At 48.7% G+C, this 71,456-nt stretch overlaps 1 protein-coding gene across 1 annotated transcript; it reads right to left on the bottom strand.

Moving 5' to 3' along the window:
* Positions 1 to 48,488: 48,488 nt before the first annotated feature.
* On the bottom strand, positions 48,489 to 49,226 carry NEUROG1 (neurogenin 1). The gene has a single exon (XM_055431555.2). It carries the CDS (start codon positions 49,224 to 49,226, stop codon positions 48,489 to 48,491), a length of 738 nt encoding a protein of 245 aa, XP_055287530.1.
* Positions 49,227 to 71,456: the final 22,230 nt, after the last annotated feature.

Below are 71,456 nucleotides of genomic sequence, written 5' to 3'. Positions count from 1 at the left end.
CCTGTGGGGTGAGCTGGTGAGCAGCCTCAGAGCAGCAGCACTCCCTGTGCGTCTACCTGTATCCCGCAACCTCTCAGGCCTGGAGGAATGCCCTGGTTAGGGTGCCTGCGTGTGAAGTTCCTAAGTGAGTGATGAGGTGCAATCATGCTGTGAGTGACAGGAGGGACCAGAAACAGCCATCGGAACAAAGCAAGCCAGAAAGTAAGGCAAATGGGGAGAGCTACGCTGGTGCATAAGCTGAAGCTAGAAGCAGTTCCTCTGTACTGCTGCACTGAGCAGTTACCTTCCCTAGACAAGGCTTCCATTCCAAATCTCCCTGTCTAATCATCGAGCATCCATTTGCTTATCCACTCATTATTGCATGCCACCATCCTCTGGAGTGTTGAGATAGGGTGTTGCTGTAGACATATCTCTTGGACTCAGGCAGCTCAGTGCCTAGTGGTAGGGGGAGACCCATGAAAATAACTGTATCACATTGTGAGGTCTACAGTGACAGAAATAGGCCTGTGATATGAAGTGAGTGCCATAGAAAGACACTATGTGGAAAGACACAAAACCCCAAACCAGAGTTGCTTAAACAAGGTAAAAAATTGTTTTTCTCTCTAGGTTTTCCATCCATGACTAGTGTGGCAGCTCTGTTCCATAAAACCCTCAGGGACCAGGTCCCTTCCATTCCTAGCCTGTGACTTTCACCCCTTTATTTAAGAGGGTACCACTCTTCCAGGTGGCAGGATGGAAGAAGAGATGAAGAGACAAAGGGCACACTCCAGTGTTCTCTTAAAAAAGGTTCCTGGAGGCTGCCATATGCCCCTTTTGCCTACATTCCATTGGCTAGAATTTAGTCACATGACACAGGGAGCTGCAATGGAGGCTGGGAAATGTAGTTTTTCTCTCGACGGCTGAGCTAAAAATTCTATTACTGTGGTTGAAGAAAAGACAACCAGCAAAGACACATGACACAAGGAGATGGTGGTGGGTATTGGAGAGGTCTCTTGAGGAAGGTGGCACCTGATGTGTCTTGAAAGATGGATTAGGGTTGGTGATTCACAGAGTCAGGGGAAGGACCTTCCAAACAGAGGAGACCGTGTAGGCAGAGGACAGGGTTGAAATACAGCAGCTTGCCTATGTGTGTGCACAGGTATGTGCGTGTGTACCTGCAGGGGTCAAAGTCAACAGCTGGCACTGGAAAGGTAGAAAGCCTCATGTGGTGTGCTTGTGCACCTCAAAAAAAGGCATTTTGGCTTTGTGTCCAAGTGCATTGTGGAGTCTGAACTAGTTCAGTTTCTAGACTGAAAGGCTGAGCAAGTCAAATCTGCCAGGGGAGAGGAGAGGGAGAGGAGAGCAGGAGGCCTCTGGGTTCCTGGGCTGGTGACTGGTGGGTGGAAGAGGACCAGGCTGGCGTGGGTTCACTTGGTTGAGTCTGAGGAAGTTGGCCAGGAGTGTGGAAGGCAGTGGGGATGGAAGAGCGTCCAGGGGAGGGAGGGTATAGGAGCTGGCCAGAGAGAAGGCTGGAGACGATGTCTGGGTTGTGTGTGTACTTGTGGTAGGGTGTGTGTCAGTATGCATATGTGTAAATGTACACATGAGGTTCAGAGGTAGAGCAGTCACAGACGATGGCCGCATCCAGAGTGTGGCTATGAGGTGGGCAGCTTACCTGGTGAGAGGGGAAGGCCATTGGAATCACTTAGGCGGGCATGGAGCTGTGATCAGTAGTTTGGGGTGAGGGCTGACTAGGCATTGAGATCTTCCGAGGTAAGGCCAAGTGGAGAGGAAGACAGTGCTTGGAGTGTCACGCTGATCAAGAAGTAGCTGCTCTGTTATTACCATGGCTGTTATTATCCTTGTCACCATCTTTAGGCAGCTGGGGTGAGGGATGTGTGTGTGTGGTGGGGCATCTGGTGGCTTAGAGAGCTGTGGTTCCATGTTATCTGCTCCTGGATGCGGAAACAAGTCCCCGGGCAGATCAAGGATGGGATCGGTCCTGCTCCAGGCCACAGTCAAGAGCTGTGGGTCAAGATGCCACTGCCTGCAATCCAGTGGGGTGCGGGTCGCTAGGAGACCAAGCAGGCCTCTTCCCTGGCGGAAAGCTCCCGGCATGGTGGACTGGGCGCTGGGGCCCGCTCTGCCGGTGCCCCAGGGATAATAAGGACTTCAGAAAGGAGAGCCCTGACTCAGGGCTGAAAGAGGCTTTAGTTTCTTGTTTGGCGGCTTAAAAAAGGCAAATAGAAGCTTTTCTCCTTTAGGGATCAATGTGAATCCCAGAAAATCCCATTATTTTCCTTTTGAGATCAGTGGCCTGCTCTTGAGGGCTTTCTCTTCCCCAAGGCAACAGCCCTCTCCGTGCGCTGTATGAGCATCCTGCCCCTGTGTGGCCCCAGAATGGGCCGAGGTAAGGTAGGGGGAGGGGAGGGGGCACAGGTGAGCCCCAGCTTACAGCTGTTTCCTCCTGCTGGCTACCCACCCCTTGTTCCAATCTGATCCCTCTCCCCCCTGTAAGAGTAAGGGAGGTGGTGGGCCAACAAAGCCACTAGAAAAAAAATGTTTTTCCATGTTCTTCTCTTCCAGGAAGCCATGTATGAGTTCAGAGGCCTGAGAGGTCCTGCTGCTCTAGACTGCTGCTTCATGTGGGGCTTGAACCCAGGTTGTCACCTCCCACTGAAATGATAGTGCACCTGGGGCAGATCATCGGGGACAGACGATCGTGATGGTGCTAGAGAACAGCTATGAACCTTTACTGTGGTGCCTGGCACCAGGCCCAGCTCCTTTCATGTGTCTAGCAGCTCCATGAAGAAGGTGTCATTACTACCCCTCTTCACAGACGAAGAGACCGAGGCCAGGGGAAGCCAAGCATATTAGCCAACGCAGGCTGCGGTAACCAAATATTACTGACTGGGTGAGTGACACAGCAGAAGTTCATTTTCTCACAGTTCTGGAGGCTGGAGGTGTGAGATTAGGGTGTTGGCATGGTTGGGTCCTGGTGAAAGCTGCCTTCTGGCTGGGTCACCACATGGCAGAGAGAGATTATTCTCTCTTCTTAGAAGGCCGCCGATCCTATCTGATTAGATCCCCACCCTTGAAAGTGAAAGTGAAGTCACTCAGTCATACCCCACTCTTTGTGACCCCATGGACTATAGCCCACCAGTCTCCTCCGTCCACGGGATTTTCCAGGCAAGAGTACTAGATAGTATATTAAAAAGCAGAGACATTAGTTTTCCAAAAAAGGTCTGTCTAGTCAAGGCTATGGTTTTTCCCGTGGTCATGTATGGACTGTGAAGAAAGCTGAACGCCGAAGAATTGATGCTTTTGAACTGTGGTGCTGGAGAAGACTCTTGAGAGTCCCTTGGACTGCAAGGAGATCCAACCAGTCCATTCTCAAGGAGATCGATCCTGGGTGTTCATTGGAAGGACTGATGCTAAAGCTGAAACTCCAATACTTTGGCCACCTCATGCGAAGAATTGACTCACTGGAAAAGACTCTGATGCTGGGAGGGATTGGGGGCGGGAGGAGAAGGGGACGACAGAGAATGAGATGGCTGGATGGCTTCACCGACTCTATGGACATGAGTTTGAGTGAACTCCGGGAGATGTTGATGGACAGGGAGGCCTGGTGTGCTGTGATTCATAGGGTCGCAAAGAGTCGGTCACAACTGAGTGACTAAACTGAACTGAACTGAACTGTATGGAGTGAGTTGCCATTTCCTTCTCCAGGGGATCTTCTCAACCCAGGGATCCAGTGTGGTCTCCCTCATTGCAGACGCTTTACTGTCTTAGCCACCCGGGAAGCCCATAACCTCAATTACCTCCTAAAAGCCCTATCTCCAATGGAGGTTAGAGCTTTAACATATGAATCTGGAGGGTGTGGCTGACACAATTTAGTTCTTAGGACCAAATCCCTCATCCGTGAGCATGCATGCTAAGTGATAGAGCCCTGCCTGGTTCAGAATGAAGAGAAGAATCTACTCTGCACTCTTTTTTCAAACTTTTCATTTTATATCAGAGCATAGTCAATTAACAATGTTGTAATAGTTTCTGGTGGACAGAAAAGAGACTCAACCATACATATACTACCCTGTACTCTTAAGCTTTCTGAGAAGTTGCCCCTATTGGGCCTTCTGGTCAGATGAAAAATCTTCATTATAACTTTTCTAAGAAGGAAATCTATGGAGCATTCCTGAGCGCTTGTCCAAACTGATCACCAAGAGCCAGTCACACATCCAGTTTAACCCAGGGGCCTCCTTTCCAAACCTGCCCATCCACTGGCTATGTGTTGAGTGAGACCCACCACAGTGGAGACCAGTCCTGAGGACACACTTGCTGTGTGCAGACCCTGTGCCAAATGCTTTAGAAAGTATCTCGCCTCTACAAGAATCCTCACCAGTTGACAGTTGAGGAAACAGAGGCTCAGGACAGGGTTAGGTATCCTGCCTTGTGAGTGCGGCCAAGACTGAAACCAGGGGTCTATTTGACAGCCCCCTCCCCCGGGGCTCACTCTGTGATCCACCAGGTCCCAGGCATAGCCTGGTAACATACCCTATGCAGCCTGGACACTTTTTTTCCTGCTGGCTGCTTCTCAGGGGTGCTCCCATAAAGAACACATTTCTTTGAAGTGACTTTTAAATAGGTGAGTTGTTGGTGACGGTCCTTTTCCTGTCCTAATTCGGGTGGGTGTGGGAAGCACAAGCTCTCTTTCTGGAGTCCCCATTTGATTCTTAAGATACACACAAAAGCACGTGGACACACAGTAGCTACAAGGAGGTCTTTTGGAGATGTGCTGTAATGAATAGAGAAGAATGATCTTTCATTAGCATAAGAAGAGTTTGCAATAAAATACGTGCTCCAGAGAGCACTTGAGAGCTGTTTGTTCAAGTAGGCTGAAAGTCTCTAGCTCTTCCATGGCCTCTTTGGCTTTGGGCTCTCTTGGAGGCGCCTGCTCTAGCCTGTGGGGTTTTTTAAGCACAGCTTCTTTCCCCCATGTCCTGGGAGCAGTCTGCACATCCCAGCAGTGGCCTTTGGTCCGGGAATGTGCACAGAGAGGCCCTTACGGGAGACTGGGTCTGACCCAGCTCTTCCCTCATGTGCCAATTATCCTACTAGGGGAGGCTGCCTTGCTCCCTCGGGGTTCCCTTCACTGGGGCAAGGCTGATCAGCTTAAAGGGGCTCTGTCCCTGCTGGGCCTCTTGGCCTCTCTGTCCCCCCAGGTGGCCTCTGAGCAGACCGAGGCCAGATTTGTACTCACTTAGCCTGGGAGAAGGAGTTGAGGCCAAAAGGGGACTGATAGCCAGAGATCAAAGGTTAAGAGGGGTTAAGCCTTCACCCTGGAAGGTCACCCATCACCCTTGAGACAAGTACCTCACTGGTATTTTCCTGAAACCTAGAGCAGAGGTAGGCCTGGAGGGAATATCAATTCATTTATTAAGGAAGCACTATTTTCCTAGTGTGGATGGTCCATACTCCAGTTTCTGATTATTAACTGTCTGGCTCAGATTTTGGACAAGTCACTGCCTCTCTGGGCCTCCCTTTCCCCATCTTTCCAATAAAGAGCATAATTGACAGTCAAAGGCAGAACAGTGGTTCATTGTCATGAAACACTGGAGTCCTTAAATTGTATTTCTGCTCTTGTGCAATGAGAGAAAGTTAGGCTAGACAAGGTGGATAACAGGGAAGATGGTAGGCCCTAACCAACATTCTTTCAGGGGCAGTAACATGTTTTCTGGGGTATCTTGATGATCAAGGCAGACCCTGCTGGACTGTGACAGAAAAATGAGGGCAATGAACCCCAGGCTGAGTCACAGCCTCTCCCACCTGTCTGCTAGGAGGGCTCTGAGTCAGAGGGGCTGGAGTCCATCAGGTCCCACTAATGAGGCAAGATCACAGCTTGATGGGGATGGATGGTCCTGAGAACACGGAAGGCCCTCCAGTGGAGATGAGGGGGAATTCTTCTTCCTGCCTCTTATCAGTTAGGTGCAGTGCCAAGCCATACCTATCAGGAAGGTGGTATCTTTGCCAGGCCCAGAGGTGGTCTGGGGGGCTGTAGGAAGCACCACCTGGGCCACACTTGTGATGAGCATCCTAGGAGTACCTGGTAGAGAAGGAAATAAAGGGAAGACAAAGGACTCCTCCAGTCCTTCCCCTCAGGGGGCTTGCTGTTCCCATTCGGAGGAACACTCATACCTCTCCAGGGTGCTTGAGGCCCGCCCTTTCCCATCTTGGTGGGTAGGAGGGAGGCAGTTGGCCTTAGGAAGGACACCAGATGTGAATGTGGGGATGACCAGGGACCTGATGGGCTTCACAGCACAGCTCTGGAAGCAGCAGGAATAGGGGGACCAATCCCAGGCTCCATCCCTGGGTGTGAAACGTGGGCAGGTCACTTGGCCTTTCTGTGCTGCTCTGTGGGCTCTCCGGGCCTACACTGGGGTAATAATGAAGCATGTGAAAGCACTTGAGCTTTGCCTGAAAAGTGATAGGTCCTTGATGAAAGTGAAAGTATTAGTCACTCAGTTGTGTCCAATTCTTTGTGACTGGATGACTTTAGCTCACCAGGCTCCTCTGTCCATGGAATTCGCCAGGCAAGAATACTGGAGTGAGTAGTCATTCCCTTCTCCAGGGGATTGTCCCAACCCAGGGATCAAACCTGGGTCTCCAGTATCGCAGGCAGATTCTTTACCATCTGAGCCTCCAGGGAAGCCCTGAAGCTCTAGGGCGGCCACCAAAAATGGTGAGAAGATGGGGGTGCGAGCATAACACAGAAGGTTCCACTGCCCAGGGATGTCTTGAAGGCATTGGAAAATACAAATCCTCCTCCTCCACTGTCATCCCAACCTGTGTGACCTTCAGAGTCTGCAAGAAAGGAAGGTGGAGGGCACAAGGACATGGGTATTGAACCGGGGTCTCCTGCATTGCAGGCTGACCCTTTACCGTCTGAGCCACCATGGAAGCCGTAAGTCCCCCATGAAAGTGAAAGTGAAGTCGCTCAATCATGTCCAACTCTTTGCAACCCCATGGACTGTAGCCTCCTAGGCTCCTCTACCCATGGGATTCTCCAGGCAAGAATACTGGAGTGGGTTGCCATTTCCTTCTCCAGGGGATCTTCCCTACCCAGGGATTGAACCCGGGTCTCCTGGATTGCAGGCAGACGCTTTATCCTCTGAGCCACCAGGGAAGCCCAAATGGCACACTGAGGGTGATGTTCAAAGTTCTTGGCAAAGTCACTTTCCAATTCAATGCTAAATATTTATTAGACATTTGTGAAGTGGCTACACCAATGCAGGTGACCACAGGTGATACTTTTTATGGCATTTACTCCTATGCACAACCCTACATGAAAGGGCTGCTACTATCTCCATTTTACAATGGGGTCCACTAAGGTCAGAGATGAGGCTAAGTTTGAGCCAGATATTGAATTCAGAGTCTGAGCTTTTAAACAATAGCTCCTGTAACTGTGGGAGGCTTCCCTGGTGGCTCAGAGGGTAAAGCGTCTGCCTGCAATGTGGTAGACCTGGGTTCGATCTCTGGGTCAGGAAGATCCCCTGGAGAAGGAAATGGTACTCCACTCCAGTATTCTTGCCTGGAGAATCCCATGGACAGAGGAGCCTGGTAGTTAGGCTATAGTCCATGAGGTCACAAAGAGGCGGACACAACTGAGCGACTTCACTTTCTTTCCTGTAACTGTAAGATAGCTATCCTCTTCAATCTCAAGCCATTTCAGAAAGTGATTTGCGGGACTTCTCTGGGGGTCTAGTGGTGAGACTCTGTGCTCCCAATGTAGGGAGTCTGAGTTCGATCCTGGTCAGGGAACTAGACCCCACATGCCGCAGCTGAGAGTTTGCATGCCGCAACTAAAGATCTCACATGACTTAATGAAGATCGAAGATCCTGCATGTTGCAACTAAGACCTACCTGGCACAGACAAATAAATAAATATTTAATTTAAAAACAGAAAGAAAGAAAGTGGTTTGAGACCAGGCAGAGAAGAGGGATTCTAGCATTTCCTTGGTCCTATGGGGAGGGGTATAGAGAGGAGAGCCTAGTTGGCTTTCCCCAAGAGGAGGGGGTCTCAGGCTTCCCAGACCCAGGTGCTGGGGTGGGAGGCTGTGAAGGAGTGTGGCTGCTTCATGCTCTAGGCTCCCCTGGCCTTGGGCCCTGAGCCTGATGCTCCACAAGAGTCCCAAGACTGTACCTCCATCCCCCTTATATTCTGCTGTGAAGAAGAGTTGGGGGGGGGGGTGAGGAAACCCTGCATCCCCAGGAGAATAAATAGAAGGTGTAAAAACAGATTTTTAAAGACAGAAGGAGAGGTTACTCTGATGGCTTGGTTCCTGGCTATATTTTATCCCGGACACAAAGAGAGTCCCAGGATTTGGCAAGGCCCAGCACACAAACCAGAGAAAGAGAATCCAGTGGCTGGATTGAACAGCATCCCTGATAGAGGTTTTTGAGACTGAATGGGTGGGAATGGGCCCCATGCCGTGCATGCCCTCTCCCAGGTGGGGCTCATCACCCCCCAACCTCCCTAGCAGTGATGGATGTGGCAATCAGGGACAGATGGCAGTCCCCAGAGAGGGAAATGGGAAGAGAGGAGAAACCTCTGCTCATTGAAGGGATTGGGGTCAGACTAAGAGCAAAGCTCACTGAGAACAAAACTTCCCTCCCTGGCAATTTTATTATTGGAGGCCTTGCCAGAAAGGACAAATGGTTGTGTGCAAGGGCTGGGCATGGCAGATCTTTCTCACCCTGGGAGACCTCACAATGTCCCAACTGTAAAATGAAGGTAGTACCATTGCCCACCAGGGACATCTAACAGGCCTCGCCCAGGCCAAGGATGGGCCTTTGTTGTACACTGCTCCCCTCATTCACTCTCCACAGAACTTTTCAAGAATATATTACTATTATTATAAGGATGCTGAGACCCAGAAAGGGGAAGAAATTTTTCTTACTATTATTTTTGATCCTAAATCAGGAGCTTTAAGGAAGTGAATCAGTTTGAATGATTAAGTGTAGGGGGTAGTGGGGGGTGTTCTTTCTACTTTGGGAGGTTTGATAACATAGCAAGGAGATTGGGTGACACTTGTCTTAGGTGATGCTGGCTGCTGGGGTAGTCCTGGGTCTACAGGCTTAAAAAAAAATCTCCCATTAGCTCTAGTGAGTTACTGCAAGCTGTCCCTTAAGGCGGTGCTACAAGGCCAGCACTAATCTCCCCTACTTCTGTAAGAGCCCAGGAGATTTCTCCTCATATTGCAGAGACAGCCTTTGGGAAGTCCTCTTTCTGGACCCTCTGCAGACTAGTCTCTCTATGCCCCTCCACCTCCAAACCGCCCATCCTCTCCAAGGACAGAAACTCAGTACTGGATGGAAGGAAGGACCACCAGCCAGATGACCACAGGCTCATCCTTGCCTGACCTTTGAAAGGCAAAGTGACTAGACAAGTCCTTGTCTTGCTGCCTGTCTCAGGTCTCCGGCTGCACTAAAGGGGTGCAGGTCAGTCTGCCTGAGAGAATGGGGGTGGAAGTGACATGAGGTGCAAGGCAGGGCTGGGTAGCCCAGTCACAGAATAAATAGGGACCTATCAGCTTTGGGTTTCTCTATTGTCTTATTTGGGTTTCTCTTAACTTGGTCGTGGGGTATCTCTTTACGGCTGCTCCAGCAAAGTGCAGCTGGAATCAAGATTGCTGGGAGAAATATCAATAACCTCAGATATGCAGATGACACCACCCTTATGGCAGAAAGTGAAGAGGAACTAAAAAGCCTCTTGATGAAAGTGAAAGAGGAGAGTGAAAAAGTTGGCTTGAAGCTGAACATTCAGAAAACTAAAATCATGGCATCTGGTCCCATCACTTCATGGGAAATAGATGGGGAAACAGTGGAAACAGTGTCAGACTTTATTTTTGGGGGCTCCAAAATCACTGCAGATGTTGATTTCAGCCATGAAATTAAAAGACACTTTACTCCTTGGAAGGAAAGTTATGACCAACCTAGATAGCATATTAAAAAGCAGAGACATTGCTTTGCCAACCAAGGTCCATCTAGTCAAGGCTATGGTTTTTCCAGTGGTCATGTATGGATGTGAGAGTTGGACTGTGAAGAAAGCTGATCACCAAAGAATTGATGCTTTTGAACTGTGGTGCTGGAGAAGACTCTTGAGAGTCCCTTGGACTGCAAGGAGATCCAACCAGTCCATTCTAAAGGAGATCAATCCTGGGTGTTCATTGGAAGGACTGATGCTAAAGCTGAAACTGCAATACTTTGGCCACCTCATGCGACGAGTTGACTCACTGGAAAAGAGTCTGATGCTGGGAAGGATTGGGGGCAGGAGGAGAAGGGGACGACCGAGAATGAGATGGCTGGATGGCATCACCGACTCGATGGAGGTGGGTTTGAGCGAACTCCGGGAGCTGGAAATGGACAGGGAGGCCTGGCGTGCTGTGATTCATGGGGTCGCAAAGAGTTGGACACGACTGAGCGCCTGAACTGAACTGATCAGCTTTGGACTCCGTGGCCCTGGCTCCCAGGTGAGAGTTTAGAAGGAAACTTTTAAGCCTTTAAAAACTCTTCCTGAGCCCCGCCCCACAACATATAAACGGTTAAAAATGCCTCCAGATCCTATATTAAATTTAACTTTTATAGAACTACACGAGTAGTTGATTTCCACTTGATAACAATGCTGTCATATTACTGACAATTAAATGTTTATTAATATCAATCTGCTGGGGGTTTGTTGTTGTTTCTTAGAGTTAGAGATTTACCGCCCCCCACCTCCAAGTTTCAAACATTTCCTTAGAGACCGTGAAAAAGCCTAGGGCTTTGTGCTTCTGTGTTGTGGGGTTGTGGCTGCAGGTCGGGGAGAGATGGCCTGTCCCGCTCTGCCAGCCTCCGCGGGCCCTTCGGGAGGCGCCAGATTGTGTGGGCGGCGTCGCCTGGGGATGGTGGGGTGTGGCTCCCCCCGGCTGAGGGCAGGAGCGTCCGGGCTCGCAGAGGGAAGCTCGGCCGGAGCGCCCCTCTCCCCTTCTCCCGGCCAGGGAGGAGACCGCCGAGAGCTCTCCAATTGGAGAGTCTTTCATCTCTTTGTTTTTTACAGTGATTAACCCGTCCGCGCACACTGAGAGCGCGGCTCCAGGCAGTGGGGTGGGGGAGGGGAGCGGGGGACCGGGCGGGGAAGGGAGGGCGGGGCTCCGGGCTTTGTCGCTTTCAGGGGACTCTGCTGCCATAGCAATGGGGCTTTCTAAGGTCTGACTTTGATTTGATTCCATTAAAGTCTGTCTGCTCAGTCTCGCGAGTGGCGGGGCGTTCTGGTTTCTCCAGCCTGGCCCCGCGCCCCTCGCCCTTAGGGAGGGGAGGGCGCCTCCGGGACTAGATGGCCGGACCTGCGGCGGGAGCTGGGAAGGGCTGGCGGACGGCAAAAGGGGGATGCTGGGGAGCCGAAGGCCTTATTTCGGGAACACACCATCTCTGCCCGGGTCGTTAAAGATGGGAGACGAGCCCCGCGCGCCTGCGCTCCCAGGAGCCCCTTCCTCTCCAGGGGTGTCGGGGTTGGAGCTAGGCGAGCTGTCCAGCCCGGGTCCAGTCAGAGCAAGGCCGGGGCACCTGCCGGTCGCTCCACTTCTGCATGCATTTCACACTTTCTATCCTGTTAGGCGTCCGCACTCCTACGCCGCAGACTTTTCCCCCTCTGGTTTTTTATGTCATGTGGGTTTAATCTAGTTAGACGATTTTCTGCTTAAAATTGCATTGTTAACAGCAATTGTTTAAAAGTAGGCCAGGAGCGAGGGCGCCCAATCTTTGAACCGGGCGGGTTTTGCGTGCCTCTGCTCGGTGCAGGATAGCAGCCAGCGCGGAGCCGAGCAGGGAGGGGGAGGCGCGCAGAAAACAATCCTCGGGCTCTCTCGCTCCGAAGCCTTCAGGGCCTTTTACCCGAGCGCAAACAGATGCAAATGTCTCCGCAAACACCGCACAAAGCTATTCAAAAAGAGGCTGCCTCTCCAGGCCTCAATAACCCTTTAAACCCAGTCCAATTGCTTCCAAGTAGAGGTAAAGGGTCCGCGCGCATTTTTTCACTTCAGCTGGAAGGGGGCGGAGGAGGCGAGAGCCTTCGGGAGCCGGAGGTTGAGGAGGGCTGCTCTGCTTCAGTGATTTGTGCCATCGACCCCAGCTGCCGCGGACGGAAGACGGTCTGGAGGGTGCAGTGGCTCTGGGGACGCCGCGCCTCGGGTGCGGTTGGGACAGCGAGGCTGCAGAAGCCGGTGCAGCGGAGATGCGGGTCCCGAGAGGCCGCCGGTCCTTTCAGGCCCGCAAAGGCTGGGCTAAATCGCGGCGCGCACAATAGCATGAAAGGGCGCGCTTGGGCCGTTTGGACACAAAGTGGAATCACACTGCTCCGAGGGCTACTCATAAACTTTTAACTAGTACGCGTGGTGGCTTCGCCGCGCCCTTTGTGAGCTCCGTGCGGAGGTGAGAATTGACTGCGCCCTGCCGGCCCCTGGGGAAAGGGAGACTCTGGCCTTCAGCTTCCCTAGGAGATCGAGATCTAGGGTCAGCCACCGCTTACGACCAGTCATTTCCTTCTCACCCGAGCAACGGAAACGCGCCAGCATGAGGGTACAGTCCTTAGCTCGCCTGGAATCCCTGCATACTGCGCGCCCGCGTGGGCCTCGCGACGCCCAGAAGCTCAGGAACCGTGTTCTGGACGTGTGTGCTGCTGAGGTGGAAGCTGGCACATGTGCTGTCTGAGCCGGGAAAGTCTCCTTCCTTTTACATCCACTTCCACGTGCCGTGTGAACTACTTCCATGCTTCACATTTGCTGAGGTCCAGCGGATGTTTACCCCACTCCAGTACTCTTGCCTGGAGAATCCCAGGGAAGAGGGAGCCTGGTGGCCATCTATGGGGTCACACAGAGTCGGACACGACTGAAGTGACGCAGCAGCAGCAGCGGATGTTTGGAGGGAAGGAAACACGGGGGTTTCCTATCGTCACCTAACTTCCAGTCTGATAGTCTGGACAGAAATTAAACTGTACATGAGATACAGCCCCAGAGATACATCAACCCTACACATCTAGAGAGTCCGTTTAGACCAGTTGCTGAGTAAATAATTGCCTCACTGAAGGATGGGGAACCTCTGAGAATCAGGGCAAGCCCAGAGATACATAGTCTGCTGTAACTCTGATCCCCATGAGTCCCTAAACTTCATGAGGGCAGGGGCCATACTTCACTCCTTACAGGATATGGCCCTTGGGACAGGTTCCCCCGGTGTCTTAGACTAAATGAATGAGTTGCCTGGGGCCTCTAGGCAGAGGAAATCTCCCCTACACCCAGGGATGAGAGACTTTGGAACCTTAGGAAGGAGAAGGCCTCTCTTGATGGCACTCCTACCCCAGCTCTCTCTGCTTCCGGACTCCCTTTTCCCACCATGATGTCACTTTCACTTGTCATCATTTGCTGTATCACCCCGATCTGTCATTTTTCAGGGCTGTGTCTCACAACAGGTCATGGCCTGAAAAAAAGTAGTAGATCCCAGCTCCAGATATGATCCTACACTCCCCTCTTAGAATAGAATTTTTGTGGCCACAGTCCTTGCCACCTTCTCAAACACCTTGGACCACCTTTAATGCCCCAAAAGTGGTTGTGGCAGCTGCTTACCCAGATCATAGGGTGGCCAATGTTGGCCACCACTAATTACTGAAGTTTACTTGTGTGACTTCCTTTAATGTCAAATGTACCAGTCAGGTGGTACCAATGATTAGCCCATGATACAGAAAAAGCTGAAACAGTGGCAGATTTTATTTTCTTGGGCTCCAAAAGCACTGTGGATGGTGACTGCAGCCATGAAATTAAAAGATGCTTGATGTTGGAAGAAAAGCTATGACAAACCTAGGCAGCATATTAAAAAGCAGAGACATCACTTTGCCGACAAAGTGTCTGTATAGTCAAAGCTGTGGTTTTGACTGGTGTGGTATGGATGGTGTGAGAGTTGGACCATAAAGAAGGCTGGGCACCGAAGGAGTGATGCTTTCAAATTGTGGTGCTGAAGAACACTCTTAAGAATCTCTTGGACAGCAAGGAGATCAAACCAGGCAATTCTAAAGGAAATCAACCCTGGATATTCATTGGAAAGACTGATGCTAAAGCTGAAGTTCCAATACTTTGGCCACCTGATGCGAAGAGATGACTCATTGGAAAAGACCCTGACGCTGGGAGGGATTGAGGGCAGAAGAAGAGGACGACAGAAGATGAGCTGGTTGGATGGCATCACCGACTCGGACATGAGTTTGAGCAAACTCCAGGAGATAATGAAAGACAGGGAAGCCTGGCATCCTGCTGTTCATGAGGTCATAAACAGTCCACATCACTGAGTAATTGAACAAAACAACAGATGAGAACTTCCAGACTCAAAGTTGCTATCGCTTGTCAAACAGTGGCAGAGCCAGAATTCGAACCTGACAGCCTGTTATGAGTTACAAACCCAACTTCGTTCTTCTCTAACTCCACCCCAGCCGTGGTTCTAGAGACCTTTTCTCCGGGCTGCGGGGGACGCAGTCGTGCCTCCCTAGAGGCGCGTCCGGGTCGCCTCGGGCAGGTGCAGGGCCGGGCGGGCGCGAGGGGCGGGGCGGGGGCGTTATCTCCTGACCGATGGGCCGCCCGCACATCTGTTTATCTCTGAAGCCTCGCTGGATTGGATTTCTCGATGTTTATCTCCCTCGGAGGAGCAGAGTGCTGGGGCAGCGGAGAGCGCAGCTGCGGATCCGGCGTGATTGACAGATCCGGAGCTGGGCCTCCCGCCCCAGTTCGGTTTGGGTGGGGGCGGCTCAATGCCCACCGCTCACCCTGATCCGAGAGGGTTGCAGGTGAGCCTGCCGGAGGCCAGGTGCTTCAAGGTTGCTTGGTCTGCCCGCACGCAGGCTAGAACTCCTCCTCCTTAGGGACCACTAACTGGGCCAGAGAGAGGACAATGTTGATTTATGACGCAGATGGGAGCAGGGGCTGGGGAGAGAGGGCGGTAAAAAAGATGGATGAAATTCTAATGAGTCTATTTCCTAACTTGCCAGGGAGTCAGCCTCGGGGAACCGAGGGAAGGCCCTCAGATGTGCCGTCTTGCTCCCAAGAATGCCTGGAGCTAAGGGATAGGGGAACTTTGGCTGAAGGGGATGTGAGGTCACAAGTACTTCCAAGTGGAGCCACTTCAGGAGGCTGCAAAAACAGGGGAAACTTTAGATTTGGACGTTTTCCTATCTTCCCTGGCTATGTCTGGGCTTCTTTGGTAGCTCAGCTGGTAAAGAATCTGCCTCGAATGAAGGACACCCCGGTTTGATTCCTGAGTTGGGAAGATCCGCTGGAGAAGGAATAGGCTACCCACCCCAGTATTCTTGGGCTTCCCCGGTGGCTCAGACCATAAAGAATCCTCCTGCAACTCGAGAGACCTGGGTTCGATCCCTGGGTTGGGAAGATCCCTTGGAGGAGGGCATGGCAACCCACTCCAGTGTTACTTGGAGAATCCCCCTGGACAGAGGAGCCTGGTGGGCTACAGTTCATGGGGTCTCAAAGAGTCTGATACCACTGAGGGACTAAGCACAGCACAGCACAGCTGGCCATGTCTCCTACCCAAATCAGGTCACCAGCCACACTCTTTACTGCCACTGCAGTTTGCATTTATGTGTACACTCGTGGTGTGCTTATGGGATTGATGAACTGTGGGTTCCTGAGGGCCAGGGTGGGGTTGGTGGTGAGGCACTTAACCCAGTGAGCAGCCGGGAGTAGGTGTTTGGGAAACTTGTTGATGGGCCTGACAACTGGCCCTGGGGAGGCTGGCTGACCTACGGTGCTATGACTGTTGTTTAAAAGGCTGAGAGAAGCCATGTGGATTTTGGTCTTTTTCATATCAGGCTCCCACCTGGTGGCCACATGGCCTGATTTATTTACATGAATGCTGGCACATGTTGGTGACTTCTATTCCCGTGTCCTGGTGGCTGCCCAGCACGTGTGAATGATCCCTCTAAAGCTTTCATCACAATTTCCTCACTTCATCCACCACTCAACTCCCCATTTTCACTGTCCAGCCCTCTTTATTATTTTTTAAAATTAATTTATTTTCTTTATTTGGCTGCACTGGGTCTTAGTTGCGGCATATGGGATCCAGTTCCCTCACCAGGGATTGAACCAAGTCCGCCTGCATTGGGAGCAGAGCGTCTTGACACTGGACCACTGGGGAAGTCCTGTCCAGCCCTCTTTAGAGGGGATTACTGGGTGTCCTTTGTGCTCCTGATATTGGGAATGGAAAGCACATTTGTCACAGGCTGTACCCACCCCTTGCAGCAGTGGTCTGGGGTCTGGAGCAGACAGGAGATAGGACACTCAGGGACTGTCTAGGCACTGCATGCTCTATCTCTGCCACTTGCTAAGGACTCCAGAGATCATTGGCTGGTCTTATGTATGTATCTACCTGGCTCTTTGGATGGCCCTGTATCTTCAGGATACATCTGGATTTGTCATTTCACTGGGACTCTACCAAGCTGGTTAGTAGCTGTAACCCTAAAATAAGCTGAAGTGTTGTTTTGATGGGCTAATGGATACAGGGTGGCCCCACATGGAGCATAGGTCCTTTGGGAAAATGGGCACTCTCTGAGCTGGAGAGGGCCAAATGGGTTGTTCCTGAGCACCAAGAGATAGAAGTGTTCTTCTATTTCTGCACTGGGGTGACTGTCAAACGGCAGGTGGGGTGGGAGTGGTCCACACACGCTATCATGTTGGTTTCCTCACTTTCTGTGCTGCCCTGCAGAAGTGCAGTGTGGATCTTCTAAGATCTTGATCAAATCCGAAACCATAAATCAGCTTTCTTGGAGAACTGCCAGAAACAGAAAACCAGGGATGATACACTGAGACATGAGATAGCCCAAGACTGCTGAATGTTTTTCTTCTCAGTGCTTACCTCTGCCTTCCATGAGCCACCCGAGACTCACTCACACCTAGTTCTGGGGAATTCTGCTGGGAGATCTGAGAGACGAGGAAGGCCTTGTACATACTCAGTCCCTCAGTCACATCCAACTCTTTGTGACCCCATGGGCTGCAGCCTGCCAGGCTCTTTATCCATGGAATTCTTCAGGCAAGAATAGTGAAGTGGGTTGCCATTTCCTCCTCCAGGGGGTCTTCCTGAACCAGGGATCGAAACCATGTCTCCTGCATCTCCTGCATTAGCAGGCAGATTCTTTACCACTGAGCCGCATGGGAAGCCCCAGGGAAGACCTCACCAGCATCCTATTTCTTGCTATGAAGTCAGAGCCAGTCTATTATAAAACAATGCCTGTTTCAAGACATGACTAGGTTTGGCTGATTCAGGCTTCAAGATATGGATTCTGTTTCCCTTTTGTGAGCTGGAGCAGTGACTGCTAGCATTTGCCATTAAGTTGCCATCCACCAAGACAGAGGCCAGGGCAGGCCCAGGGATGGCCTGGTCTTCTCAATTACCTCAGACAGGTGGAACTTAATCCATTACTTCTGAAACAAATCTTTACATCTCTGAAGAGACCCTAAGGGCCTCTCATCATGAGGGGGCTTAAAAGGTTTTCCCTCTGAGGGCCAGGTGATGAACATCTTGAGGTGAAGAGTTAGGAATGGGAGGAATTTAACCACCCGGTGTTGTTGGTCAACTGCCAGGGTAGGACCCTGGAGCCTTTTTTGGGAAATGGACTTTACGTGTACTGGAAGAGGTGATTGGGGAAAGGCTGAGGAGTGAGTGCAGACCCTCTCTGCCCTCTGGAGCCTTGAGAACATTTGCTTTTAGAGGAAGATGCACGGGGATTGTCCTGGACACCATTTCCAGCCCTTTGGGATAGCTGAAGGCAGGGAATGTGCAAGGCTCCCTGGGGGTGTCCTGGAGAACCCCAGCAGAGGCTCCTCACTCTGGGTGATGGGTCAGCAGCTCTTCCCACGCCACTGTGTCACCTCCATCATTTAGGCCGCAGTGTCAGCCCGGCTGCTGCTGCTCCCTGTTCTCCTTCCCATTGTAACAGACCCCCATCTGACCAAGTCCTTTCTGTCAGAATAGGAAGACAAAGGCTGGCCCTCTAAGGAAAGGGTTTCTCTTTCTAAATATTTACCCTGCTGCTGTGACTTATGAAGACTCCCTTTGTGTGTAGTCACACAGACTCAAGTCATTTACCCCTAGCCCGCTGTGCTTGACATGGCCAGTGGGTCAGGCTGTTCCGTCCTCACCCTTCAGGGAGACAAGGCTGGAGTAGCCCTTCTCTCCTGCACAGAAAGCCTGGAGGCCTGCTGCAGACTTGAGGATGAAGGTCTGGAGAGCCAGCAGCCTCTTTCCTTGGCTGACTTTAGATGCCAGGGAGATCTCCCTGCCAAGGTCCTGGGCTGGTCAGTTCCTGGGGGCAGCTCGGGAGGGGTCCTGGCAGTGGGGAATTGCTTTATTTCTTTGGCAAACGGTCAAGGGATAGTTGAAGATTGAGGGGAAAGTTCTCTCAGTTCAGTTCAGTTCAGTTCAGTCACGCAGTCGTGTCCGACTCTTTGTGACCCCATGAATCACAGCACGCCAGGCCTCCCTGTCCATCACCAACTCCTGGAGTTCGCTCAAACCCACCTCCATCGAGTCGGTGATGCCATCCAGCCATCTCATTCTCTGTCGTCCCCTTCTCCTCCCACCCCCAATCCTTCCCAGCATCAGACTCTTTTCCAGTGAGTCAACTCTTTGCATGAGGTGGCCAAAGTATTGGAGTTTCAGCTTTAGCATCAGTCCTTCCAATGGACACCCAGGATTGATCTCCTTTAGTATGGACTGGTTGGATTTCCTTGCAGTCCAAAGGACTCTCAAGAGTCTTCTCCAGCACCACAGTTCAAAAGCATCAATTCTTTGGCGATCAGCTGTCTTCACAGTCCAACTCTCACATCCATACATGACCACGGGAAAAAACCATAGCCTTGACTAGACAGACCTTAGTTGGCAAAGTAATGTCTCTGCTTTTTAATATGCTATCTAGGCTGGTCATAACTTTCCTTCCAAGGAGTAAGCGTCTTTTAATTTCCTGGCTGCAATCAGCATCTGCAGTGATTTTGGAGCCCAAAAATATAAAGTCTGACACTGTTTCCACTGTTTCCCCATCTATTTCCCATGAAGTGATGGGACCAGATGCCATGATCTTTGTTTTCTGAATGTTGAGCTTCAAGCCAACCTTTTCACTCTCCTCTTTCACTTTCCTCAAGAGGCTTTTGAGTTCCTCTTCACTTTCTGCCATAACGGTGATGTCATCTGCATATCTGAGGTTATTGATCTTTCTCCCAGCAATCTTGATTCCAGCTTGTGCTTCCTCCAGCCCAGCGTTCCTCATGATGTACTCTGCATATAAGTTAAATAAGCAGGGTGACAATATACAACCTTGACGTACACCTTTTCCTAATTGGAACCAGTCTGCTGTTCCATGTCCTATCCTCTTCAGAACCCATTCCAAGTCAGGTCACATTCCTTCAACAAACATTCACTGAATCCATGATAGGTGCTGGACCTGGTCTTTCTTTCGATGTCCTCAGAACTCATCCTAAGTCTGACACAAAGCAGGTGTCGAGCAACAAAAAGCACAGTCACAGAGCAGCCACAGGAGCAAATGAGCAGATGGAGAAGAGGCCCCTTAGCAGAGTCTCACTGCCGGGACTCTGACCTCACGGCTTAGGAAGGTTGTAACTGTTTGGGTCTGGCTAAGATGTTTTCTGGAAAACTTTGTGCAAATCGAGTTGTTGTAAATTGGAATTTTGGAGTTGTCCTAGGTCTCTGGAAACTGTGTAAGGGCTGAGAGTCCTTCTCTGAGTGGCTGTTAGAAGGTGGTTAGGTCACAAGGGTGGGGTTCTTGTGAATGGGACTAGTGCCTTATTAAAGAGACCCCAGAGAGCTCCCTTGACTCTTCACCATGCAATGGAAGAGGGAGAAGTTGCAGTTGTGGAAGAGGGTCGCCTGTAGAACCAGACCATGCTGGTACCCCGATCTAGGACTCTCAGCCTCCAGATGGAGATCAGTGTCTGTTACCTATAAGCCACTCAGGTCTGTGATGTTGGAGGAATCATTGAGAGGAGATGACCACCAGTTGACCTGCGTTGCAAGCTGCATCTGGGCAATCAGAGGCTGTTTGTCCCTTTCCCCTATCCTTGGAATGGACAGAAGACCCACTGTTCTTGTATTTGGAACCTCATCAAGGACACAGCCATGAGAGAGCATGTGTTGTTGAGACCATCTAGACAATATGAGTGACTCAGCCAGTTAAAGTTGCTGTACAAACTTGAGGATTTTAGGGGGTAGATGGGGCAATCTAATCATCTTGCCAACACCCAAGTCTAGCCTTATGTGTAAGTTTCCTTACTTATTGAAATTGCCACCACACTTCCCTAATGGTGTAGTGGATAAGAATCCACCTGCCAGTGCAGAGGACATGGTCGATCCCTGGTCTGGAAGACTCCACATGCTGTGGACCAACTAAGCCTGTGAGCCACAACTATTGAGCCTGTGCTCTGGAGCCCACAAGCCACAATTACTGAGCCCACGTGCTGCAAGCACTGAAGCCTTAGTACCTAGAGCCTGTGCTCTGCAACAAGAGAACCCACCAAAATGAGAAGCCTGTGTAATGCAAGGAAGAGTAGCCCCCACTCGCCACAGCTGGAGAAAGAAAGTGAAAGTGAAGTCGCTTAGTCATGTCTGACTCTTTGCGACCCCATGGGGTGTAGCCCAACAGGCTCCTCTGTCCCTGGGATTCTCCAGGTAAGAGTACTGGAGTGGGTTGCCATTTCCTTCTCCAGGAGATCTTCCCAACCCAGGGATCAAACCCGGGTCTCCCGCATTGCAGGCAGACGCTTTACCATCTGAGCCACCAGGGAGGCAAAGCCCACACAAATCAACAAAGACGCAGCACAGCACCCCCGCCGCCCACCTCCCACCAAAAAAAAAGAAAAGCCTGCTACACACCAATCTGGAATGGTCTGCTTCTGTCTTATGTTTCTCCTTGCCCCACATATATGGGGGCCAGTTTGGAATTTCACCTGGGAAACTCGAGATTAGAAACCAGCAGGAGTATGTTGTGAAAGCATCTGAGCTAAGACACGTTTGCAGTCAAGGTGTCAACAGGCTGCAGTCATCTGAAGGGATCACTGGAGTTGGAGAATCTGCTTTCGAGACGCCTTGTTAGATCAGTGCTGGCTGTTGGCAAGAGCCTCAGTTTCCCACCTTGTGGATCTCTTCGTTGGGCTGATGTCCTCAAGACATGGCGACTAGCTTCCCCCAAAGTTAGAGTTCCGAGAGAGCAAGGAAAAACTGCACTGTTTTTTCTGACTTAGTTCAGAAGTCATAGACTGTCCTTCCTACACTATCCTATCGGGCAGCCCTGTGCAGTGTCGGGGGTTGCACTCAAGGGCACGAGTAGCAGAGGGAGGATGAGTAGGTGCCATCGTGGAGGCTGGCTACTGGCTTCTAATGTAGCATATACTTTCTCATTTAGGATGTGTGTTGTTCACTGTCTTTCTTTGTCCACTAGTTCTTTGAGAGCAGGTCTGTTTGTCTTCTTTATTATCCAAGTGTGCAGAAGAGTACCTCCCACATAGAGGGCACTCAATAGATACTAAGTTGTGTTCATTTTAATTAGTGGTTTGCCTGGGACCTGTGGGAGGTGAAAGAGATAGTAGCCAGTGCCTCTGACATGTCTGTGAAACAAAAAATCCATTGCCTCTCATTGTCACTTACTAGATATGCTGAGTGTTGGCTATGCTGGCATTTTTTTTTGGATTAAGGACTCCCTGTGTTTGAAGGTAGCTAGTGAAAAAGAGTTATAGGAATGTGATTCTGTTCTTCCACTCCACAGGAAACAAAAGGAATCTTCTTAATCTCTCTATTGCTCAGCTTCCTCATCTGAAAGATAGAATGTTGCTGGGTGTTTTTAAGGATTAAGTGAGTTAATGAATGTGAAGTACATCTCATCCAGTACATGCTCAAAAAATATGTCAGAATCATTTGAACTCAGAAGGTGCTTGAATCCTGAAACAGTATGTGAGCGGGGTGGAGGAAGCCTCCACGATCGGGCCACAAAGATTCGGACACGACTGAAGCAACTTAGTGTGCGTTCACACACATAAGGCATCAGCTGTGTGTTCATCTGGAAGTGTGCTGTGAATCCCCAGACTAAGGTCACTGGCCAAGTGGACACCTGCAAACAATGTAGACCCCACTAAGGAATCTTCTCAGCAAGGTGAGGAAGTGATGGGGGTCATCTACTACTTACTCAAGAGTATTTTCACCTAGCTCCTACTAGGTGATGGCTGCGCTCTGATGGTGAAGAGATGGTGAAGTGCAGTCTCTGGCCTGGGGGGACTGACAGTCTAGAGGGAGAGACAGACAGGAAGGCTGATAGTCCTGGGACAGTGTAGTCAGTGCAGTGTAGAGATAAGTCCTAGAGCCCACAGGGGATCAAGGGGCTCAGAGACAGCCTTTGAGAGGAGGTGATACAATTTTGGCTTTGGGGTTGAGTAGGAGTTGGGAGAAGGAAATGGCAACCCACTCCAGTGTCCTTGCCTGGAGAATCCCAGGGACGGGGGAGCCTGGTGGGCTGCCGTCTATGGGGTCACACAGAGTCGGACACGACTGAAGTGACTTAGCAGCAGCAGCAGGAGTTGGGAAGGAGAAGGCGATGGCACCCTACTCCAGTACTCTTGCCTGGAAAATCCCGTGGACAGAGGAGCCTGGTAGGCTGTAGTCCATGGGGTGGCTGAGAGTCAGACATGACTGAGCGACTTCACTTTCCCTTTTCACTTTCATTCATTGGAGAAGGAAATGGCAACCCACTCCAGTGTTCTTGCCTGGTGAATCCCAGGGACGGGGGAGCCTGGTGGGCTGCCGTCTATGGGGTCGCACAGAGTCAGACACGACTGAAGTGACTTAGCAGCAGCAGCAGCAGGAGTTGGGAAGGAGAAGGTGATGGCACCCCACTCCAGTACTCTTGCCTGGAAAATCCCGTGGACGGAGGAGCCTGGTAGGCTGTAGTTCGTGGGGTGGCTGAGAGTCAGACATGACTGAGCGACTTCACTTTCCCTTTTCACTTTCATTCATTGGAGAAGGAAATGGCAACCCACTCCAGTGTTCCTGCCTGGTGAATCCCAGGGACGGGGGAGCCTGGTGGGCTGCCGTCTATGGGGTCGCACAGAGTCAGACACGACTGAAGTGACTTAGCAGCAGCAGCAGCAGGAGTTGGGAATGTGAATGGTGAGAGGCAGGGGAAGAAAACATCCCAGCAGAGGAAACAGCCTGGGTGAAAGCCTGAAGTTACAGAAAGGATGATATGGGGGGTGGGGGTGGGCGCGGTGCGGACAGCACACATGTGGAGGTGACAAGGAGAGACAAAGCTGGGGAGGCAGGACAGATGAACAGTCTGGAATTTTATTCTCTAGCATTTTTATTTCATATTGCTAGAAAAACCTAAGGAATGAGGTTGTCAGCCCTGTGTTTGGAAACCCACCAGTGGCCTTCCGGAGGACAGACTAGAGATGAGATGAGTCAGAGATGAGAGAAGGCACTGGCGCAGGGACCCTGAAGCCGAGGGTCGGAATCACCGGCTGTGGGGCCCTCCTGGTCTGCTCTGGAAGGAGAGCCTTCCCTGTGGTCTGCTCCAGTTGCCGCCAATGGAGAAGGCCTGAGACGACCGCACTACTACCCAGCAGTAGAAAACAAGCACCTGCTTTGCTTTTGTATCTACTTTCTTCTCCTGGAGGGGACAGGACTCGTTCCAAAAGAACCACCCTCCCTCTCTCCCCCTTTCTCCATTTGAAATGAAATGACCCCTGTGTGCTCCCAGCACTTACTTTATGCCTGACTCACTGTACACTTGGGATACATGTCTCTCCTACCCGCCACCCTTCTTTGCTTCTCCAGTAACCTGTAGTGCAGGGTAGCCCTTTTAATAGGAGCCTAGTCAGTGGATGATCTTGGCCCATGGATTCAAGCCCTGTTTAACTCTTTCTGCAGAGTCCTTATTCATGTGTGCTCACACACGTAAACACGCGCACACACATGTACTCACGTGTATCCATGCTCTCTGCCATCCAAGCCAGATCTAGGAGGGGATTTATCCGATCAGTCTCCATCGGATTCCCCCCACACCCCAGGTTCACAGCCAGGGAAGCGAAAGATGAGCTGCATGGTTTTTCTCCTGAGCCAGGTCTCAGCGAGAAGCACATCTGTCATGCTCAGCCTGGGGACTCTGGGGCGGGTCTCAGGGGCCGCCTTCAAGTGTCTTGAACCAGCTCTCTTGCTTTGAGGGTGGCAGGGAACTCTCTCGCTGACGCTGAGGCCCCTGTGGTCTCCTGTACCTACCCGCCGCCCCCAGCTCCCACCCCCTTCATGGCCCTTGGCCCCTCCGGGCCCTCTCATCTGTTTCCTCGTCCCCTGCTCGGTGCATGAGGTGCTGGGGGAGGAGAAGTGTTAGGGTTTTTTCCTTAGTATCAGGTTTTTGTGGTGGAGAAAATCTGGCAGTCCTGAATTTCTTCCTGAATCAACCATCTGCTGAGTGTTTTCCAGGATTATGAAACAACTTTTTTTGAGGGGGTGGGAGAAGTGGGAGGATGAGAAATGGCAGTTCCTCCTTGACTTCTTCCCTGCTGTTCTTGAAGCCCACTGGAGGGGAAACTGGCATTACGAGGGTGTGGGAGGCTTGGTGTCAGACCCAGTGTCAGGTCTGGCTCTGCCGTTTCTTGACCCATGCTTTTTAGTCTGTTTCTGTCTGTTACATGGAGATGAATAGATGCATGCTATTTACCTGAGGACTCAATGTGTCGGCAGTCCCCAATCTTTTCGGCACCAGGGACCAGTCTTGTGGAAGACAATTTGGGGTTGGGGGGATGGTTTCGGGATGATTCAAGCACATTACATTTATTGTGCACTTTATTTCTATTATCGTTACATCAGCTGCACCTCAGATCATCAGGCGTTAGATCTGGGAGGTTGGGGACCCCTGCCAAGTCATCGAATGAAAAGGTTTATAAACTGGAGAGTGATGTGGACCTGCATTTGTTCATTATGTTGAGGTGAGCACCTGAAGAGCCAGATTTTGACGGGGGCACCCTACTGCTTTGGGAGACTTTGGTCTAAGGTGTCATCAGTGTTTCCTCCTAAGCACTGATGGCATGGAAACTGGGGTGCAACTTTGGAAGCTGACCTTTGGTTATCAATTCATTAAAGCCCCCTGCTTACTGAGGGAGTCAGGGAAGGGAAGGAATGAAGGCAGCACCTGCTCGAGGGGAGTGAGCATGCCCTGCGTTGCAGACCGCAGCATCTGGACTTGGCCTCAGGGTCTAACAAATGCCTTTGCTCATAGGAGAATGTGGGGAGATGCCACAGCCTCAAACTAGGTCCCAGAGGAATTATACATGGTTGAAACAGATAACCCAGGTTTCTCTTTCCCATCTTTTGTAAATATTGGGTTGGCTAAAATGTTCATTTTGGTTTTTCATAAGATGTTACAGAAAAACTTAAACTTCTTGGCCAACCCAATACTTCACATCTCAGAAGAAAGGGAAATTTCCACTAGGGACAACCAAACTGTCTTGGCTTGTCCAAGACTGAGGGGCTTCCCAGGGTATGGAACCTTCCATGCTAACACAAGAATAGTCTCAGGTAAGCCAGGGCAAATGTCTCCTGACAGTTTTTTTCCTCTTGACCTGATTGAGTGGCTGGTCCTTCATTATGGCAGGAGAAGCAAAGTTAATCCTACTCCCACCCCCAGGAGTAGGAGAAGGTGAAAACTTGATTTCGTCTTTATTTTTGTATTGCCAGCAGCCACTGTGGTTGGTATAGCTCAATCAAGAGATGGGTTATGGATAAATTGCAATTTTTGTTTAATTTAAGGTGATCTAAATGGGTCACATAACAGCAAGGAGATCAAACCAGTCAGTCTTAAGGGAAATCAACACTGAATACTCACCGGAAGGACTGATCCTGAAGCTGAAGCTCTAGTATTTTGGCCACCTGATGCAAACAGCCGACTCCTTGGAAAAGTCCCTGATGCTGGGAGAGACTGAGGGCAGAAAGAGAACAGGATGTCAGAGGATGAGATGGCTGGATGGCATCACTCATGCGATGGGCATGAACTTGGGCAAACTTCAGGAGATGGTGAGAGACGGGGAGTGCTATAGTTCAAGGCGTGCTGCAGTCCACGGGGTCACAAAAAGTCAGGCACAACTGGGCAACTGAACAATAAAAGCAACCACAAAGGTCATGCTGAGAGGCATTGGAAGATAAGAGCCATTGAATACATAACACACATAAAAATGACGAGATAAAACAATGTCTGTCCAACTCTGTGTGGAGAAATTTAGAATAGGTGATAAACCAGGTATATATTTAACTTTTCTTTTTTTTGGCCTAAAGTTATAACTGGTAACATCTGGTATTTGGGCAAACTCACAGCTTGAGGAAAATATGGATGACCTGAGGTGTTATGGTAGAAAAGGCATGGTTGCTATTGTTCATTTGCTAAGTTGCATCCAATTCTTTTTGTCCAAATAGACTGCAGCATGCCAGACTTCCCTGTTCTTCACTATATCCCGGAGTTTGCTGAAACTCATGCCCACTGAGTCAGTAATGCTATCTAACCATCTCATCCTCTGCTGCCCCTTCTCCTCTTGCCCTCAATCTTTCCCAGCATCAGGATCTTTTGCAATGATTGTTTGCATCAGGTGTCCAAAGTATTGGAGCTTCAGCTTCAGCATCAGTCCTTCCAATGAATATTCAAAGTTGATTTCCTTTAGGATTGACTATTATGATCTCCTTGCTGTCCAAAGGACCCTCAAGAGTCTTCTCCAGCACCACCATTCAAAAGCATCAGCTCTTTGATGCTAAGCCTTCCTTATGGTCCAACTTTCACATCCATACATGGCTACTGGAAAAACCATAGCATGGAATTTACAAACTGACCTTCATTTGAGTCCTTGTTCCTTATTTGCTATGTTACATTAGGCAAGTATTTCATTGTCCCCAGCCTCAGTTTTCTCATCTGCAGAATAGGTGATTTCTTAACCACAGAGCTACTTTGGTGATTGAATGTCATATCACCTGTAATGTTCTTAGCATGACCATTGACACATAGTAGGATCTTGATAGCCATGAGATCCCTCAGATCTCTCAGGAACTGTAAAACGGCTTAAGAACATATGCTTTGCTTATGCATGTTTTTCTACCCTCTTATCCCCCGAGCATATTTTGTAATGTTTGCTTCACGCAAGGGAACACATGTAGAGTACATGCTATGACACAGAATTTTAAAATGAGCACCCAAGAATGTATTATGCAACTTGAGGTCTAGAGCACCACTGGATTAGTTTCCAGGGACTGCCATAACAAATTACCACAAGCTGAGTGGCTTAACACAACAGATATTATTCATTCACAGTTCTGGAGGCTTGAAATCCAGAATCTAGGTGTCTGCAGTGCTAGGCTCTCTGTGCAGACTCTAGAGGAGAACCCTTCCTTTTCTCTTCTAGCTTCTGGTCATTCCTGGCATTCATGGCTTAGAGTAGCATCACTCCAATCTCTGCCTGTCTTCACATGGCCTTCTTCCCTGTGTCTGTACCTCAAATCTCTCTCTCTCTCTCTCTTTCCTTATAAAGATACCAGTCATTGGATCTAGGACCCACCTTAAATCCAGAATGATCTCAGTCCTAGATCCTTAACTTAATTACATCTGCAAAGAACTTATTTCGAGATAAAGTTATATTCACAGGTACTGGGGTGAGGACTTGAACATATTTTTCTTTGGATGGGGGGGGGCGGTGGGACACTGTTCAACTCACTATAGTCACCATTACTGATCCCTCTTGTATCTTATCCCTCTGCCCTGCCCCTGCCCACCATCCTGAAGTTAATGGTTATCACTCTCTTGTCTTTTGCTTTATAAAAAGGATATTATGGTATGGTTTATATAATCTGTGTGATCGGTTTTTTTGTTCAATATTATAATTGTAAGATCCATTCAGGTTGATATATATTGTCATAGTTCATTCATACTTGATAACCTGTTGTGTGCTGGTACCCCAGGGTGTTTATGCATCCTCCTGAAATTGGATATTCAAATTGTTTCCACTTTGGGGCTGTTGTAAACAAGGCTTCTTTTACTTAGCGCTTGGTGCTCAAGTGCAACATTTCTCTAGAATATATGACTAGGAATTGAATTGCTGGACCCAAGGTAAATAGTACTTTACCAGATAATGTCAAATTGTTTTCCATAGTGATTGTATCAATTTGCATTCCCATAAGCTGAGAATAAAATGTTCTCTGTTCTCAAAGTGATTTTTTATTCCAGGAAATGGAAAAACCTGAGAAGGGTCTTCCCTGTGGTGATGAGTATTAGATGATAAAATCTCATCTTCTTCCATGATTTTCCTCTATAGCAGATTTTTCCTGGTGGGTCTCTCCCCTCAGAGAGAAAGCACTAGACCCTCCAGTCTCACCTGCTGCTGGCTGCCTAGGCTCTGCCTACTCTGCAAATCCATCTTAATGGCTCATTAGAGGTGCCTGGAAACTGTAATTATGGTATAGCATTTCACAGGCTTACAATTGAAGGCTGTGTTTTCTAGACGCCCAAATCAAGTCTGTTGTGGAAGGCTGCATCTCAGAAAGTTTGCATATGATATTCTGGATTATGAGTAAAAAATGAGGCTTGCCTTTGCTCTGAGGTGAGTGATATAAGCATCCTGAGTAATTGGTTGAAAAATTGGTTGAAATAAACTGGCAGAGTGGAAGGCATGCTGATGACTCATGGGAGCCAGTGTGTAAATGGTGTATTCTGGGGAACATGTTCTGCAGAGGGAGACAAAGCAGCATTTGTCCCAGTTAGATCACAGAATATGAGCACAGCTAAGGATCTTAATAAATCCCTCGACTGATGGGGATACTGAGGCTCAGAAAGGACCTCCTACTTTCAATGCAAGCCTTAGGGTTAGCTGCATCTTTTTTTGTGCAAGTTTATCTAATTTTTTTAGGTTGCATTCCCTAAAAGCAGAATATGAATCAGAGATTCTTGAGCAAGTGATTTGGTGTATGAGTGTTCTTAGGTCAAACCTATCTAGTAGTGAGGAAAACAGGGTAGGACAGGTCCAGATGAAGTCCAGCCTCAAGCTGACCCCACAGGATGCTCTGGAATATGAACAGTACTTTAAAACTGTCCAACTTGTACCTTCATTGATTGGTCCTTGGCTGCAGACTAGCTGACTGGAGGACATAGCTACCTAGGCTGTCCTGTGCTCCCATCAGCTGAGCGCAGTTCTCTGAAGGAGGCAGCCAACACTCACAGCAGCTGATGAGATTGCTATTCAGGTTTGTCATTGTTCAGTCGCTCAGCTGTGTCTAACTTTGTGACCTCATGGACTGCAGCACGCCAGGATTCCCTGTCCTTCACTGTCTCCCAGAGTTTGCTCAAACTCATGTCCATTGAATTGGTGATGCTATCTAACCATCTCATCCTCTGACCCCCTCTGTCCCCCCTTCTCCTTTGCCTTCAGTCTTTTCCAGCATCTGGTTCTTTTCCAGTGAGTTGGCTCTTTGCATCAGGTGGCCAAAGTATTGGAGCTTTACGTCTATGGTCAGAGGATAGGGATTTACTCTGTGAAGACTATACTGGTCTCCATCGAACTCCAGCTCATGCTCTCGATGGCAGCCCCATTAGAGTAGGGATCTCAAGACCCCTAGCCTTATCCACTGAAGATGAACAGGAGACCTTTTTAAGGGAAGGATATAATATGCCAAAATATGTCATGAGGGAAAGCCACTCAGTCGTGTCCGACTCTTTGCGACCCAATGGACTGTACAGTTCATGGAATTCTCCAGGCCAGAATACTGGAGTGGGTAGCCTTTCCTTCTCTAGGGGATCTTCCCGATCCAGGAATCAAACTGGAGTCTCTTGCATTGCAGACAAATTCTTCATCAACCGAGCTATCAGGGAAGCTAAAATATGTCTTATCTATGTCAAAATAGATCATAAAGCTAAATGTAAAGGCTAAAGTTGTAACTTCTCCAGAAGAAACCTGGGAGTAGGCAACCTTTATACAACCTTGGAGTAGGCAAATATACCCTAGAGGGAAAACAAAAATCATGAATGTTAAAAGAAAAAGATAAACTGGACTTCATAAAAATTAAAACCTTTTGCTCTTGAAAAGACATTGTTAAGAAAATGAAAATTTAAGTCACAGAATAGAAAAAAGAGTTGGAATGCATACCTCTGACAAAGGAGCTGCATTCAGAATACAAAATGAACATTCATAAGTCGATAATAAGATAAACAACGCAACTTGAAAACTGACAAAAAAATAAGTAGTGGTGATCAACTCTGATTTTATTTTTTTTAATTATTTATTTATGGGTGTGCTGGGTCTTCTTTGCTGAGCATGGGCTCTCTCTGGCTGCAGCAAGCAGGGGCTGCTCGTCGTGGCAGTGCACGCACAGCCTTCTCACTTTGACGGCTTCTCAGGCTGTGGAGCGCAGGCTCTAGGATGCACGGGGCTGCCCATCTCAGTAGTCGCGGCACATGGGCTCAGTAGCTGTGGCACACAGGCTTAGCTGTTCCGTGGCACGTGGGGTCTTCCCGGACCAGGGATTGAACCCGTGTACCTGGCATTGGCAGGCAGATTCTTATCCACTGTGCCACCAGGGATGTCTTCAACTCTGATTTTAAAACTTTGTTTTAGAGATACATTTCACTGTTACTTTGGCTTTATTCTTTTCTGCTACTTCCCTCACAGTGGTGTTTAGGAATAACTGATATCCATTTACGATATATATTAACCTGATTGTACATTGAATGCATGTTGAAATAAAAATAGCAGTTTAACAATGAGCAAAGGATTTGAATAAATAAAAGAAGATATACAGTCTATGGAGGGCCAATAAAATCATGAAAAGATGCTCAACAAAACACAAATTAAAACCATCATATGATGTCACTACACATCCATTAGAATTGCTAAAATCAAAAAGAATAAGAATACCAAGTCTGGGTAAGTATTTGAAACAACTGTAACGATCATATACTGCTGACAAGAGCTCGAAATTGGTGCAACTACTTTGGAAAACAATGTGGCAATTCTTATAAAGTTAAATATACCCTTATTATGTAACTCAGAATTCTGCCCTTAGGTGTTTTCCCAAGAGAACTGAAAACATATGTCCACTCAAAAACTTGTGTATGAATGTTTGTAGCAGCTTTATTCACCGTAGCTCCAAACCAGAAACAGTCCACATATCCATCAGCAGGTGAATGTAAACAAATTGTGATGCACATGTACAATGAAATATCACTTAGCAAATAAGCATTTGGATCACTGATATGCATAACAGTATTACTAGAATCTTTGAAACAAAGAGTCCGTAATGTATGATTCCATTTATATGGAATTCTAGAACTGGTAAAATTAATCTAAAATGGCAGAAAGTGAATCAGTGATTGTCTGGAGCCAGAGAAGGAAAAGAATTGAATGGAAGGGGACACAAGGGAATTTTATGGGGTAATTGTTGTTTAGCCCCTAAGTTGCATCTGACTCTTTTGCAACCCAATGAACTGTATAGCCACCATGAGATTTCCCAGGCAAGAACACTGGAGTGGGTTGCCATTTCCTTCTCCAGGGGATCTTCCCGACCCAGAAATGCTCTATATTTTGATTGAGATGGAGGGTAAACAAGAGTATTCATTTGTTAGTACTCAGCAGATTGTACACATGTACATTTTATTGCCTGTAAATTAGACCTCATATAACCTAGACAGTATATTAAAAAGCAGAGACATTACTTTGCCAACCAAGGTCCGTCTAGTCAAGGCTATGATTTTTTCCGTGGTCATGTATGGATGTGAGAGTTGGACTGTGAAGAAGGCTGATCGCCAAAGAATGGATGCTTTTGAACTGTGGTGTTGGAGAAGACTCTTGAGAGTCCCTTGGACTGCAAGGAGATCCAACCAGTCCATCCTAAAAGAGATCAATCCTGGGTGTTCATTGGAAGGACTGATGCTAAAACTGAAACTGCAATACTTTGGCCACCTCATGCGAAGAGCTGACTCACTGGAAAAGACTCTGATGCTGGTAAGGATTGGGGGCGGGAGGAGAAGGGGACGACAGAGAATGAGATGGCTTGATGGCATCACCGACTCAATGGACATGAGTTTGAGTGAACTCCGGGAGTTGGTGATTCACAGGGAGGCCTGGTGTGCTGTGATTCATGGGGTCGCAAAGAGTCGGACACGACTGAGTGACTGAACTGAACTGAAAGTTATTTTGATGAAGAGAGAAATACCATCATCCTTCGAGTGATGGAATTAAAGGTAATTTTTCTTTTATCCTTATTCTCTGTTTCTAAATTCTCTACCATCATCTCCTCACTTTACTTTTCAAAAAGTACATTGAAAAAGCTTGTCTCCATCTCTGAAGCCCCATTCAGCTCAGATCCTGTCTCAGATTCTGAAGAGAAGCCAGACCTGATGCCTCAGAATTAACTGTCCCCTCTTCTAGATCCCCATTGCCCTACTTGGTGCCACTGCTAAGCCATTGGCACTCTGCCTTGGGCAAGTGTTACTACTTGTGTAGTTGGCTCCTTGTCCTGTGGGCACCCAGTAGTAGGAGGGTTGAATTAGGACAGAGTCCCAAACACGGTGGGCAGTTGTTCAATGTTCACCAAGTTAAATTGGGATTTTCCAGGCCGGGAGGAAGTTTCTTATCGAGTTCAAGGGCTGCTGTCATCTATAGTGAAGTGAAGTAGGGAAACTGAAACAAAGCCCAGAGCTTCAAATCAGTGTTCTGCCAGTTACTAGCCAGGTAACCTCCTTGGGCAAATCCCTTAACTCTCTGAACCTCTGTGTCCTTTCCACACAGTGGGAGTAATGCTCTCTCTGTTGTGAGGCCAAGTGGCACACAGTCAACGAGCAGTTAGCTCTGACTGCTATTGTAATTGGGACTTCCCTGATGGCTCAGTGGTAAAGAATCTACCTGCAATGCAGGAGACTCAGGAGATGTGGGTTCGATCCCTAGGTCAGGAAGATCCACCAGAGGAGGAAATGGCAACTCATTTCAGTATTCTTGCCTGAAAAATTCCATGGACAGAGGAGTCTGGCAAGCTACAGTCCATGGGGTTGCAAAAGAGTTGGGCGCGATTGACCACACATGCTACTGTAAATTATCATCATTCTAACAAATAATAATAATACCAAGAAAGGAGTCTGCCCATATGGGAAGATACTTACCAAGAAATAGACCGGTAAATAAATGGAGCAAAAATTTTCTTCTTAGAGCAAGACTATCCGACTCGATGGACATGAGTTTGAGTGAACTCCAGGAGTTGGTGATGGACAGGGAGGCCTGGCGTGCTGTGATTCATGGGGTCGCAAAGAGTCGGACACGACTGAGCTACTGAACTGAACTGAACTGATGGACTCTGATTAGTGATTGCGCAACATTTTTAAAAAGCCCATCTAAAATTAATTTTTTCCCACATTAATGGCTTCTAAGAAAGTCAAAACCATTTCCCACAGAAGCAGACATCCCAAAAGGAGTTAGGATTTTGCTGCCTCTGTTCCTCATTCAGATATCAGGTGGCAGCCGGGGCTCAGCCTGGAGGAGGCTGGCTTTCTCAGGAGTGTTTGCTGGAGCCGGGCTGACACAGATCTGATAGAGGTTGTCAGACCTCCGAAAAACAATCGACTTTCTAAGCTGAGCCCCTTCTCTGAGCCATGCGGTGCTGCGTTACATTTGTAAATGCCAGCGCGCTGCTAAGCACGTCCCAGTGAATAGAAGTGTTTTGATGTTTTGTTTTTGGTCGGAGATTGAAGTCCAGTGTCTTGGGACCCAGTGACTTCGGCTGACCTTCCCGCTACATGGACAGGGCTAAATTTCAACCCCTGGAGGCTTCTGCACACAAAACCTCATGCCTCGCAAGGGCAGGTGCAAGGAAACCCGGCGGAAATCTGAAATCTTCACTGCTTCAGAGACCTGAGCTTGCTTCTGTCAGAGGAATTAAGTTTCACAAGCCCTTTTTTTTTTTTTTTAATGTAGAAAGCGTATCATTAGGCGAATCTGGACAGGGTGACTTATTAAAACTGCTGCCTGTAGCAGAGAGAAAGCTGTAAGTGCCTAAGGACATTTAAGGACTGATGGGGCTCACTTTTATTTCCAATGACTTCTTTTTTTAAAAAATATTGTATTGGAGCATAGTTGATCTACAGTGTTGTGTTGGTTTCAGGTATACAGCGAAGTGAATCAGTCATATGTATATATGTATCCACTCTTTTTTTAGAATCTTTTCCCATATAGCCCATTATAGAGCATTGAGTAGAGTTCCCTGTGCTATACAGGGGGGTTTATTAGTTATCTATTTTACATGTAGCAGTGTGTATGTATATGTCAAGCCCAATCTCCCCATTTACCCCTCCCCCACCTTATCTCCTAATAACCACAAGTTTGTTTTCTACATCTGTGACTCTATTTCTGTTTTGTAAATAAATTCATTTGTACCTTTTTTTTTTTTTAATTCCACATATAAGCAATATCATGTGATATTTGTCTTTCTGTGTCTGAACTTACTTCACTCAGGATGACAATCTCTAGGTCCAGCTTGGCCAGAGTAACGGGCTTCTAAATGAAGTCAGCTCTGATATGTCAGGTCTTGCTGACTCTGGAAAATGTGTTTTCCTTACAACCTGTATTCCAGTTTTGAAACCAGGAAAGGTCTTTTGTTTAAAATTTTAATTTTAATTTTTATGTAACCTCTCCCACTTCTGAACTACCATTGATATCTCTCTAACTCCTCCAGTCTGACTAGTTTTTGCATCATTTTGATCAATTATAGAGAAAATTTGCAGTCTCTTTCTACCTAACATTTTATTCAAGTTTTATGTGCTTATATTCATAATAGATAATTCTTTTCCATGATGCCATTCCGTTCTACCTTACTGAGTTATTTCCCTGGGTTTGAGTATTTGAAGGTTTGTTGTGGTGGTGACTGTTTTAAATGGATTGTTATCATCTTTAGTCATTGAATTTTTCTTTTCTTTTTATAAATACTTCCTTTAACTACATTAGAAAAGGTCTGGGAGGTACTTTGATATTTGCAAGGGCCCGCAATCTTCCACCCCCACGCCATCCCCTTTATTTAAAAGCCCCAGGCTCGACACACACCTGCACGGTCTTCCTCAGCCCCCCTCCAGTGTCTGGCAGCTCCCCTCATGTGCTGGTGGCCTTGTGTAGCCCATAATCGGGGGGTGACTCATACTTTGGTTCTTTGAGCCTCTTGGGGCAAGGGTTTCCTGTAGGAGCCTATGTCAACTGAACTCAGCTGGTGTCACAGAAGCTCTGGTCTTTTTTAAGAAGAAAAAAAGAATCCCATATGTTTACTTTGTTAAATAGCCGTTCTCTGGAGATTCATGCTACCTAAGTTTTTTGTGTGTTTGTTTTTCTAGCAGGTGGTCACCTTACAGACAATGAGCTGTAGAGTAAAAGTCCTTCATGATGTGGGATCTGGCACCTACAGTGTGGTGGCTCTTGTTACTTGGGGCTTACAGGTTCTGATTAAAAGCACTCAATTCCTCCCACTGTCATTTTGAGAGGAAATATCCTTGGAGCACCATAAAGTCCCACACACTGTCTCGCTGTCTCTTTCTGCCATCACCTCCTGCTTTGCTGGGCTCCATTCATACTGACTTCTTCCTTCTCCTTTGAACACACCAATCATATTCCCTCTGATTGAGCTGCTCATCCTCCTGATGCATGCAAAGCTGACTCATCAGTCAGGGGTCAGCTTAGAGGGCCCCTCTTCTGAGAGGTCTCCCCTGACCACCACTTTTAAAGGGGTTTTACTGACTCTTTAGTGCATGGTGGTGGTTTAGTTGCTAAGATTTGTCTGACTCTTATGACCCCATGGACTGTAGCCTGCCAGGTTCCTCTGTCTGTGGGATTCTCCAGGCAAGAATCCTAGAGTGAGTTGCCATTTCCTTCTCCAAGAGATCGTCCCAATCCAGGAATTGAACCCAGGTCTCCGGCATTACAAGCAGATTCTTTACCAACTGAGCTATGAGAGAAGCTCCTTAAATCAGGGCAGAGGTTTTTGTTTTTTTTTAAATCACTATCTGATATTGTATGTGTTGACTGTTTCTCTCACTAGTGGCTAAACCCCATGAAAGCAGGGGTCCTGTCTGTCTGATTCTCCCAAATTCTAGAGCAGAGTCAGGCACACAGTAAGCATTCAATTAATATTTGTTGAATAGTGGAATAGATCATTTGCTCAACAAACACTTACAAAATGCTCCCAGGGAGACACTGTGGAATTCAAAAAATTGGAGCCAGACACACAGTCAGTTCCCAATAAAAGTTAGTGCTGATGTGGCTATTTTGCAGATCAGTGGTCACTCAGGGAAACCAGACCCGCTATCTTGGTATTATCTCTCTGGGAGTGGCAGGCATGGCTCTCTGACACTATTAAAATGTTTAAGACACAGTGCCGTGTCTTACACCAGGAGTGCTTATTACATGCCTTCATTCGTTTGGCCAGCACAGTCAACAACTCTGATCTGAGATTCTGTCTTGCTTACAAGCTAAGCGGTTAGCCTGCCACAGTTTCATGCTGGTGGAAGATAGGGGACTCGTGGTCAGAGGCAAAGGATAGTCTATTACTCACAGCAATAGCAGTAACCAGAGTATTAGCACCATTAGGATGGTTCCCAAGTCCTGATTTTTCTAGGGTGACAGGAAGAGGGCCATATAACACTTGGTGCATTACAGAAGAGGAAATCTGAGCTTAGGGAACATGATTCTTTTATATACTGGACAGTCTGTATCTGCCCTTTCATCTGGATAGAGACACGATCTCTCTCTTCCAAGTCCGTTCAGTATACAAATAGCTTTGAAAAGAGAGTCTGGAACAGACTAAAGAGCAGTTAGTGCCTCTGTTTACCATGTGTAGAAATGCTTGAGACTCCACGGAGAATTGTCTCACAAGAAGTCTACTACGCCCTCAAATTTGTTGAATGAATGAATATTAGGTGTTGCTTGTGGCACTATGCAGTTGATTAAGACATGTTTTCTGTCATTAAGGGCTCATGCTTTCCTGCTGGAGAAATAAATGGTAGGGCAGTGCACTGGTGAAGGGTGTATGCGCTGGGCTTAGGTGCATGAATTTAAGTTCTGCCCCTTCACTTACTGGTTTTGAAGCCCTGACTTCAGACTCCTCATCTTTAAATGGGAGATAATAAGGTTATTATGATTAGATAAGATGATGTGATGATAAAGATCTTGGCTAAGTGCCGAACCAATGGTAAGCATCCAAGTAAGTGTTGGTTACTAGGTTGAACCACATGAAATCACCATTTCTGTAGTAAAAAATAACCGGCAATTGTATATGGTTCAGCCTAATCATATATATATTCATCATTATTCATCTTTGGCTTGATTACAAATCATCACATAGAAATGCCTCTGACTGTGGGGGTCTGTGCTCTGGGTCAGGTGAGGCAAGCCTGGAACCCAAAAGTATCTGGGAGAAAGAAATGGGCCTGGACCCAGATGTGGCTCCAAGCCCCACGTTCTCCTCTCATTAACCTCGTGACCTTGGGTGAACCACTTAACCTCTGAGCCCCTTGCCTCATCTGTGCTACAGATACAATAATCCCTTCTACTTCACTGGACATTGTGAGGCTAATATCAGATGATGGATGTGAAATTGCCTGGTAAACTGGAAAGCACTGTAGTCAGGTCCTCATGCTTCATATGAAGCCATTCTTAAAGGCAGTGAGATTTGTCTGGGCTTCACCCAGACAGCCACTAGGTAGAATTTAATATCCTTCCTAAGTCCTCTAATCACAGTTTTACATTTGAAGTATAGCATTGGCCTCCAAAATTATACAGCTTCATTAGAATCAAGTTACGCTAGTTAGGTTTATATCTAAGACCTACAGACTCGAAGAAAGGTAGGGACCATCTGGTGACCAAAGAAAGATCATCTCATCACAAAGGGTGATTGGTTTGCAGCTAAATCAGTCAATAGCTAACATTTATCAAGTCCTTTTAATGAGTGAGACGTGTGTTTTCGCTCTTTCCATGAAGAGTGAAGCCTTCATTGAAGACTTGGAAAATCCTACGACATAGATATGTACTATCATTAATATCCACTTTACAGATAAAGAGACAGGCAAAAAGAGGTTACCAACTAGGACCTGACAGACCTGGATGGGTGGGTTACATTGCCTGAGCACCCTCAACAACAGTCAGAAACACTCATGGTAAGTTGGCCCTGTAAGAGGGAGACCCTGGAGCCATCTTTTTGGGGTAGCCATAGCAGTTCCCAGTGCTGCTGTTGTGCTTGCTGATGGAAATCCCGCCCCTCCCACAAGCGGCTAGGGAAGACCAAGTTCTGCTGGGCACTTACAGGCCATTGGAATGGCTTCACACTCCATCTCTGCTATCAGCCTGCCTGTACTCTGCTGAAGAAGTAGGGACTTAGCTCTTACCTCCTCTCTTTTGTGGGGACTCTCTGCAATGTGAAGAGTGATGTTCACTTGGCTGGCTTTCTCAAGAGCCTGTACTCTCTCTGGAAAGAGCTTGCTTCTAGCTCTGCTGCTGCTGCTGCTAAGTCACTTCAGTCGTGTCCGACTCTGTGTGACCCCATAGACGGAAGCCCACCAGGCTCCCCCATCCCTGGGATTCTCCAGGCAAGAACACTGGAGTGGGTTGCCATTTCCTTCTCCAATGTGTGAAAGTGAAAAGTGAAAGTGAAGTCGTTCAGTCGTGTCCGACCCTTAGCGACCCCACGGACTGCGGCCTACCAGGCTGCTCCATCCATGGGATTTTCTAGGCAAGAGTACTGGAGTGGCTTGCCATTACCTTCTCCGGCTTCTAGCTCTACCTGGGACTAAAACAGTGGCTCAGAGACAACAGGCAGCATGCCTTAGTGGCAATGCCAGTTAGGGTAAGGTTTGACTCCTAGAACAGGGACACAGCGATACCATGTCTTCAAGAACGAGTTCATTTCTCATTCATGTAACACTCCAAGAAGAGCATCCCACGTAGCCAGGTGGCTCTGCTTCACACAGTCGTTCAGAGATACAGAGTCCTCCAAGTTGCCCACTGTTCTCCAGGGCAGTGCTTTTCAAACTTCAAGTAGTGAATAACTCTATATTTTCAATATATTTCAGATAAACATTTTTATATCAAGTAATAAAAATGAATTACTAGAAAAAGGAAGGGGGAAAACCTCCCAAAGACATATAAGATACAAACCTAAACTATTTTATTATTAGATAACGGACTTAAATTGCTATGCAAGTTACTAAATACTTTCCCTTTGAACAATGGGTGATGTAGGAGACTGTTGTTCAATTTCCAATTATTTGGGAATTTGCTGTTTCAGAGAACATATTTAGTTCTTGAATTGGCTTAAATTAATTTGAATTGGCTTAAATTATTGAAATTATTTTATGACCCAGAACATGTCTATCTTGGTTAATAGTCTGTGTGTACTTGACAAGAAAATCTATTCTGCTATTGTTTGAGTGTGGATGGTGTTATTCTGTAAGTATAAATTAGGCCAAGTTGGTTAATAGTGTTGTTCAGATATACTATATCCTTTCTGATTTTCTACTTTTTCTATATTATACCAAGTGATGAGTGTTGAGTCTTTGTAGATTGGTGGATTTGTCTGTTTCTTCTTTCAGTTATATGAGTTTTTGTTTCATGTATTTCGAAGGTTCATTTTTGAGTGCTTACACATATAGGATTGTTATATTTTCTTGGTGAACTGACCCACTATATATCATTATATAGTGTCCCTCCTTATCCCTGGAAACATGTCTTGCTCTGGAGTCTATTTGTTGTTGTTTAGTCGCTTGAAGTTTTGTCCAACTCTTTTGCAATGCCATGGACTATATGTAGCCCACTAGGCTTCTCTGTTCATGGGATATTCTAGGCAAGAATACTGTAGTGGGTTGCCATTTCCTTCTCCATGGGATCTTCCTAAACTAGGGATCAAATTTTCATCTCCTGCATTGGCAGGCATATTGTTCACCACTGAGCCACCTGGGAAGCCGATGTCTATTTAGTTTGATATTAATATAGCCACTGTAGTTTTCTTAAAAGTATTTACATGGCCTGTCTTTTCCCTTTCCATTCTTTTAAGCTATTTATATCTTTATATTTGAAGTGGGTTTCTTGTAGATAACCTACAGTTGGGTGACAGCCTTTGGATTTTAATGTAAGTTGTACTTAATGTAATTATTTATGAGATTGGATTTAAATTCATCATCTTCCTAGTTGCTTTCTATTCATCTTATCTGTTCTTTGTTCCTTTTCCCCCACTTCTTTGAATTAACTGAATGGCTTTTTTTATTAGTCTATTTTGCTTCTACTTTTGGCTTGTTATATGATTTCGTAAATTTTTGCAGTTTTCTCCTAGGGTTTACAAAGTATATTTTTAATATATCTGAATGTATCCTCAAAGAATATTATACCACTTTACCTAAAGTGAAGAGTCTTACAAGATGCAGTTGTCCCTTGAATAATTCGGGGGCTGGGATGCCCAGCCTCCATGCAGTGGAAAACCAGTGAATAACAGTCAGCTCTCCACATCTGGTATCCCAAACCATAGATTCAACCGTCCACAGCTTGTGTAGTATTGCAGTACTTATTTAGTGGGGGAAAAAAAGGGATCTGCTCAGTTCAAACTTGGTTTGTTCAAAAGTCAACTGTATTCCATTGATCCTGCTCATTCTCTGGGTTATTTTTCTTGTTTGTTTGTTCCTTTTTTTTTTTTTTTTTGCCATGTGGCTTGCAGAATCTTAGTTCTCCCAACTAGGGATCAAACTTGTGTCCCCTGAAGTGGAAATGCAGAGTCCTAACCATTAGACCACCAGGGAATTCCCTGGATTATTTTTCTTGCACATTTTACTTATGTTGTAAGTGCCACAGTACAGTATTACTCATTTTATTTTACACAATTATCTTTTAAACTGATTTAATATAAGTAAAAAAAGAGAGTCTTTTACTTTCATTTTAACCATTTCCTTTTTTTTTCATTTCTTTATGTAGATTCAGGTTTTCATTTGATATCATTTCTTGAATGCTCCATTCTGTGGTGGCTTTTCCTACTCCTTTTTTTCTCTTCATGTTTCAGCTTGGATATAGTCAGTTGATCTATCTTCAAGATCATGGTATCTTTAGAAATATCCAGGCTATTGATGAGTGTCCAATATGATGGGTAATTTTCTACCACTTCACTTTGATTTCTTAGAGTTATCATTGCTGAATTTCCCAATTTTTTTTAAAGCATTGTGATAATTAAGTTTATATGTCAACTTGACTGGGCTAAGGGATGCCCAGAAAGCTGGTCAAACGTTATTTCTGGGAGACATCTATGAAGTTGTCTCTGGAAGAGATTAGCATTTGAATCAGTAGACTGAGTAAAGGTCTCCCTGAGGACCCAAATAGAACAAAAGGCTGAGGAAGGCTGGATTTCCTCTCTGCTTAAGTTGAGACAGCCATCTTCTAGGACATCAGTGCTCCTGGCTGGGGCCTTTCGACTCATGCTGGGACTTAGATCATTGACTGCCTGGTAGTCTTAGGCTTTCAGCTTTGGTTGGAATTACACCACTAGCTTTCTAGGCAATAGTACTGGAGTGGCTTGCCATTGCCTTCCCTATGGATGGAGGAGCCTGGTAGGCTGCAGTCCGTGGGGTCGCTAAGGGTCGGACATGACTGAGTGACTTCACTTTCACTTTTCACTTTCACACATTGGAGAAGGAAATGGCAACCCACTCCAGTGTTCTTGCCTGGAGAATCCCAGGGACTGGGGAGCCTGGTGGGCTTCCGTCTATGGGGTCACACAGAGTCGGACACGACTGAAGTGACTTAGCAGCGGCAGCAGCAGCAACACCACTAGCTTTCCTGGTTCTTCAACTTGCAGCACATCGTGGGACTTCTCAGCCTCCATAACACTGTGAGCTGCTTTCTGTAATAAATCTCCTCTTATATGTATACTTATATTTCCCACTGGTTTTGTTTCTCTGGAAAACCCTGACTAACATAAGCATATTATCTACAATTTCCACTAAATTCTTTACTGTATTAATCATAGCTATTTAAAACTTCCTATCTGAAAATTCAACAGAATTTGAATTAGCCCAGGGTACCTCTGGGCAGATGATACTACCCTTATGGCAGAAAGTGAAGAGGAACTCAAAAGCCTCTTGAGGAAAGTGAAAGAGGAGAGTGAAAAGGTTGGCTTGAAGCTCAACATTCAGAAAACAAAGATCATGGCATCTGGTCCCATCACTTCATGGGAAATAGATGGAAAAACAGTGGAAACAGTGTCAGACTTTATTTTTTTGGGCTCCAAAATCACTTCGGATGCTGATTGCAGCCATGAAATTAAAAGACGCTTGCTCCTTGGAAGGAAATTTATGACCAACCTTGATAGTATATTAAAAAGCAGAGACATTACTTTGCCAACCAAGGTCCGTCTAGTCAAGGCAATGGTTTTTCCTGTGGTCATGTATGGATGTGAGAGTTGGACTGTGAAGAAAGCTGATCGCCGAAGAATTGATGCTTTTGAACTGTGGTGTTGGAGAAGACTCTTGAGAATCCCTTATACTGCAAGGAGATCCAACCAGTCCATTCTAAAGGAGATCAATCCTGGATGTTCATTGGAGGGACTGATGCTAAAGCTGAAACTGCAATACTTTGGCCACCTCATGCGACGAGTTGACTCACTTGAAAAGACTCTGATGCTGGGAAAGGTTGGGGGTGGGAGGAGAAGGGGACGACGGAGAATGAGATGGCTGGATGGCATCATCGACTCTGTGGACATGAGTTTGAGTGTACTCCGGGAGTTGGTGATGGACAGGGAGGCCTGGTGTGCTGTGATTCATGGGGTCGCGGAGAGTCGGACACAACTGAGCGACTGAACTGAACTGAACTGAACTGAACCTCTGGGCTAGTTTGTGTTAGAAACCAAAGCACTATAATTGAAATCCCAACATCCAATTTTGGCATCCTGCCTTCAGAGTTGTCCCCATCCTGGCCACCAGTCCAGAGGGCAAGCAGGTGAGCGCAGTACGGGAGCTGAGTGTCTGTCCTAAGCCATCCGGGGAAGTGACAGCTCCTACAGTTCAGTGTACCTGGGCTTATTCTTGGACAATGGCTGATGCAGGATATTGGTGGAAGTTGACTGGAGTACCTTCCAGAAGGCTCCAGCCTCCACTGTTAGGCTCTTTGAAGGACAACTTGGGAACCTTGATTCCCTGCATGACCTAGATTGGAGCAACCCCAGAAGTGTTTTCTAAGGAAGTCTAGGTCTTGATGAGTTGGATGGGGCCTTTCTGGCCAAATGTGAATGGTGATTTTTCAGAAAAGGATGCCACAAGTCTCTTGGCCCTATTGATCTTACAAATTGAAATAGTGACACCCCAAGTCCTTGCCAGAAAACTCACCCCAAACCCTGAGATAGGCTTCCTCTATCTCAGTCAGGAAAAGGACTATTCCCCTGACTTAACTCTTGCCTCTAGGCAGGGCTGCTAGATCAGGTCATAAGGACTGTGCCCCATGCACAGCCCCTTTGGGAGGTGGGGGGTAGAGAGGGGAAACACCACTCACCTTGCTGTGTGCGCTTTGCACCAGGAGGATTGGAGGAATGAACCCTTTTCCTCGTGCAACCAACAGCCCCATTGGCAGCTGAGCCTTGCCTGTGACAATGATTAAGCTTACACTTGGATCAGGCTAGGCCCCAGAAAGCAAAGCTTTCAGGTGGTCCATGATGCTTTTTCTTAGTTGTATTCCATTTTCATTCGAAGAAGAACAATGTAAGAAGCAGTAGAAATGCTGGAACCAGATTGTCTGAGTTCAAATTCCACCTTCATGACTTACTTTCGGTGTGCTCTTAGAATAGTTATTTGATTTCTCTGTGCCTCAGAGATAATGCTCTGCAAAACAGAGATAATTATATTATCAACCTCGTGGGTTATGAGAATTAAATCATTAATATGTGTAGTGTGTTTGCAGAGGCTTTCCTGGTGGCTCCAATGGTAAAGAATCTGCCAGCAATGCAGGAGACTCAGGTTTGATCCCTGGGTCAGCAAGATCCCTTGGAGAAGGGAATGGTCAACCACTCAAGTATTCTTGCCTGGAGAATGTGTGTAGAATACAGAATAAGTGCTGTGTAAGTGTTAGCTGGTATGATGGTGTGAATGATGATGATGTCATTGAGAATATTGCCCTGGACATCATGGGCCCCGTCCCCCTACTCATGACTCCCACCCATTATAAGCCTTCTCCAAGGCATTTCTCTTAGGCCTCTGAAGCTGGAGAAGGTTACGGTTATCTTGGACAACAACTTGTCCTTACCTTATGAACACTGAAATTCCTCTTTCCATCTTTGATTTGGTGCTAAAATGGCATTTTCAGGCAAACTTAACCATTTGTAGAGGACCTTTGGGGATGGTGTTCATCATTTCTGACCCAAATCCTTGAAGTCACCTTTAATTTCTCTCTTTCATACCTGAAAACAAATCCTGTTGTTTTCTTCTTAAAAGTTGTCCTGGTTCTGGACCACCCTTAACCCCTTCCACCACCATGAATCTTTCTTCAGGACTCATATGCAGGTGCTTAGTTGGGTCTCTGCTTCCATATTGGCCCCTAAACTCTGCTATCCCTATAACAAGTGTGGCCTTATGAGTTATAAGCAAATTCACAACACTCCTCTTCTTTCAACCCTTCAATTAACTTGAGAGAAAAAAAATCATGGTTGCACTGCCCCTGCCTGTCTCCAGGTTTCCTAAGTGGCTCAGTGGTAAAGAACCTGCCTGACAATTCAGGAGATGCGGGTGATGCAGGTTTGTTCCCTGGGTCGGGAAGATCTCCTGGAGGAGGAAATGGCAACCCACTCCAGTATTCTTGTCTGAAATCCCATGGACAGACGAGCCTGGTGAGCCACAAATCCATGGGGTCGTCGCAAAGACTTGGGCATGACTGAGCATGCACGCATACACCTGTCTTGCCCCCTCATGCCTTCTGCTCCATGTCAGCCTCCTCATTCCTCTACGACACGGTAGATAGCCAGAGTTTTCCCCTCTTGGCACCTTCTCCTTGGGATGCTTTCCTCCAGATACTATCAAGGCTTGTTCCTTCCCTCTGCATCTGAGCCTCTGCTCAAATGTCATCTCATCAAAAGCCTTTACATGGCTGTCTTTTCTAAAAGCACACCCTCCCTTCCACTGTAGCAATCCATATTCCTCTAATTTTACATTATTTTTCTTCTCAACATTTACCGCCATCTGTCGTAAGTTGATTTTGTCTTTCCTCCATTAGTGTGTAAGTTTCTTTCTGGTGAGGGCTCTATCCTGGTTAGCCCAGTGCCTCGAATGGTGCTCAACACACAGCAGGTTTGATAGAATCATTGAAGAAATGACAGGCTAAGTGAATAGTTCATTTTACCATGTCATCCCCATTGTCCCTGACGTGGTTTCTCCAAGACTTGGAAGAAAAGTGTAAAAATACACATTACACCAGGACAGAAGCAAAGAGACAAACCCAGGTGGAATAAATATGCTTTTCTAAGTGCTAGGTGATTCCTCAGTGGAAGATTGTGTTGAGGAAGTGAATCGTGGCTGTCAGTGAGACGTTCTTTGCTCTATAATGATTACAATACTCTGGTAACGTCAGCTGCCTTCACAGTGCCAGTGGATGAACGACAGAATTTGCTGAAGGACAAAAAGAGGCCCCTGGGCTGGGGATAAGCATTTTAAAATCACCTCCCTTCTTTTCTCCTACTCGGGAGCTACAAAGCCATACTTACAGGGTTGCTTCCATGGGAGAAAGAACAGTATCAACTGGCAGGGGTGGAGGCTCCCTCCATCAATCGATGTTGTTTAAGATGTTTTCTTTAGATGGAAGTTGCTCTGGGCCCTGTGCCTTGAGTTGTGTACCTATTTTGGCAACAACACTGGGAATACAGTTTGACCTTCTTGGGGGTAGTGGCGTTTTGCATTTTCAGTGCTGGCTGTAGGCAGTTGTAGGAGACAAAGCTCCTACTGCAGCCATTGGCTCCAGGATGCCTGGGATATGTGGGATGTTTGTCTGCTGGTGGTTTTCCCAAGACTTTGGGACAGTGATAATACACATCACCCAGAATGCAGAGTCTTCCTCTAGCCCAGACACATGCACCAACACCACGCTGAGCAGAGTCTCTGTAGGGGACCTGCCTTCTTGCAGACCCGGCCTGAGCCCCTCAGAAAGCCGGAGGGAGGCACTTCCACACATCCTATGCACGGGAGAGCAGAAAATCTGATGCAGACCATTTGTGTTTTTTGCTATAGGAAAAAACAAAGCTGGTAGAGTGAATTAATTGAGACAGACAATAGAGCGGGGACCAGGCAGGGTTATTCAGGAGATGCAACTTCTTCCTGGGAGCTTTTAGCAGAAGCCACTCTCTTCCAAGCTCTCACAACTTCCAAAGCTTTTCTTGGAAGACTCTGTTCTGAGGGCAGTCAGAGAGAGGAAGCATCCAACTTTCCAGAACCTTCCAAAAAGAAGCCTTTTTTTCTGAAGTACATAGCTGGACTTAGCAATGACTTCCGGGGACCCAGCATCTGACTCTGTAGGTCTAACTCATCAGGATGTGCGTTAGGAGGGTGACATTCCCACAAGGGGAAAATGCTATTAGTAGTCTTACTTCTGGACTCTGCTTCTATTCACCCCCTAAACAGATAAGATTTCTCTCATGCTATAGAATACTATTTTCCCAAACCCATTTCTACCACCTCTTTGTACATAATTATATTCATGAACGGGGCAATTCAACGAAAAAAGTGGTCTTAATATTAAGTGGGGTAACATATGAGCTGGGGGAACAGGCAGCAACTGCATTTTAGGGACCATATTTGTAATCATCCACATTCTGAGATTTAAAACAAAAGCCGCTATTGGCCAGTGCTGTCAGCTAATTGTTAGACAACGGAGGAACACACCGCAGCCAGAAAAATCCCCACTGAGTTTGGACGGCTGATTTCTCTGGCAGCAAATGAAAGCTTTGGCTGTTGCCCCTGGCTAGCCGAGCAAGCCAGGACCGAGTCCACTGCATGCCCTCCTCTGTGGAGACTGTGGGCACAGTGTGTGTGTGTGCGTGGTGCAGACACTCTCACAATTTTAGGCAGCTGCACACCCATCCAGGGACACCACACCAGCATAATTCATCCCACACCTCCCAGCCAGAGTGATCCCAGCCTCAATGAACAACAATTTGGAGGCATTGTTTACAAATCAATTTCCCCCTCTAAATAGGCTGTTATAAGAGTGGACCCTTCTGCTTGCCCAGCCTGGGCCCACCTGTCACTGGGACTTCCTAGCCAGTGGTCACACTGTATTGATCTTTTTAATCCCCTTTCTTTGAAACACAGAGCCAGCTGATGTGGAGCTCCTCAAAAGAAAGACTCTCCCACCACCCCTACCTCTACAGGTAGCTGCATATCCGGGGCTAATTCTCCACTAAAAAGTCTTAATTGGCTTATGGGGAGCCTGAAAGATCTCCCTTGTGTTTACAAAGTGAAAGGAAATGATGGATCTCAAATGCCCTAGTCTCACTTTATCCATTTTTTTTTGGGGGGTGGGGTGGAAATTAGGTGCATTTTATTTTTAATTGTTTCGAAAAAGGACTGGACTTTCAAAGTTGGGTGGGGATAGTGTTTCACTTTAGTGGTGGAGCAGCCAGGGGAAGGGAAGAAAAGCCCCAGAGACACCAACCACAGGCAAGAAACTTGGTGACTTATTATCTTTTTTATTTAGCTTTTATTTACACGAAACAACTGCAGCACAAAAATGTAAACTTTGATAGCTCATAATAATAGAATAAACTCTTTATGCACAAAAATACATTTTCATATGAATGAAGCATCTTGAATAAATTAAAGTACTCTCCAGCCCATTGCCTGAATAGCTACGCAAGAGTCTCGGGTTCTTCCTAGAGCGAGCCTGCAGTGGTGGGGGTCGGGATCCATAATGCATGAAGCCTACTCCTTGTCTCTCCTTTTTAAGCCTCTTCATTGTATTGTCAGCCGGCTCAAACCGAATTTTCATGCTCGTTTTTCTTCATTAGAGTTCTACAAATTGTAAAATTGACTTTTCACCTCGTCTTCAGGGACTGATGTGTCCCTTTTCTAAATCACACTGAAGTGGTGGCTGGGGTCAGCTCTGAGCCAGCCACAAAGGAGGTTTTGTAGAGTACAGAAAGTGCAAAAGGAAAGGCCGTCTAGGGGCGGGCGGGAGGGGCCCTGGGGCTGAGGGCTGGAGAAACAGACCAAGGGGCAGCCGCTGCGAGGGTGCAGCGACCTAACAAGCAGCTCAGGTATCCCCTACCCATTTAAAGCTCCCGTTTCCTCTGTCTGCCTGGACTGGGCGGCCAAAGGCCGCAGCTGGGTCCCCATCTACTGTCCGTATCCTGGGGGAGGGGGAAGGTAACGGTATTCAAAAGGGGCCCTAGTGGTAAGGGATGAAACGGGGCGTCGTGTGGAGCAAGTCTTTGGGCAGGCCGGGGAAGGAGAAAAGAGGGTCGCCGGGGCCATAGGTGAAGTCTTCGGATGCGACGGGGCTACTGGGGTCAGAGAGTGGCGAGGCGGCAGCGGCGCAGGGGGAGGCGGCGGCACCGGAGGCCCAGGATTCAGCGTCGCTGGTGGGACTCGGGGGCCCGGGGAGGCAGGGTGCGCACTGTGGCGGCAGGAGGCGCTCGCGGGCAGCGCCCCCGGGCAGCCCCTGGTCCGCCAGGCGCAGAGTCTCCGCCAGAGCCCAGATGTAGTTGTAGGCGAAGCGCAGCGTCTCGATCTTGGTGAGCTTGGTGTCGTCGGGGAAGGAGGGCAGCACGCTGCGCAGTGCATCCAGCGCCGCGTTCAAGTTGTGCATGCGGTTTCGCTCGCGGTCATTGGCCTTGACGCGTCGGCTCCTGCGCAGCGAGTGCAGCAGCGCCTCGGAGCGCACCCGTGCGCGGCCCCTGCGCCGCCGCCGCTCCTGCTCATCGTCCGGCGCGCGAGGAGTGTCGGACGCCCCGGGAATCCCGGGTGCACCCCTGCGGACCGTAACGGGCGGCCCCGAGGCGGACGCGGGCTGTTGGAGCCTGGCACAGTCCTCCTCGTCGGTGAGGAAGCCGGACAGGTCGCTAGTGCTGCTGCTGCTGCTAGTGCAGTCGAGGTCCGAGAGGCAGGTCTCTAGAGTGGCTGGCATCGTGGCGTTGTGCAGGACCGATGGACCGTTAAGAGGGCGCTTAGAGGGCAGGAGTCCGGGCTAAGGGCAAGGCCGCCGGGACGCACTTACGTTCGGAATAGCCCGTGTCTACTCTGCTGGCTGCGGGCGCCAAGGGCTGGAAGGGCTCAGGGCGCACCGGAAACTTGGCCTCAACTCCTCGCCTCGCCTGCAGGGGCCACGCTCCTGCCTGTCTCCCGAGTGATCTCGCCGGCGATCAGATCAGCTCGTGTGAGTACCGAGTGTGGCACACGACTGGCCTCAGGACCCCTTAAGTACTCGGCGCAACAATGGGCGTCCCCCCTCCCTAGCCACCTCCGCCCCCGAGGCAGCCCCCTTGAATGGAGCTTGGCGGCAGGTCAGCCCCGTGCGGCGCCCGGGTATTTGCATAATTTATGCTCGCGGGGGGCCACCCCGCCCCTCCCCCCTCCCGGAGCGTGCCCGTAATTACCGCCGGCCAATCGGCTGCGCCGTGCGGCCCCGAAGCTGTCTCCGGGCTAAGCCGGCCTGGGCGTCTCCGGGCAGTGATACGGAGGCGGGGGCGGCGGGCGATTAGCAGCCGAGGCACGCTCCTCCAGGGGCTGGCCGGGCGCCCCTCGCTGGGGTGGGATGGGGAAGTGGGGCGCTGGCCGGAAAGTGTGGGCGGCGCACGAGTTGCAGAAACCTGGAGCCAGCTGGGACCCTGTGTTCGCTCCCTTTCAGGTTGCTGAGTGTCTGACCTCGGGCTAGTGATTTAGCTTCACTTTCCCCATCTGTAAAATGGGGCACGAGCCTACTCTGTGAAGGATGATGTGAGATGATGTTCTTGGAACACTTGGCAGGGCGCTTTTGTAACCGAGCGGCGCCCGAATAACGGTTTCGAAATACAGGCGCCCTAGGAACCCAGGCAAAACCCTATTTAAGAAAACCAGAGAGTGCCTGAGTGTGGCTCAGAGGGCAGAGGGCAGAGATAGGTCCAGGTTGGTGAACAGGGGAATGACTCTATTGACCTTCACCCAGGGCAGTATGGGGCGCGCTCCTTGGGGAGCAATGAGGAAAGTAAAGGAATGGATGGTTTTCCCAAGTTGGGTGGCGTCTTGGCTGACCTGACCCCCTCCCTGTCCTCCTAATCCCCCAATTACCCTCCACACCACCTCCCCAACACTGTCTGAAGACTCAAAATAACAGAGGCATGCGGATCCTCTTGCCTTCAAGGAGCCCTCGCTGCCTCCCGGACCTCCCACCTTCACCTCTCTTTGTGCTCTGTCTTCTGGAAGGGTGTTTGCAGCCTCTGAGGCCCCTCAGATTCCCAGTCAGGGAGGCTTCCACATGGCCCCAGCACATTCCCACCAGCCCCATCCTGATGACACTTTAGGCGCCTGTATTATTTCCCTGAGACTGCTGTAATTATTTCCTTGAGACTAGGGGCTTTTAGAACAACAGAGGTTTATTCTCGCACAGTTTAGGCGGCCCGAAGTCCGAAATTAAGGCATCAGCTGGGTTGGCTTGTTTTGCGGCCCTGAGGGAGAATTCATTCAGAGCTTTGGGTGACTCCTGGCAACCCTTGGCATTTCCTGGCTTCTGTTTGCACCACTTCAGGGTATGCATTTTGTCCCGTCTTTCTGTGTTTTCTATCTAAGGTCATATCTCTTTCCAGGATGATTTCACCTTGAAATCTTTACCTTAATTCCAGTTGCAAAGACCTTTATTCCAAATAGGTTCACATTCTTAGGTTCTAGGCTGACATATCTTTTGTTGTTGTTTCGTTGCCAAGTCGTATCCGACCCTTGGTGACCCCATGGACTGCAGCACACCAGGCTTCCCTGTCCTTCACTATCTCCCAGAATTTGTTCAAACTCATGTCCACTGAGTCGGTGAGGCCATCCAATCATCTCATCCTCTGTTGCCCCCTTCTCCTCCTGCCCTCAATCTTTTGGAGAGCCACTATTCAACATACTATACAGTTTCTTTTTCAAATTCCTAGAAGAGAGAATCTGTTTGGTTAAGGGGTCAGAATAATCAGAGTGGCCTTTGGCATTTCTTGACTGCCTTGCACCTGAAGGTCCTTCCTATTGAGGAATTTGAATGCATGAGCACCTCTCTTCCTGGCAATTAGGGTGTGACTGTGTGACTTAATGTGCATTGGTGGCTTCCCAGGTGGCTCAGTGATAAAGAATCCACCTGCCAATGCAGGAGACACAGGTTCAATCCCTGGGTTAGGAAGATCCCCTGGAGGGGGACATGACAACCCACTCCAGTATTCTTGCCTGGGAAATCCCATGGAAAGAGGATCCTGCAGGGCTACAGTCTGTGGGGTCGCAGAGTTGGAAATGACTGAGCACACATGCACACACCGAACCAGTGTTCAAGGCTCACTCACCTGCTTATCCTGGAGGCTTATTTTATGTGACTTAACTGGGCTAATTGCATGCCCCACTTGGAACTTAGGCTCTGAGCTGGTGACAGTTCAGAGTACACCTGTGTGGTAGCAGCAGCTTGGAAGAGCAGTGGGCAGTGGTGGCAGAGATGGCCGGGTGTTCTGACCTAGCTTTTCCCTGAACCTTTTTAGCTGTGGTTCTGCACCTTTCACCCCCACCCCCATTTTCCAAGCCTGGTTCTCCAGCCTTCCCACTGATTGCATGAGAAACCTCATTGTAGACCTTTTCGCAGTAGGGCTCTTTTGCTTGAATTGGTCAAGTTTGATGTCTGTGGTTTGCTAAATAAAGCACCAAGTTAAATGCTAAGGTTGCCAAAGCATAGAGACCAAGGCAACCCATATACCATATTGCTTGCCTATTCTGGGAAAAGCACTGTGCTAGACACTGGGGTGAGAGGGAGGAAAACCTGGCTGATGGGGGGCCAGGGGCTCTGAGTCACATAAGCCTACGGTTCAATGTTGGCAGAAACCTTGGAGTTTATTCACCGATCTGCTGTACTGTGCATGTGCGAAACTGGGGCAGCAGATGGGGAGGTCTTATCTCCGTGGATCCCAGGAAATCTGGTCAAGTTCGGACCAAAATCATAGGTCTTTTCAGCCCCCATTCCATGTTTTTCCACCGCAATTAATCAGTAAATACTCAATAAGCACCGACTGCATGCTGCCTGCATGGTGCCAGGTGCTCTGTGGAGAGTCTGGCAGAGTTGTAGTCTTGGGGCAGAGGAGTCATGGCCACAGAAAGGCAACCTGCCCCCGAGTGACAGAAGTCTGGAAGCCCACCAGGGGAACAGATCTGAAGAAGGGAAGGGGGTGGTCAGGCAAGGCTTCCTGGCAGAGGGGGACTTGAGAAGGCCTTGAAGGGTAGACAGGATGTGAACAAGCTGGGTAGAAGGAGGGGTAAGGATGGCTGTGGCAGCTGCTCTGAGTGGGGCTGCTTTGGGGCCTAGTGGACTAGGGTAGGGGGCAGTTGCCACGGGCCTTGAACAGCCTTGGTGGTCTTTCCTCTTCCTTCCGTCTCCTTTCCTGCTGCTTCTCTCCAGGCAGGGCTGTCACAGTTGTTCCAACGGTTTCCTGCACAAGGGCATCCAGGGCAAGTCATCTAGCTTCTCCAGCACCTGCTAAGCCTTGCACCCTGGTGTGGGGCTGCATCTGCCCAGGAAGTATGCTTTTCACAAGTGCACAAAGGCACCTCATGAGCCAGCAGTGCTGCTGTGCTCTCTCCCGCCTTTGTCCCCCCACCTCTTCTGGAGCCTTACGGAGCTGACCAGACAGGCGTCTGAGCCTTGCCCAACGCTCCTCCCTGGACATTAGTACCTGTCCCTTGTGTTTTGAATAAGTGCATCTGAGGCTTGGGGGCCCTTCCTACAAGGGGCTCACTGAGGATGGAGCTGAACCTGGGGAAGGGGAGAATGAGATGGTTGCTTAGGCTCAGACCTGTTCTCTGTGAGGCTTAGGGCTTTGTGTTAGAGAACAAAATAGCTGGGCCCCAAAAGGAGGATATATGTGTCCTTGCTGGAGGTGATAAACATTTCTCCCACCCCCATAATCCCTTGGAGCCTAGTACAGAGCACATCTGTGGAAGCCCTCATTCCCAGAGCGCAATAGAATGTGATGTGGGCATATAATCAATCCAACCAAAGTAGGCGCTGAGGTGGTGAGGGCTGAGCCAGGCCTGATGTGTGAGCTATTCAGCTGCCAATGTGTGTAGAGGGTACAGATGTTCCAAGAGACTGGACTAAGCCAGAGTTTCTCACATTGTGGTCACATGAGGTGGTAGTAATGACAGGGGGCCCCATCCCAGAGGCCCAGAATCATAGTCTCTGGAAATCTGGACCACATGCTGAAGTCACTGTTGACTTCTACCTTAAGCCTCTGTTTGCCCCTCATATTGGAACAGATATCTTGCTTTAGCATCCGTCCGTCTAGCCTGTGCTTGCCTAAGCCCTTGAGGCAGATCAGGCATGTTCCCGCGACACCTCAGAGAAATCCAAGTGATGCCAAGACTGGGGCTCCACCTGTGGCTTGGCCTGTCTGACCACTGGGGCGTAGGGGGAGAGAAGGATCCTAAAAAGAAGTGCAGGTGTACAGCAGAAGGTGCATACTTCTTCAAGGCAGTTCTGAAGTCTGACTCTAGACCACTGTGGCACTAGAGGGGAGATGATTTCAGTTTCTTCTTGAGAGGACCTTTCTGATATCAACACACCAATGAAGGAACCAGCTTTCTGGAGAGAGAGGAAAGAGGTTCTCAGAGTTGAGCAAGTCGTTTGATGCTTCCAGAACTTTTGAGATTCTGAGTATACACACTTATATGGGGCTTCCCTGATGGCTCTGCCAGTAAAGAATCTGCCTGCAATGCGGGAGACCCGGGTTCAATCTCTGGGTCGGGAAGATCCCATGGAAAAGGGAATGGCTACCCACTCCAGTATTCTTGCCTGGAGAATCCCATAGACAGAGGAGCCTAGATGGCTACAGTCCATGGGGTCTCAAATAAGTCTGACATGACCAAGCAACTAACAAACACTTTCACTTTCACACACTCTTACGTGTGTGTGTATGTGTAAGAAAGGCCAAAGTAGGAGAAAATAGTGTCAAATTATAAATGTTTATATCTGATAGATGAGTGTGATCAGTACATAAAAATACAAAGGAGTCTGTACTGTTCCCAAGACCAGTTCCTGGATTTTAAATGAACATAAAATTATAGTGCCTCGTGGCTCAGATGGTAAAGAATCTGCCTGCAGTGCGGGAAACCTGGGTTTGATCCCTGGGTTGGGAAGATCCCCTAGAGGAGGGCATGGCAACCCACTCCAGTATTCATGCCTAGAGAATCCCCATGGACAGAGGAGCCTGGTGGGGTACAGTCCATGGGGTCACACAGAGTCGGACACGACTGAGCGACCAAGCACAGCGCACAGCATGGGGATGAAGATTCAGGGATGGATTGGATTGAAATTCGTGGTTGGCACGTTCTTCCTCCGGTCGCCGTCAGTGTCTCTGTGACCATGTGTCGACTTTGACCGCAGTGAGTGCCCACAGCCTTTAAGCACTTTTGAGATTAGGAGGCTCAGCCACATGTCCTGCTTGCCATCCTCCCTTTCAGGTGTGCTAAACACGTTGAGCAAACTGAGGTTGAGCAAACTATCTTTTAGAGATGCCGTGATAGGAATGAGACTGAGGGGTTAGTGTCCTGTAACTACAAGTGCTGGGATGGTGATCTGCATGTGCTGGAGCAGGGAAGGACACCATCCCATTTCATGTTTTTCCTCTAAGTTTTCACTGAGATTTATCATTCCCATCCTGACACTTACTTGGAACTTAATGTTGTGAGGTTACAGGCAGAGTTCTTTTCACACAGTTCACTTGAGCTCTCAGGGGCAGTTATGTTAGGAGAGGCCAGTGGTTCTGGCACCTAAGTGAGCCACTTGTCCGTCCATCCAGGTTTGGGCGAGGGGCTGTGCACAGTACTGGGCAATGCTGATGTCTGCAGGCGTGGCCTGGATGGCAAGTTTTGCCCAAAGAAAAGTTGTGGAAGAGGGCCACCCTTTCTGAACAAAATCGCTCAATTTCCATCATCCTCTTCTTTGTGGAGCTACCTGGGGGGAATAGCATTGGTTTTGTGGGTGGTATTTTGGAAAGAAAACGTGGTAATCTTTTTAGAAAAAAGGAAGAAAAAGTGCAGCTACTCAAGAGGACGGGTGAAGGATGATGTGGGCCCCAGAGGTGCGCAGTGTTCCTTTCGGTCGGTTAAATACACCCGCAGATACGCGTTTCTATCTGAGAGAAGCAGGGTGGGGCTGGGGGAATGGAAAAGAGAAACAATTCCCTATTTTCTTTACTGATGACCCATGACAGTTGTGGAAGAGGGGGGCAAAGGGAGGGGGAAACGAGGCAGGAGGGGGAAACAGAGGGGTCTTTCAGTGACAGAGCAAGGAAAATGGCAAATTATCCATGGTTTCCAGAAATCTGTGGAGGCCTCCTCGGCCCCTGCCCTGCTAAATACAGTGCCGGCTGTATGCATTTCCCACCTCGGAGATGTCTGCTTGAATATTCTTTGGCATTGTGTGCCAATGTGTTTGGTTGTGTACAGTCTGCCTATGTGTGGGATGAATCTTGGCCTCCAGGAAAAGTCCTGGTACAAATCGACTCTCTTCTGGTCTTGTGGAAGAGATGCCCTCCAAAGACATGCTGGGCAACTCTGGAGCCACATAACTTCTTTCCATTTTTCAAATTTTAAGAAGTTAGTTCTCAAGCCTGTGTGTGTGGGGCAGGGGGGACAATATGTGCTTGGGGTGGCCTCAGGTTTGAAGTGCTTTTTTTTTTTTTTTCTAGTTTGGGCCAGTCTTGGGTGAACAATGTCCTTTTTGTGCCCAGAGTAGAGTGGGGGAGGCGAAGGGGATGTGCACACTTATGCAGGGAGGGCCCACAAGGGTGGAGGCCCTTAAATGAAGAGGGAGCAGGCAGGCAGAAGGTGTTCACCCCCAACCCCTCCTCAGCTGTGAGGCCTGCAATCATTTTCACATCAGCTGCTTGAGGCAACTGATTCAATTGAGTCAACCCAGAACCTCCTTCAAAGCCTCAGAGTTTTGCTTTTGTAGATTTTTTGAAGTCACATCTTCTGGGCTCAGATACAAACACACACACACACATACAAACACACACACACACACCCCATAGCCCTTACTGTTGCGTCACTAGATTAAGCTCCCCAAATCCAGGCTGCACCTGCCACGGGATATTGCTGAAGCCAGAGTTAATTTCACTAAGCAGTTTCATTTTCTTCCGCTTCATGTTTTTGAATTCTTAAGAATGTCTTCAGTTGAGATTACAAAAATCTCACAAGATGCTTGTGAGTCAATTGTGGGAAAACTGTGACGTGTGAGTGTATTTTCTTTGGTGTATACAAAAGAGGTCGCAGTGAAATTCACCCTAATGGAATTTAACTATTGAGTTAGGGAGAGAATTCTGAAATAAACAGAGAATGGAGAAATAGCTGAAGTGTTTCCTTTTTGCTTTTCTCTACTTAAGTACTTGGCTAACATACACTCACGTTGGGTTCGAACACAAATGCATTTTGTTTGTAGTAATTAAAATGTTTTAATGAGACAACCATAAAATCCACCATTAATTATTTTATTTCAAACACTTCTGCCTTCTTTTGAACCAGGTCTATTTAGAAATAGTTTAGAGAGTAGCCTGCAGTTTTATTCTTTCCTCTGCATTATACACAGGAGTGGAGAAGTCATTTATAAATAATTACACAATGTTTTGGGTCTTTGGGCTTGTATAATATATCAAAGCGATTAGTACACTTATTGTTCCATTGTAAATGCTTTTTCTCTCCTTTCAGTTTCACTTGCCTTGTCTTCCAGCTAAACCTTTTTCTGGAAATCTTTTGTCTTCTTCATTCTTTTTGCTTGTTACAGTCCTGGAGCATTCTTCTTATTCAAACACTCGCAGCAGGGGCAAAGAAAGCGACTTCGGCCGCATCTTAAGTTTTACCATAACTTTCTGGCATTATCTTTTCTTCCAGTTTTCCCAGACTACCTAGGGGCAATGAAGAATTATAACATACATGAATTATTGGTACTCCCCTCGAGTTAAAGGGGGGAAGAAAGTGCCTCATTTTCTATGCCCCCAAGGGCCCGGGCGAGCGGGCGGCGGCTGAACAATGTATCGATCGCTTTGCATCTCTTTGGGACGCCGGTCCTGCCCCGCGCCCCCACCCTCGCCGCCGCCGCCGCGGGTCTGCTCCCGCCCCGGTTTCTTTCACAGAGCCCGCGCCAGGGGCTCTGTCGCCGCGGCTCGGCCCGCGGCGTGGCGCTGAGGTGCAGGCTGTGCGGGGCGCGCGGCCGCTCGCGCGGGAGGCTCCGGCGCGGCCGGCTCCCGGCTTCCCGCCCGGCCGCTGGCCTCCAGAGCCGCGTGAGGGGATTAAGGCCGCACGAGAGGCGACTGCGCCGCGGCTGCCGGCCACGTGAGGAGAGGCGCGTCTTCAAAGGTCCCCACCCGACTAATCCTTGTCATCAGCGGGCCCGCTGCGCCGCGCCTCGCCCGGGGCTGGCTCGCGGCCCCCAGACGGCCACCTGTGCCCTCCTCGGGCCACTCCGGCGACCCCGGCCAGGTCGGGGCCGTCCCCCCGCCACCACCGCGCCTGCGCGGCCGCTGAGGCCCCTTCAGGTGCTGCTCAGGAAAATAAGGGCGACGTCGGGGAACATCGGTGTTGGCAGTAAAATAGAGCGGACAAGAAGACAAGTGATGAAAGACGGGCCCAAGAAAAAAACACGGGCGAAGGAAAGCCGCGGGAGAGCTGCAGCTCTCCGCGCCGCGGCGGCTTCCAGGCGGGAGGGCCTTCTGTCGCTCGCGCCCGCCCCGCCCCGCCGGCCCCCGCCCGCGGCCCGCGAACGCGTCGCAATCTGTCAGGCCCGCGGCCGCGTTTCCATATGAAGGGCGCGCCGGCGCCTTGGGAGCGCTGAATGGCCGCTCGCGGTCGGGCGGGCGCGCACGCCCCCGGCCCGGGCTGGATTTGGCCGCATTTGCATAGCAGGTGCTGATGCTTGTCCATTCTTACTTAAAGAAGTTTTAATATGGGATAAATTACCAGGAATTAGGAGCAGGCGTGGGCGGGAATAAAGGAATCGTGTCGCCCGTCTTCTTCCCGCTGCCTGGTGCCGGGAAGAAAAGAAATAAGTCAGTGAGATTCCACTTTAAAAAGTGTCTCCTCAACAAGCCACAACCCCCACTCCCCGGAAAGGGGCCGAGAGAAAACAGGAGGGAACTTTCAGCAATTTGATTGTAGAATCTGTCCGGCAGCGGGTAAAGCAATAATCCCAGGGATAGTAATACGATTAGCGCGCAGAGATCTTTGAGTCAGAAAGTCTAGTCGAGTTTAAAATGTTAATCCTGACCCTAATCCGCCCGGTTGGCAGTGTGGAAGTGCTATGCCACGAGAGTTTGTTTTCTTCCCCTACCCTTAAAGAAGGGCTTCCCAGGTGGCGCTAGGGGTAAAGAACCCGCCTACCAATGCAGGAGATGTAAGAGGCACAGGTTCGATCCCTGGGTTGGGAAGATCCCCTGGAGGAAGGCATGGCAGCCCACTCCAGTATTCTTGCCTGGAGAATCCCATGGACAGAGGAGCCTGGTGGGCTATACAGTCCATAAGATCGCAGTGAGTTGGGTATGACTGAAATGACTTAGGATGCTTAAAGAAACATTAAAGAAACATCAGGCAAGACCCACCTCAGCCCATTGGCTCTGAGCACCAGGCACCAGTCAGGAAGCTTCCTCTGGACGGGGTTGCTGGGCCCCCTCTCCTCTTGGGGAACCAGGTCCATGTGGCTGTACCAGCCTCTGGGGTTCATTCCATCTGTTTGGAATCTTGAAAAGACTTGGAGCAAAGTGGAGTTTGGAAGAAATTGGATTTTGAGGAAGAGACATGATTGGAGTGGGCTCACCCACTTGGCCCTGACTCTCAGCCTACTCGAAGCCAGACTCAAAGGTATCCTCTAGAGAGGGACAGCCTGGTTTTCGTGTGTTCAGGGTCTCAGGGACTGGAGAGGGAATGGCTGCCTCAGACACCAGCCTGCCAGGTTGCAGGGCTGCTTGTCATATTCAAAGGAGAAGTGTCTGAAGTCTGGGGCCCTTGAGGAGTGTCCAGATATGGGGGGGGGGTGTTGGGGACTGTAAAGGGGCCATGGTGAAGACACTGCTGCCCCCATGCGCTCCCCACCAAGATGCTGTCAGACTTAGCATCAGAGGTGCTGCCAGACAACATGTGGACAACTGGCTGCCTTCTCCCTGAGGAGCCAGGTGCCAAGGTGCTCATCTTCTTTGCCCTCCGACCGAGGAGCTTCATTCCTTCCCTCCCAGTCCTACACATGGTTTTTCAGAGCTCAGCCTCCTCTGATCTCCGGTAGTATCTTTATTTTTTTGCCCAGGTAGACCCTGCTTTGGGACAGGATCACACCTGAGATGCTGTAGGCAGGCCTCTGGCTTGCCCCAAGTGCTTCCCACCACGCCTGCTTTTCCCGGAAGAAAGTGTGAGGTGCCCAAACAGACCATATGGTTTGGAGGGAGCGCCTTGGAGCCCACAGACAATGGGGAAGTGAGAGGCCCAGGTCAGTGGCAGAGCTCTCGAGGCTGCAAACCTCTCTTTCAGTCTAATGAAGCTGTTGTCTGGGGGTAATGATGCAAATGTCCCGGCCCTTTCTCGCTGCGATAGTCTAGAACGTGATTTGTCATACAATCTGAATCTTTGGGAGGACTTTAGACAGAACCTCCCCCAAAGATGGAGATGAGCCATATGTGCACTTTGCATCTGAAGTAGGGGTGGGTGCGGCAGGAGGGAGGCCACTGCCCACACCAACTTTCCGGAAGGACAGTGCTCTGACAGCCTGGAGGATCCAGCCCGTGTCCCAGTGAGCCCAGGGCTGCCTGACCCCAGGAGGCTCCTGAGTGGGTGCAGCACTGTAGTATCTCAAGACAGATTAGAAGTGTGTGTTGGAAAAATAGGTGGAGGCTCTGGATAGTTTGAGTGGGGGGTCATTGTTTGCCTTGTGCCTTCTCCCCATGCTTCCTGGTGAGGATGGAGGAGGGGCCATTCTGGATGGAATCCTCACTTAATAACAATGCTTAGATTTCACTACGCTGAGTGCTCTAACTGATACTAATTGGGAGGATGAAACTTCAAAGAGTACCTCTGAGACAGAAATAATAGAGAAACAGGGACCAGGTGTGGGTAGATACAAACCAAAGTGAGAAAGACAAGCTGGAAAAGTGTGAAAACCAGCTCCTACTGTGCGTGTTCTTGAAGGAGAAAGCAGGGGTTACTCCTCATTGCACCTCTGGCTCGGGCATGGTGGGTCCGCCCAGAGTCTGGGCACAGAAATACATTACTCACAATCAGTCTCAGTGAAGTGGATTGCTGTGGGATGCATCGATCTAATAGCCCTGTTTTGTTAGATGCATTAGAGAAGCACCAGTGGTCCAACATGGCTCTAATAATAGCAGTGACAATGAGGGGGTTGGGGGGTGGACGGTGGATCTGTGGAATGAAGTCTGCCCAAGAGAAGAAGAGAGCAGGAATAGCAAAGTTGAGCTGTGTGCACGCACAGCCCTTCCTCACCTTTTGGGGAGTGGGGAGTTGGGTTGCAAACTTCTTTGGGATTACTCCACCTTTTGTAACCCGAGAGCTGGTTCACAAGTTGGCACCACAGCCCCAGACTCTGCTGTGGCTCAGCTCCTGAGCTGGCGGAGGGCTTGCTGGGTGGGTAGCTGTTCATTCATTCTGCGACGGTGTAACCTTAGGAGATAAAGTAGGGTGGGGTGGGAAATGGAGGTGTCATAATCCGAGGAGGAGAGGACCCTAATTACCCTGCTGGCTGTGGGGGTCAGGACAGATCAAAATCCTGGTTACGCCTTTGCCACCCATCCCTCCATGGCCACAGGTAAGGTCGTAGGCAAGCGCTGCCAAAGCCCTGGCTACATGATCCTCTTTCTGCTCCCTCAGACACCCCTAGCCTCCTCTCCCGGCTTGGGGCGGGGGTGGGGGTGGTTACCGCACTGAAAACACCAGCTCTCAAAGCCCAAACCACAAGCTGCTCACCGCAACACCTGTTACCACCTAGACGTGTGTCCTGGAGTGGGAGCTGGGTGGCGGCTGGACTCTGGAGTAGGGTGGGGGTGGGGACCCTGGGAACCCAGCGGGACTGGATTTTTTGCTTATTTGAGGGCTGTGCAGAAAACATTATTGAGAATAAAATGGGAGTCTTTCTGAAGCATCCCAATCTCCTTTCTTGCTTTAACAAATATGCGCCTGATGCTATTTGCATAGTGCAGGAAATGACCAGCGTCAAGGTGCTCAGTACCAGTCCCTCTACTTCTGAATCCGTCATCATCCATATGAATACAAATATTTGTGAACAGTTTTTGTGAGAGGACACTGAGCTGCACTCTCAATATGCATGTTTTTATTACAAGTCTGTGAGCTATATATTTTTTATCTGCCCTTTAAACATGAAGAGACTGAACCTTAAGGAGTTTAAGATGTGGAGCTGGCAGGCAGTAGACTAAAAATGGAATCCAGGGCTATCTGGCTTCAGTGAGTGCCTGTGATGTTGACCACTCTTCGTCCTCCTCTGTCCTTTTCTGTGAACACCCATCTGTGGTCAGCTCCAACTGGGGCCTGGGGACGTGGAATGGAAACCACAGCCCTACTCTGTGGGGGAGGGTGGCTGTCGCAGGTGTGGAGGAGGGGGAGGGGCCCTGTGGGAGAACTTCCGTTCCTGTCTGCTGGTTGGTTGCTCTCATGGGGAAGGGCTAAGAACATGGCACACAAGGGACACTTTTGGGGTTTGACACTGGCCTGTTTTTTGTTTTCTTGGTGAAAGTTGAGAAGTCTGGGTTCTCTGTGCTACCTTGAGAAAATCCTTCTCTCGCCTCACCTTCTGCATCTCAAAAAGGGGTGACAGAGTGGGAGGTGAAGGGTATCAGGTGTCCCCAGGGGCTTGCAGGCCAGTTGGAGAGCTCCAGTATTGCCCTTTCCCGAGGCTGTGGGGAGTTACCTGGTTGTGTGACATCAAACCATCTCTCCTTTCTGGTCTCCCTATCCGGAGGTACAGAGAGATTATGAGGGGCCAGAGAGGTGAGCCTTGCTGTAGAGCTGAAGTCAGTGGCCTCTCTGAGCAGTGGAGTCTTGTTTTGGTTGGTGCAGAATTTGTGGTCCTAGAGTTTGTGGTCTGTCCTGGGCTTCTTGTCACCAGGTCCCCAAGGATCTCAGCATATCCTGGGCACCAGGAGACCCTCAGTTACTTATCTTAGCTCAGTAGTTGTTTGTTCATCCATTGCTATGAGGTTGGTTAAAAAGATCACATAACTTCCCTGCCTAAAAACCCTTCAAAGGGTTCCCACTGCACTTAAATAAAATGCTCCTGTCTTTTAATTGTATCCCTGGTCAACAAGGCTCTGAGTCATCTGCCCTCTGCTGACCCGGGGGTATCTCGGCCTCACTGCTAGTTCCCTGTCTCCTTCTCCCTCTGTGTTCCATCACCACTGTCTTCATTTAACACTTTTAACACCCATCAGGGCTTTACGGTACTGTGCCTTCTGCCTGGAGGCACTCCCCCTGTGCTTTCTCCTTCTCAGAGGAGGACCTGCTGATGATGATCCTGACCAAAGCTACCCTCCCTGGCCCAGCTGTCACTCTTCATCACATCACTTTGTCTCCAACATGAATCTGCGGGTAGCTTGCATATTTGTGCGTTTGCTCTTCTTTGTCCATCCCTCTGGTTAACTGAAAAGTCCATGTAGTGGCAGTGCCCTGTCTTAGCTTATTAATTCCATCTCTCAATGTCTAGAACAGGGTTTGCCACGTGAGAGGTGCTCTTGTGTTTTGTGGTTGAATGTGGACACTGATTTGAATGTATTTTAAAGTGTGTAGTGTGTGCCCTGCTCTTGTGTTTGTATCCGACTTCCCAGCTCCAGGGAAGTCAGGGCTGAAGAGACAATGAATCAGGTGTGAGTGGTTTAGCTCTGCATAGTGCCAGGTGGTGTGCTTATAAGGGGAGGGTGTCTAAGGTGGATTTCTCTAGGCATGGGGACATTGACTTGGTTGGACAGAGCACATTTCTGACTTGGGCCTAACTCCCATAGGATGATTTCGTGTCATACCCAACCCCATAGGACTCTCTGAATCACACCTTTTGTGCCAGAGGAAACCTCTGCACCTGCTGGAGTTGGAGATGTCTCTTCCTTTTATGAAAGAGCTGTGCGACGTGCTTCTCTAAGCAGTGGACATGGGCAGGCTTTCCAGTCCCAGGCAGAGAATGGACATCCCCATAGTGCTCATGAGAGGTGGGGAAAAGAAGGAGCTTCTTGAAGCAGGGTGATGGCTGAGTCGTTGCTGAGGATAAGGCACGCTTACGTGGATGACCATCAGCAGGAAGAGACCTGGGACTGGTTCTAGGGAAAGCCGTCTGCAGTATAGCAGAGGCCAGAAGCATACCTCCATCGTTCACAGGAGATGACCCGTGGTGGTAAGTTTAGGGTGGGAACACGAGGGACCCACCCTCCTCTCAAGCTCTCAGCGTGCCCCTCTCAGTTGCTTCCCCCCCACCCCGTAAGTCCCGACTCTGTCCATTGAGCACTGTCAGGGGTCCAGCTGGGCTGGGTGTGGGAGGAGGCCCTATTCCTGCCCTTAAAGAGCTGCTAGTCTACCTGGGAATCAGAAACATGCCAAACAGCTGGAGGTCAGACTTTGAATGCTACTCTGCCCGAATGCTCTCACCCGCTTAGCCAGTCACCCATTCGTCATTTATGGAGTGCCTCACAGGTGCGGGGGTCACTGTATGGAGTGTGGGGAAGCCCAAGGAAACCCAACAGAGGTTTCTGCCCTTCTGGAATTTACTTTCTAACAGGAAAACAGATCTTCCCAACCCAGGGGTTGAACCCGTATCTCCTGCTTGGCAGTCGTGTCCTTTACCACTGAGCCACCAGGGAAGCCCTGCAACAGTGATAATAAGGGTTAAATGAACAGGGTGCCACTGTGGGGGAAAAACAGGAGAAACATGCTCAAGCTGAGTTGGCAGAGATCTCTGCGGAGATGATGTGGAAGCTGAGACTTGAAGGACGAGAAGGATCCAGCCATGGACAGAGCTGCAGGGAGAGCATTCCAGGCAGAGGCCCTAGCGAGTGCTGACTTGAGGGCAGGAATGAGCTTGTATTGTGTGAAGAATTGATGGGAGACCAGGGTAGGTTAAGAAAGGCTTCAGGAGTGAGGGGCAAACTGTGGACAAACAATATATGTCTACAGAGCCTGACTAAGAACGGACATCTACTGATTGCTCACAGGGAGCCTAGCACTGTGCTTTTGTTGCATCGGATTTAATCCTCACACCAACTGAATACTCCTAATCTTGGAGAGGAGGCAGTGGAAGTCAGTTGCCACAGGCTGTGGAGCAAGTCAGCGGTGGGATCCACTTTTGACCATAAGTGTGATTATTGATCATAACCTCGAAGTGAAACTGTCTCCCAGTACACAGGAAAACAGTGCAGACTGCACACACCTGCAACGTGGAAAAGGACCGAGAAGGGAGAAACCAGAGAAAATTGTAGTCATGTCTTTAGGCTGTTGGGAGGATCATGTGGAGAGATGTGTGGATAATCATGTGATGGAAAAACGATTATTAAAGCTCTACTGCAGCTTCCGTTCCGTTCCGTCGCTCAGTCGTGTCCGACTCTATGCGACCCCGTGGACTGTAGCCTACCAGGCTTCTCCGTCCATGGGATTCTCCAGGCAAGAATACTGGAGTGGGTTACCGTTTCCTTCTCCAGGGGATCTTCCCGACCCAGGGATCGAACCCGGGTCTCCTGCATTGGAGGCAGACGCTTTAACCTCTGAGTACTGCAGCTTAGGGAGTTTATTCTTGTTTGATGAACAGGGCTTCTGTAGAGTCCTTTAGCAGTCTAAAGGTGGAAAGCAACGCCACCTGTTGGTGAAACAGGGTGATGGCTGTAAAACAACTCAAGAACACTTGGATGCGTCCCTGATGAAGTGTTTCTTGGTCTGGTGGATGAGGATGTGGTGAGAGGAGTGGGTCCAGGGCTGGAGGGAGCGCAGGAGAACTCAAAGGCACAGCTCTGCCTCTGGAATAGAGAGGGCTGAGTTGTGAGGTTGGGCTTCCCACTCTGTATTCCTCATGGGCACCAGAGGATCTCAGAAAATAAAAAGGCGATGTGGAAAAAGTGAGAGATCTTGAATGGCTCAAGAAGCTCGGAAAGACTCCAGCAAAGAGGCAAAACCTGAGCAAGCAGGTGTTTGTGCATAACTGTGAAATGATGTAAGCTTTTCTCTGCGATATTGTTTGAAATATGAAAGTCGTGTCCCATGTGTCCATCAGTCCGTCCGTCCGTCCGTCCGTTCCGTTGCTCAGTCGTGTTTGACTCTTTGTGACCCCGTGGACTGTAGCCTACCAGGCTCCTCAGTCCGTGGGATTCTCCAGGCAAGAATACTGGAGTGGGTTACCGTTTCCTTCTCCAGGGGATCTTCCCGACCCAGGGATCGCACCCGGGTCTCCCGCATTGGAGGCAGACGCTTTAACAGGGGGTTGGTAAATAAAGCGTGTTGCAAGCATATAACAGAATGCTGCACAGCAGTGAGAAAATGGTGAGCTTTGCACCGAAATGGGCATGGCCCCAAGGTGTATTAAGAGAGAAAAAGCAAATAATCGCAAAAACTAAGGTGCAGAACAGTGTGCACAGTATGCCATGGTTTCTGTGAAAAGGAGAAGGGATATAAAATAAATATTCATCTTGCTCATCTGAGCCAAAGGAAACTCTGGAACACATACGAAGGTAGTGGTTTAGTTTCTAAGTTGTGTCTGACTCTTGTGACCCCATGGACTGTAGCCTGTCAGGCTCCCCTGTCCTCTGTCCTTGGGATTTCCCAGGCAAGAATACTGGAGAGGATTGCCATTTCCTTCTCCAGGGGATCTTCCCACACCAGGGATCGAACCTACATTGCAGGCAGATTCTTTACTGACTGAGCCACCAAGGAAGCCCAGAACACGTACGGGAGACTATTAATATTAACATAGTGGCTGTCTGAGTGAACGGGTGGGAGTGAGAGGAAGGGGAGTGAGACCATTCATCTCATACCTTCTTGTTTTTAAATTTAAAATTAAGTGTATAAATCCTATATTCAGGTTGATGGTTTTAAAAAGGAAACTTACAAACAAAAAATGAAATGGAATTCTGATCCCCTTGTAGCTTGGCACTGCTTCTCCTCCCCTGGAGAAGTTCTTACCAGTTCTTGGGTCCAGAACTGGTAAGCCCTGTGGGCCACATGCACCCAGATTTCCAGAGCCTGAGAGTTAGAGGAGGTCTTTTAACCACTGAATCGGAAACTTGTAAACTTTATATGTGTGGAATAACTTGTCCCTCAAAGGATTATTGTTAGACTTTGTTCATCCGTGTTTTCTGATTCCCACGAGATTCACAAAGTTGCAAGCATAAGCTTTTTGTGCTTTAATGTAATTAGTGATGAGTCCAGGTAGCTGTTCATTTGGTTAGCTTCAGATATTGACTGAGCTCCTACGAAGTTTTGGTGCTGGTCTGATCCCTGGAAGTATCCCCAAGAAGCCTTGGCCCCCAGTTTTGCCCTTGGAGGGCTCGCCATCTAGTGAGGAGAAGAGGATGTGACCAGCACCATGGTGGAGGAGAGCAGAGGACAGTGGGTGTCCCCCGCTTGAGGGAATCACTCTGATCTGCCTGGCAGAACTGGGAAGGCTTCAGGGAGGAGGGAACACTCACATGGAAACTCAAAGCATGAGTATTGAGCAAATGCACCTCCAGCGTAGAGAGCCAAGGAGAAATGGCTGAGTTTGTTTTTAGTGCTCAGAGTAAGCTTTTTTTTTTTTTTGTGATGCACGTACTAAGGGGTACCAATATGTGTGTGTTATTTTTCAAGGACTCTACATTCATTTAAAAAGAGAAAGATGTGTCTTTTGTTTCTTTCTTGCAGTTTCCATTAAAATTAGTGTAAGAAACCATTTTCTCTGCACCCAGGTCACATAAAAGCAGTTGTTGCTTCTAGTTTTATGGTGGGGGCAGGAGGAGGTCAGGGAAAGCCCCTATCCTCCTGTCTGCAGCCTGCCCCCTTAGCTCTAGTGGATCTGACTTACTACACTTATGGGGCTAGATAAGACTGGGGCCAGGGCCTCGGTCATCGGGGAACACCACTTCCTGTTGTTGCACAAGGTACTCCTAGACTGCTGACCCCCTGGCCCCTCACGCGGCCTCATAACTAGGCTGTGTTTCCTGTGTGACCGCAGTTGGCCTGTCTGTGAAATAAGAAGGCTGGACAAGGTGATGTGCTGGAGGCCTTCTGGAACAGCCCCCACAACCACAATGCCAAACTCAGGGGAAGGTTCACGTCATTTCCCAGGGGATGGGCTCCAGTATGTTCAGGTGGGCATGGCTTCCCTCCACCTTTCTGTCACAATAAAGCCGTCTCTTTCTGAGCCTCAATCAGAGGCAGTGTGATTCCATGAAAGAATATTTGGGAAGAGAGCTAAGGACAGATCTGGGTTTAGGCTGAGACCCTTCCCCATTCTGGGCCTCTGTTCCTGTCTAGTGACAGGAGGCCACTGGATCAGCCCCGTCCCAGCTCCAGCTTTGCCAGGACGATCCCTTGTCCCTCAGTGGCAGACATGGAATCTGGGTCCTCTAGGCCAGCCTCTCTTTTCTGCCTCCCACGTGTGCTTTCTCAAACATGTTGTGGGAGTGAACTGGAGCTGTGTGTGTGCCAGTGGTCCATGAGAGCCTCTTACTCAGGCAGTGCTCCACAGAGAGGACCTTGGGGCCAGTGCACAGAGGAGTCGCTTGGCCCAGCCTCCCATTAGAGATGGGCTGTCATTTAAATATGAATGTTGTCCCCACTGAGTTTATGAGACAGGAGGTAGGTGGGCCCCTCCAGGGTGAGCAACAAGGGTTCGTTCCTTGTGGACAAAATTTACAAAATATCAATAGCAGGACAATTGAGAGAGGAGGCTGGGCCCATCCCAGAAAAGATATAAGAGACAACATATTTCTCATTCTCCGAGTCAAGGAGACCTTCCTGACTAGAAAGCTCCTTGGAGGTCAAAAGGGGAGTGATGCTAAGCTACCCATAGGTCTCTTCACTGGAATCCATCTTGGCTGAGAGATGCGTGTTCACACATGGGAGGATCCTGAGATATGCCAAACACCAAATCAGAACCAGCCAAATCAAAATGATTGGACAAAGGAAACCTGGAGGAAATGCCCCGAATAGGTGATTTAAACTGCCACAAGGAGTGACTCTTGGAGTCCACTCTTGTTTCTATCCACACGTACTCTTTTCTTTTTTCCTCCTAATAAGTACTTTACTTGCTTCACTACTTTCCATCTTTGTGGACCTTGTCACTGATCACTGGTCTAGTGGCTAGGATTCGGTGCTGTCACCGCCATGACCAGACCTCAGTCTCTGGTGGGGACCTGAAGCCCTGCAGAGGCTACCCAAGATCATTTATAATCACAAACAACTGGCTGAAGAGAAGACAGGTAGCACACAGCTTTGAATTTACCTTTGTTTCTAGATCACAGCATATTATAGTATGAATTAATGTTTTTAAAAACCTGCCCAAAATTGTATGGGTCCTGTAGAAAAGCTTCATTAAGTATTGTGGCAGAGGTTCGGAACATTAATTCATTAAATGTAGAACAGAGATGCTACAGCATCCTGTTTGGTATTTTGTCTTGTTGAGGGCCTCAGTGGGTGGATGCGGCCTTCTCTGAGGGCCTCCAAGGGGCTCCTTCCTGAATAGCAGAGGAACTTTTAGGAGTTGATGTGCCATCGTGATCCTGGGTTAAACCAGTCAGTCCTAAAGGAGATCAACCCTGAATATTCATTGGAAGGACTGATGCTGAAGCTGAAGCTCCAATATTTTGGCCATCTGATGGGAAGAGCCAATTCATTGGAAAAGACCCTGATGGTGGGAAAGATTGAAGCCAACAGAAGAGGGCGGCAGAGGATGAGATGGTTAGATAGGATCACCGATTCAATGGACATGAATTTGAGGAAACTCCGGGAGATAATGAAGGACAAGGAAGCCTGGTGTACTGCAGTCCATGGGGTCACAGAGTCGGACACGACTTAGCTACTGAACAGCAATAGCAGCCAGGTCCCAGGTGGGACTTGGCCTTATTTTTGCAGGATGACTCTTCTGTAGGTATGGTGATGAAAAGGAGTGAGGAAGGAGGAGATGAAGGTACGAAAAGTGCTGGTTGAATTTGTGAGTGAAGTCTGTGGAGCCAGCCTTGGGATCACGTAGAAATCCTCTGCCACCTCCAGGGAGTTGTCTGAGCAACCACAAGGTGGTGCTCTCTGTCCGCCTCCGGAAGGCATCTGCTCCCTCTTGGAAGGCTTTTCCAGACTGTAAAGTGTGGAGGTGGGTGCAAAGGACTTGCAAGGAAAAGCGCCCAGAGGGCAGCTCCACAGTTCCTTCAAAGGGATTGCAGTGTCTCTGCCTTGAAGGAAATTCCCTTCTTGGCACCCAGACAAGCCGCCTTCTGCTGTAATAAGTTAGTGGTGTTTTTATCCCATCACAGTCCAGGGCTGTGAAGCTCAGAGAGGTTGCAGGTTCCCAGAGCCAGCCTGGGGCAGAGCCCAGCTCCAAGTCCACGTCTTTCCCTGATGTACATCCTATCCTGTATCGAGGGGACTTTAGTATTGTCCCCAATAGGTTGCTGAATTGCATTATTCCAGGAGGCATCTCTCCTTAGCAGTTGGTGCTCCCTGAAACCATGGACTATGGCAGCCATTTACTGTCCCCCAAAATAGAGAGTTCTAGAAAACCAAATATATAAAGCATTATTGTTTTAAAAAACTTGCTCCTTTTAAAAAATATATATGCAGAGGGATTAAAGTCAAACAATATGAAAGGGAAAGAAAGTCTCTAATGAAGTTTTCTAATGAAAAATTTTCTAATGGTAAGAAAGTCTCTGTCTGTTGGCCCCAAGTGTCCAACATCCTTCTCTGGAGGTAGTCATTATTACCAGTTCCTTTGGGGCGCTTTTGGAAATATACACATGTACTTTTGCATGGAACAGACTTTATTTTCTTAGGCTCCAAAATCACTGAAGATGGTGACTGCAGCCGTGAAATTAAGAGACGCTTGCTCCTTGGAAGAAAAGCTATGACCAACCTAAAAAGCATATTAAAAAGCAGATAAATTACTTTGCTGACAAAAGTCCATCTAGTCAAAGCTATGGTCTTTCCAGTAGTCATGTATGGATGTGAGAGTTGGACTGTGAAGAAAGTTGAGCACCGAAGAATTGATGCTTTTGAACTGTGGTGCTGGAGAAGACTCTTGATTGGACTGCAAAGAGATCCAACCAGTCCATCCTAAAGGAAATCAGTCCTGAATATTCACTGAGGGACTGATGCTGAAGCTGAAACTTCAATACTTTGAGTACCTGATGCGAAGAACTGACTCATTGGAAAAGACCCTGATGCTGGGAAAGATAGAAGGCAGGAGGAGAAGGGGACGACAGAGGGTGAGATGGTTGGATGGCATCACCGACTGGATGAACATGAGTTTGAGCAAGCTCTGGGAGTTGGTGATGGACAGGGAAGCCTGGTGTGCTGCAGTCCATGGGGTTGAAAAGAGTCAGACACTACTGAACTGAACTGTGGGCTCTAGAACTTGGGCTCAGTAGTTGCGGAGCATGGGCTTAGGTGCCCCATAGCATGTGGAATCTTCCTGGAGTAGAGATAGAACCCATGTCTCCTGCATTGGCAGGTGGATTCTTAACCACTGGAGCACCAGGGAAGTCTGGGAAGCATTTTAAAAGGCAATGTGAGGGAGAGGAGTCCAAGGGTATGTGATTAACTCATGGACTCAGGTCTTAGGGCTATGTACTCATGGTCATCAAATAGTTAATTTCATTCATTTGGTGGGAGTTTTAGCATCTGTAATATAGCTCTGGAGGTGGGCATCAGATATGACTATCTAGGTACTTCAGAGAAGAACTAAAGCAGAGGATAGGGGGGAAGGATCTGTCCCAGGGAAGCCCCATAGCTTCTTGCCTGCTCAGTCGTGTCCTACTCTTTGTGACCCTATGGACTGTAGCCCACCAGGCTCCTCTGTCCATGGAATTTCCCGGGTAAGAATCCTAGAGTGGGCTGCCATTTCCTACTCCAGGGGATCTTTCCAGGCCAGGGATCAAACCCACGTTTCCTGCACTGGCAGATGAATTGTTTATTGCTGAGCCACCTTGGAAGCCCA

The sequence above is a fragment of the Moschus berezovskii genome, chromosome 8, assembly GCF_049115385.1.
Source record: "Moschus berezovskii isolate FMDL1 chromosome 8, NW_MosBer_1.0, whole genome shotgun sequence".
Classification (NCBI taxonomy): domain Eukaryota; kingdom Metazoa; phylum Chordata; class Mammalia; order Artiodactyla; family Moschidae; genus Moschus; species Moschus berezovskii.
The sequence above is the reverse complement of the archived record's forward strand: the minus strand, read 5'-3'. Positions and strand labels throughout refer to the sequence as shown.

Bases quoted from the DNA above. Each gene is read 5' to 3' on its own strand.
- NEUROG1 (XM_055431555.2), bottom strand. From the start codon at position 49,226: ATGCCAGCCACTCTAGAGACCTGCCTCTCGGACCTCGACTGCACTAGC.